Source organism: Cinclus cinclus, chromosome 27, assembly GCF_963662255.1.
Source record: "Cinclus cinclus chromosome 27, bCinCin1.1, whole genome shotgun sequence".
Taxonomy (NCBI): domain Eukaryota; kingdom Metazoa; phylum Chordata; class Aves; order Passeriformes; family Cinclidae; genus Cinclus; species Cinclus cinclus.
In genome coordinates this window covers 3358517-3426329 of record NC_085072.1, presented here as the reverse complement: position 1 = coordinate 3426329, position 67813 = coordinate 3358517, and the positions used below count along the sequence as shown (strand labels likewise).

General features: G+C 53.7%; 5 protein-coding genes across 7 annotated transcripts in view; 2 read left to right on the top strand and 3 right to left on the bottom strand.

The window, feature by feature from the left end:
• The window catches only part of CIMAP3 (ciliary microtubule associated protein 3), a 6759-nt gene extending 5272 nt beyond the window's left edge, over window positions 1-1487 (bottom strand). The window contains exon 1 of the mRNA XM_062509484.1: window positions 326-1487. Coding sequence (XP_062365468.1) covers window positions 326-583 — 258 coding nt within the window. The 5' untranslated portion in view covers window positions 584-1487. The remainder of the gene's footprint in view (window positions 1-325) is intronic.
• Window positions 1488-1494: 7 nt separating this feature from the next.
• On the bottom strand, window positions 1495-4475 carry LOC134054044 (acidic mammalian chitinase-like). Its single transcript, XM_062509481.1, has 10 exons — window positions 4451-4475; window positions 3949-3978; window positions 3272-3473; window positions 2978-3034; window positions 2707-2872; window positions 2466-2590; window positions 2226-2331; window positions 1954-2139; window positions 1724-1843; window positions 1495-1629 (listed from the first exon to the last, which is right to left on the bottom strand). The coding sequence occupies exons 1-10, from the start codon at window positions 4473-4475 to the stop codon at window positions 1495-1497; spliced, it is 1152 nt and encodes a 383-aa protein (XP_062365465.1).
• Window positions 4476-7543: 3068 nt separating this feature from the next.
• On the top strand, window positions 7544-11613 carry LOC134054097 (acidic mammalian chitinase-like). Its single transcript, XM_062509556.1, is given in 11 exon segments — window positions 7544-7664; window positions 8136-8165; window positions 8977-9178; window positions 9321-9377; window positions 9482-9647; window positions 9732-9856; window positions 9991-10114; window positions 10234-10419; window positions 10654-10773; window positions 10868-11009; window positions 11375-11613. Coding segments are annotated over 11 exon segments (1512 nt in total).
• Window positions 11614-29443: 17830 nt separating this feature from the next.
• On the top strand, window positions 29444-37961 carry BTG2 (BTG anti-proliferation factor 2). Of its 3 annotated transcripts, none has more exons than XM_062509732.1 (3): window positions 29444-29460; window positions 31573-31700; window positions 33746-37960. In XM_062509732.1, the coding sequence occupies exons 2-3, from the start codon at window positions 31583-31585 to the stop codon at window positions 34087-34089; spliced, it is 462 nt and encodes a 153-aa protein (XP_062365716.1). In that variant the 5' UTR covers window positions 29444-29460; window positions 31573-31582; the 3' UTR covers window positions 34090-37960. The 3 variants fall into 3 exon arrangements, with proteins under 3 accessions (XP_062365716.1, XP_062365717.1, XP_062365715.1); XM_062509733.1 differs by lacking the exon at window positions 29444-29460 and adding an exon at window positions 29616-29636 and having other exon boundaries at window positions 31580-31700; window positions 33746-37961; XM_062509731.1 differs by lacking the exon at window positions 29444-29460 and having other exon boundaries at window positions 31495-31700.
• A 7674-nt stretch (window positions 37962-45635) lies between these two features.
• On the bottom strand, window positions 45636-49511 carry FMOD (fibromodulin). Its single transcript, XM_062509727.1, has 2 exons — window positions 48515-49511; window positions 45636-46799 (listed from the first exon to the last, which is right to left on the bottom strand). The coding sequence occupies exons 1-2, from the start codon at window positions 49509-49511 to the stop codon at window positions 46648-46650; spliced, it is 1149 nt and encodes a 382-aa protein (XP_062365711.1). The 3' UTR covers window positions 45636-46647.
• Between the last annotated feature and the right edge of the window lie 18302 nt (window positions 49512-67813).

The following is a 67813-nucleotide window of genomic DNA, read 5'->3' as shown; positions in this document are numbered from 1 at the left end:
ATTCCCTTAATTTCTCACTATTGCAGAACCTCAAGAATGGATTGAGAAAGGAGATAATTCCTTTTTCCAAGTGGATTTGGGGACATCCTGCAGTGCATTTGCAGGGCAGGAGCATCTGAACAGCAAATGTTATTCCCATTAAAGCTATTTTTAATTATTCCCTTAATTTCTCACTATTGCAGAACCTCAAGGATCGGTTGGGAAAGGATCCAATTCCTTTTCCCAGGTGGATGTGGGGACACCTTAGAGAGGGTTTGCAGGGCAGGCGTGGCCCTGTTTCTGCTGTGCCTTTATAAAGGAGCCCCGAAATGAAAGAAGAGCTCACCTCTGGTCCCAGGTAACAGCCTGGCCCCAGGGAAGGGCTGCCCTGCACCGCTGTCATCTCAATTCCCAGCCTGTCTGGGGCGTGGTAGTAAGGGAACATTTTCCTTTCTTGGGTTGTCCCAAAGGAGATGAGCTTCTGCACAGCTGGGGGACAGGCACAGGGAATTGCCACCGGTGGGATAAACAAGAAAAAAAAAAAAAAAAAAAGAGAGAGAGAGAAAAGGGAGAAAAAGGAGTGAGCACGTGCTGCTCTCTGCATTCATCCCCTGTGTGGGGATCTCTCTTGGCCTTGGATATTTGGGAAGGGTCTCTCCTTGGACTCAGCCCTGTTCAAAGCTTCAAGGGGCTGATTTTTCCCAGCCTGAGCAAGGAATTGGGGTCTGGGAAGATCTCTGGGGAAGCCAATGGCACCGGGGAGGTGAAGGAGAAGAAAACACAGCTCTCACCTTTTGGGTCACGCCTCGCTGCCATCGTGCTCTGCCAGAGCTCCCGGGATGGGCTCTGTGTGCTCCAGGTGCTACAGCCACGGAGCAGGGGGATGGCAGCACGGGGAGGGAGCAGGGAAAAGCTGAGAATTTGGCATTTCCCTCTGGAATGTGCTGGGCTGGCTTCGGGGAGCAGCCTGAGGTTGTGATGTCACAGCCTTGGGGATCAACAACAGTTCCTCTCTCGGTTTCCAAGTGGCTGCCAAGGCACGGCAGCAAAAAAATCCCTGGCTGGGATAAAATCCAAGCCCTGCCACGAGCAGAAGTGTGAACGTTCTGAGAGAAGCAGGAAGCAACAAAATATAAAGGACAAAAAAAAAAAAAAAAAAAAAAAAAGGAGTCGAAGCAGGAAGTTGTTGGGTTTGCGTAAAGGTTTATTTAATCATTCTGATTGTGTGCCATGGGATTAGAGGGATTGCTGGGCTGGAAGGGGATTGGGATCTCCATGGGCAGTCCCCACCATCGGCTGCTCCTGCACTCCCACCTGCACCTCCAGCAGCTGCAGGGATGTGAGGACTGCGCTGCGCACAGCTCTGCAAAGCAAGCAGGAATTTCCTTGGGGAAGGAATGATGTTGAAATGCCCCCTCCTCCCCACCCCCCTTCCACAGCCCCACGGCGTTCCCAACATCGCGGCCTCTGGGGCACAAACCCCAGAGTGTCCCTCGAGCGTCACTCACGGCGAATTCACAGCCCCAGGCCCTTCTTCAGGGTGGAGATCAGGGGGTATTTGCCCTCGTGACAGAAGGTGCCAGTGAAGTCATCCAGGTCGATGGTCCAGACCATGGCACCTCCAAAGTTGTTCTTCTTCAGCCAGTCCACCTGTGGGGAGGAAAATCCCGCTGAGCCCCAGGAACTGATCCCACGGGAGGCTCCGGCCTCGTCCCAGCTCGTTCCTTTCCCGTTGCCCCCAGACCTTGATGTTGAAGCTCTTGATGTTGTCGTAGCCGATCCATTCGCTGCCCTTGTAGGCGTAGGGAACATCCTCAGGGGCATCCCAAGCCTGGGTGGCTCCGGAGTTCAGGACGCTGCAGATCTAAGGAAAAAGGGGCAGTGGCAACGTGGGCCGGGTTAGGAATTCCGTGCTGGGAAGTGCCGGCGGTGCCCGGGCTGCCCTTGCAGTGCTGGGGCCGGTCCCACACACACCTCGTAGTAAGCCAAGAGCCCAGCCTCCCTGGTGTAGGGTCCGGCGGGGCCAGGCCCGGAGCTTGGGGCTCCCACGGCCGTGTTGGATGGGTTCTGCAGGGTGAAGGTTTTCCCGTAGGTTGGGAATCCCACCAGGAGCTTCTGAGCTGGGGCGCCGTTGTTCTTCCAGTAGTTCATGGCGTATTCCTGCAAAAAGCCAGCAGGGCTCAGGCACGGGCCGGGATGTGCTGTGGGGACAGGAGCCCTGGGCCAGAGGCTCCAAAATCACTCACAACACTGAGGGTGCTGCCACTGCTGAACAGGGGGCTGTTCTCGCCCGTGGAGCCGTCCCAGGGCCCGTGGAAGTCGTAGGTCATGACGTGGATGTAATCCAGGTACCTGCGGGGAGCGGGAGCTGCGTCCTCACCTGAGAGCTCACCCCCACAGCCCCCCCCACTTCAGGGACTCTCTGCAGCTTTCACTGCCACCAACCCACACCAGTGTGCCGCCAGTGACCCCAGTTTGCCACTCACTTGCCCAGTTCAGCAATCTCGTAGCCAGCCTGGATGGTGGAAAGTCCTCCGGCCACAGCAGCGGTGACCAGGAGCCGGGGCTGGTTGGTCTGCCTGGCTTCCTGCTCGAAGGCTGCCAGCAGTTCCTGACGGATCCCAGCAACAGCAGTCAGCTGGGGGCTCACCTTGGGGATGGGGCTTGGCAGCCACCCAGGGCTCAGGGGCCAGAGCTGTGGCCAGCAGAGCCTGGTGCCAAGCCCACCTTAACCAGGACGGTGAAGAGAGCCTTGTCCTGGGCGGGGCTGCCCCTGGAGCCGGGGTATTCCCAGTCCAGGTCCAGCCCGTCGAATCCATACTGGCGCAGGAACCTGACCACGGAGTTGATGAAGGTCTGGCGGTTCTGGGGCGTGGAGACCATGGTGGTGAACCTGGGCAAGCAGAGCAGGAGAGAGGTGGGGATGGAATAGAGCCCCTTCCTCCCTTCCCTCCCTTTCCTGGGAGTCATGCTTGGAGAGAGGTGGCGTGGAACTCACTTCTGTGTGCCAAAATTCCATCCTCCAATGGCCAGCAGGGTCTTCAGGTTCCTATTCCTGCGAGGAAGGAACAAGATGGAGTGACACAAGAACTGGAGTGGCCCCGAGGGTTTGGTGCCACCGTGGCCTTTGCAGGACAGGTCCTTTTCATGGCAAAGGCCAAGGGCCAACAGGCAGCACCCAGAGCTGCTGTCCCCAAGCTCAGGGGATGGCACTGTCCCCCTGCCCAGCCCTGGCCTGCCCTGGCTGGCACCAGAGGGAGCAGCAGCTCTGCCCCAGGCTCCCAGCACTCACTGGTTCTTGAGGCCATTGAAGGACCTGTACAGGGTCTCATCGTTCCACTCGTAGGTGGTGATCTCGTTGTTGTTCATGCCAGCGAAGGCGTAGATCAGGTGGGTGCACAGGTTGGGGTCGATGTTCTCAGGGGTGTATCTGCCCTCGCCAGGTCTGTATTGGGCCCAGTTGGTGAAGTAACAGGTCAGCACATAGGCAGTGCCTGTGGGGACACAGCGGCCATGGAGGGGCTGCAGTGCCCTGGGCACAGCCCGGCCCCTCGGGCACAGCATCCCTGGGACCCTGCTGGGCATCCCTGGGACCCTGCTGGGCATCCCTGGGACCCTGATGGGCATCCCTGGGACACTTCTGGGAATCCCTGGGACCCTGCTGGGCATCCCTGGGACCCTGCTGGGCATCCCTAGGACCCTGATGGGCATCCCTGGGACACTGCAGGGAATCCCTGGGACACTTCTGGGAATCCCTGGGACCCTGCAGGGCATCCCTGGGACCCTGCAGGAATCCCCTCCACATCCCCGGATCCGGCGCCTTCCTCCTCTGGCCCCGGGCAGGGCTCGGTCCCGCAGCCCCCGGTGCCCTTCGGCTCCTGGCTCGGGCTCTGTGCCCGGCCGGGCCCTTCCTGCTCCGGAGGCAGCGCCGAGCTCTGGCAGGAGCTGGGCTGGGGAAGCAGCACCTACCGAGGTGGGCGTTCAGCAGCAGCGCCAGGCCTGCCAGGGCACAAGGAAACAACAAAGGGGTCACTGCTTGATCCTAGAAATGCAAAGCTCTTGTGCAAAGCTCTGCTCCCAAGCTCAGGCAGCCGAGGGCTTCTAGAGAACAGCCTAAAATGTGTCCAAGCATTTCCAGTAAAATGTGACAAATGATTTCAGGCAAAAAGCATAGGAGAGAACCCAAGGCGGCTGCCAAAGCACTCCTTTGAATTCTAGATTTAAGTTTGAAATCACATTTCAATTCTACCCTGCAAGGAACTCTGTCCACGTTCAAAGCAGAACAGATCCCCAACAGCAGCAGCAGCAAAGAAGAGAAATTTCCCTCCCCAGAGGGAATTGTGAAACCTTTGACGGAGAAGCGAGAGCAGCGTTTTTACCCCTCAGCCCTGTGCAGGCAGCAGAGCGGCAGTGGCAGAGCCCCCAGCCCTGCTCAGGACAGCAGAGAGCTCCAGTTTGCAGCGGCACTCACCGGTGAGCAGAGTGAGCTTGGCCATCTTGACCAGGACTGATGTGCTCAGGCTCTCTCCCACTTTTATACCCTGCTCCCCTCGGCTGCCACTCTGGCATCAGCATCAGCCATGGACAAACATTACGAAACTTGGCAGAGAGCAGCGTCACCAAACTGACACCAGGACAATGGGGCTGAGCCCTCCAGCTGCAGGGGTCACTGCTGCGGGGCCGTGCCATGTCCTGGGGCTGCAAGAGCAGATAAAGAACGAGATTAGATTGCTTTGATTGTTCAAATGTTGTTCCCGTGTTTGGGTCCCCTCTGGCCACTGCACAGGGACCCATGGCTGAAGCGTGTGACCTTGTGCTGCCCTGAACCCCTCCCCAGGGGTGGCACTGCCAATCCCAGGCTTTGGGCTTTGCCAGGCTCGGGTGTCCTTGGTGGCACCGTCCCAAGGCAGGACTGAGCGGGGCTCAGGCTCCAGCCCTGGCAGTGCTGGGGGCTCTGGGATCTGGGCTCACTCGCTGTGCCAGCGCTGGCGCAGAGGCACCTTGGTGGTCTGAGCTGTGTCCTGCCCACCCAGCTGACTCGGTGGGCTCTCCTCAGGGAAGCAGACAGGAGGAATCCCATCACTGAAGATAAACAACATCAGTTTTTACTGAGTCATTGTCCATCTGATACAGAAAAATTCCTCTGTAAGAAGTGCTGTTTTTGTCATCTTCTTTCCCTAATCTCCTGACACCCATAGTCACAAGAACAAGTGGGAGGACAACACAGCAGAAGCTGATTCTGACTCACTTTGTTTCCATCAACCCAAGGAGACCAAACCCTTGTGCCTCACCTTTGTTTTGGTATTGCCACCATCTCTTGAAGGGCTCTCCTGAGCATGGGGCAGGCTTTTCCAAAGGACACGACAACATTCCTGTGACTTTTGGCAACATTCCTGTGACCTTTCCGTTTGTCCCTGTGAAGTTTTCCATGGTCCCAAGTGCCCCCAGCCAGGGCAGGGACAGCCAAACACCATTCCTGAAGGGATGGCTTGGACATAGCGAGATTGGCAGGACCAGATTGGATGAGGTTTTTGGGGAAAACAGCAGGGTTTTGGGATTTCTCCCAGTGCCAGCTGTCAGACACATCTCAGGGAGTGATCCTGATGTTTGTCCCCATGGAATTTTCCATGGGGACCTCTCCAGCCAGGGCAGGGAGAGCCAAACTCCCTCCCTGAATGAATGGCTTGGGCATGGCAGGGTCAGCAGGGCTGGAATGGATGAGGTTTTTGGGGAAAACAGCAGATTTCGGGGATTTTTCCTGTCAGATACATCTCAGACAGTGACATTTGTCCCCATGGAGTTTTCCATGGTGACCTTCTGAGTGTCCCCAGTCAGGGCAGGGAGACCCAAACTCCCTCCCTGAATGAATGGCTTGGACACAGCAAGGTCAGCAGGGCTGGAATGGATGAAGCTTTTGGGGAAAACAGCAGATTTTGGGGATTTTTCCTGTCAGAAACACCTCTGGCTGTTGCTGCTGCCATCCCTGAATCTGCCAAACCTCCAGGACAAAAAGAATGTTGAAAGGAATCATCTTGGAAGGAGCACCTGGGCACTGCTGAGCTGGGCACAACAGGAATGTCAGGGTCTGCTCCCCACGAGCCACCAGGAAAGAGCAGGACAGACAGACAGACTCCATCCCAACAGCCATGGAATCAGCAGGATGAGAGTTTTAGAGGGAAGACGGAGCAGGAAAAGCCCAGAGTGGTAGAATCTCTCTGCAACCCAACACTGGAATAGTTGGAAGGTCCCTGTCTGCTCTTTCAGCAAAGACCAATTCTTGTGCCTTTTGTTACCTCGCACCATTCCCAGGGAGCCCTCAGCAAACCGTCTTCGTTATAACAGGAGAAGGGCAGAAAAAGTCCTGAAGGAAAAGTTCTGAAGGAAAATTCCAGGATCTGAGTTTGTTACCCCCTCATGAAGACAAATCAATGTCCTTGAGCCTACCCCAAACATTCTCCTTTCCACACCAAAACACCTTCCATGGATAACAGAGCTGAAAATGCTCCAGAGGTCACTGAGGGTGGGATTTTCCAAATCTATCCTGGTTGAATTTGTACCCCTGGATTTTATCAACCAAGGAAAACACTGGAAAAATACTCTTTGAAGATGTTGTGTTATCAGCTGTATCCCACCCTGTGCCTGCACCAAATCCCAAAGGCTCAGGCTGGTACATTTTAATCTGCAGGTCAGATACCAACACCTGATACCGGGCTGTTTTCCACGCTTCCATTCACCCAAGGCTGGGTGACCTCCTGGGAAGTCACCTTCATGTCCCCCCAAAAGGAATTAAACATCCCAGTGCAGGGACACAGCTGAGTCCCCACTCCTGAGTGGGGAAAAGGGAAGAAATTCCTGTTCTCCACACACAGGGCGAGAGAAGATGAAAATAAAAATGTGGAAAGGATATTTTGAGGCATTCAGCTGATGGCGCTTCACTTAAGGGAAGATGGGAATGCTTGGCAAAACGGGGACGTCTCAGTTTGGGAAAGAGCTGAGCAGGATGAGGAGGGGATAATTGTGAGAGGAAAATTAACCTGCCCCATTTTCTCGGATGTCCATCGTAGAGTTAAACCCCCAAGAAATAAACTTCCTCTGCTTCCCTGAGGAGAGCCCACCGAGTCAGCTGGGTGGGCAGGACACAGCTCAGACCACCAAGGTGCCTCTGCGCCAGCGCTGGCACAGCGAGTGAGCCCAGATCCCAGAGCCCCCAGCACTGCCAGGGCTGGAGCCTGAGCCCCGCTCAGTCCTGCCTTGGGACGGTGCCACCAAGGACACCCGAGCCTGGCAAAGCCCAAAGCCTGGGATTGGCAGTGCCACCCCTGGGGAGGGGTTCAGGGCAGCACAAGGTCACACGCTTCAGCCATGGGTCCCTGTGCAGTGGCCAGAGGGGACCCAAACACGGGAACAACATTTGAACAATCAAAGCAATCTAATCCCGTTCTTTATCTGCTCTTGCAGCCCCAGGACATGGCACGGCCCCGCAGCAGTGACCCCTGCAGCTGGAGGGCTCAGCCCCATTGTCCTGGTGTCAGTTTGGTGACGCTGCTCTCTGCCAAGTTTCGTAATGTTTGTCCATGGCTGATGCTGATGCCAGAGTGGCAGCCGAGGGGAGCAGGGTATAAAAGTGGGAGAGAGCCTGAGCACATCAGTCCTGGTCAAGATGGCCAAGCTCACTCTGCTCACCGGTGAGTGCCGCTGCAAACTGGAGCTCTCTGCTGTCCTGAGCAGGGCTGGGGGCTCTGCCACTGCCGCTCTGCTGCCTGCACAGGGCTGAGGGGTAAAAACGCTGCTCTCGCTTCTCCGTCAAAGGTTTCACAATTCCCTCTGGGGAGGGAAATTTCTCTTCTTTGCTGCTGCTGCTGTTGGGGATCTGTTCTGCTTTGAACGTGGACAGAGTTCCTTGCAGGGTAGAATTGAAATGTGATTTCAAACTTAAGTCTAGAATTCAAAGGAGTGCTTTGGCAGCCGCTTGGGTTCTCTCCTATGCTTTTTGCCTGAAATCATTTGTCACATTTTACTGGAAATGCTTGGACACATTTTAGGCTGTTCTCTAGAAGCCCTCGGCTGCCTGAGCTTGGGAGCAGAGCTTTGCACAAGAGCTTTGCATTTCTAGGATCAAGCAGTGACCCCTTTGTTGTTTCCTTGTGCCCTGGCAGGCCTGGCGCTGCTGCTGAACGCCCACCTCGGTAGGTGCTGCTTCCCCAGCCCAGCTCCTGCCAGAGCTCGGCGCTGCCTCCGGAGCAGGAAGGGCCCGGCCGGGCACAGAGCCCGAGCCAGGAGCCGAAGGGCACCGGGGGCTGCGGGACCGAGCCCTGCCCGGGGCCAGAGGAGGAAGGCGCCGGATCCGGGGATGTGGAGGGGATTCCTGCAGGGTCCCAGGGATGCCCTGCAGGGTCCCAGGGATTCCCAGAAGTGTCCCAGGGATTCCCTGCAGTGTCCCAGGGATGCCCATCAGGGTCCTAGGGATGCCCAGCAGGGTCCCAGGGATGCCCAGCAGGGTCCCAGGGATTCCCAGAAGTGTCCCAGGGATGCCCAGCAGGGTCCCAGGGATGCCCATCAGGGTCCCAGGGATGCCCATCAGGGTCCCAGGGATGCCCAGCAGGGTCCCAGGGATTCCCTGCAGTGTCCCAGGGATGCCCAGCAGTGTCCCAGGGATTCCCTGCAGTGTCCCAGGGATGCCCAGCAGGGTCCCAGGGATTCCCAGAAGTGTCCCAGGGATGCCCAGCAGGGTCCCAGGGATGCCCATCAGGGTCCCAGGGATTCCCTGCAGGGTCCCAGGGATGCCCAGCAGTGTCCCAGGGATTCCCTGCAGTGTCCCAGGGATGCCCATCAGGGTCCCAGGGATGCCCAGCAGGGTCCCAGGGATTCCCTGCAGTGTCCCAGGGATGCCCATCAGGGTCCCAGGGATGCCCAGCAGGGTCCCAGGGATGCTGTGCCCGAGGGGCCGGGCTGTGCCCAGGGCACTGCAGCCCCTCCATGGCCGCTGTGTCCCCACAGGCACTGCCTATGTGCTGACCTGTTACTTCACCAACTGGGCCCAGTACAGACCTGGCCTGGGCAAGTTCACCCCAGAAAATGTCGACCCCTGCCTGTGCAACCACCTGATCTACGCCTTCGCTGGCATGAACAACAACGAGCTCACCACCTACGAGTGGAACGATGAGACCCTGTACAAGTCCTTCAATGGCCTCAAGAACCAGTGAGTGCTGGGAGCCTGGGGCAGAGCTGCTGCTCCCTCTGGGGCCAGCCAGGGCAGGCCAGGGCTGGGCAGGGGGACAGTGCCATCCCCTGAGCTTGGGGACAGCAGCTCTGCAATAACTCTGAGTCCTCTTTCTCTGCAGGAACAAAGATCTGAAGACCCTGCTGGCCATTGGAGGATGGAATTTCGGCACAGCCAAGTGAGTTCAAACCATGTCCTACCCTAAATGGTGACCTGGAAAGAGAATGAGAGGAGGAAAGGGCTCTGCGAATACCTCACCTCTCTCCTGCTCTGCTTGCCCAGGTTCACCACCATGGTCTCCTCTCCTGCAAACCGCCAGACCTTCATCAAGTCCACCATCAAATTCCTGCGCCAGTACCAGTTTGATGGGCTGGACCTGGACTGGGAATACCCCGGCTCCAGGGGCAGCCCCGCCCAGGACAAGGCTCTCTTCACCGTCCTGGTTAAGGTGGGCTCGGCTCCAGGCCTGTGAGCTCTGTGTGGATGCAAAACCCCATCCCAGAGCCCCCAGGTAATTCCTTGGATCCCTCAGGAACTGCTGGAAGCCTTCGAGCAGGAAGCCAAACAGACCAACCAGCCCCGGCTCATGGTCACCGCCGCTGTTGCTGCTGGACTTTCCACCATCCAGGCTGGCTACGAGATTGCTGAGATTGGCAAGTGAGTGGCAAACTGGGATCACCAGTGGGAATGGAGGGGTTTTATGGGAGTGCTGAAGTGAAAGAGGAGAGCTCCATGTGCAGGGGCTGTGGGGGTGAGCTCTCAGGTGAGGACGCAGCTCCTGCTCCCCGCAGGTACCTGGATTACATCCACGTCATGACCTACGACTTCCACGGATCCTGGGAGAGGAACACTGGCGAGAACAGCCCCCTGTATGCCGGCCCTGCTGACACCGGGGACTACAAATACTTCAACGTTGTGAGTGTTTTTGTGGGACACTCACAGGCCTCAGATCCTTGGTGGATCACCTGAGAAGATTTCGAGGAACTCATCCTACAAATCCTAGCAAATACTCGAGCGGGACGGGTTTCTTGCAGGAATACGCCATGAATTACTGGAAGAGCAACGGTGCCCCAGCTGAGAAGCTCCTGGTGGGATTCCCAACCTATGGAAAGAGCTTCACCCTGCAGAACCCATCCAACACGGCCGTGGGAGCTCCAGCATCCGGCCCTGGCCCCGCTGGGCCCTACACCAGGGAGGCTGGAACTCTGGCTTACTATGAGGTAGGGATGTTCCCATCACATTCCTTTCTCAAATCGCCTGAAGGAATTTATCTGGAAGCTGCTGTGGAGTTTTCTGCATGGCTCAGACACAAAGCTCTCCATGGAACCGGTAGGAAGAAGCTGTGTACTCAGGGAACAGGAAAGCGGCACAAAACCTGAGCATAAAGTCAAGGCAACGGCAGAGCCTGGAATTTTCCCTTTTTGTGGATAACGTTCCTGCTTCTTTCTCCTTAGATCTGCACTCTGCTGAGCTCTGGAGCCACCCAGGCTTGGGATGAACCCCAGGATGTTCCCTACGCCTACAAGGGCAGCGAATGGGTCGGCTACGACAACATCAAGAGCTTCAACATCAAGGTCTGGGGGCAACGGGAAAGGAACGAGCTGGGACGAGGCCGGAGCCTCCCGTGGGATCAGTTCCTGGGGCTCAGCGGGATTTTCCTCCCCACAGGTGGACTGGCTGAAGAAGAACAACTTTGGAGGTGCCATGGTCTGGGCCCTGGACATGGATGACTTCACTGGGGATTTCTGCAAGGAAGGCAAATACCCCCTGATCTCCACCCTGAAGAAGGGCCTGGGGCTGCAGAGCAGTGGTGAGTGGCTCCAGGAGGGTGGGAGCAGCTCCTTGATGGCTCCCAAAATTCCTATGGAGGTGTGGGAGGGGTGAAACACTTCCAACCCTTTCCTGCCTGAATTCCAGACTCTGCTCCTCACTGAGGCTCCCACCACCAGCAGCAGCTCCTTGATGGAGACTCCCAAGCTCCCTGTGAAGGATGGGGAGAAATTAAACACTTCCAACCCTTTCCCACCTAAATTCCAGACTGTGTTCCCTCCTCCTCCCATTTGAAACTCCCACCACCAGCAGCTCCTTGATGGAGACACCAAAATCCCTATGAAGGGATGAAACACCGGGTAACACAAAAATAAACCTTTCCCTTCTTGAATTCTTGAATTACAGAGTGCGTTCCCCCCACTGAGCCCCTTCCTCCCATCACCGAGGCTCCCACCACCACCACCACCACCAGCGGCGGCTCCGGCGGCTCCGGATTCTGCGCCGGGAAACCCAACGGGATCTACGCAGACCCCAACAACAACAGGAACTTCTACAGCTGCCTGAACGGCCAGTCCTTCTTGCAGAGCTGCGAGCAGGGGCTGGTCTTCGACCCTGCCTGTACCTGCTGCAACTGGCCCCAGTGATCCCAACCCTTCCCCAGCCAATCCATCCCTGGGATTTAATTGTGTGCAATAACGATGATTAAATAAAGCTTTATGCAAGCAGTAATCCTTGTTTCAATTTTTTTTTTTTTTTTAATTTTTTTGGCTGTTTTCATGCTGTTGGCTCTACTGGAGTGCGTGGTTATTAAAATTCCCGACAGCAGGTGTCAATGTTGCTTGCTCTTCTTCCAGGGATTTTCCAGGAGTTCTTCCGGCAACATTTGGAGAAGAAAAGTGGTTGCAGGGCAGAGAGCTGAGTTGTTGTTCCTCTTTGTTCAGACAGAAATAGAGAACTGAGGTGAAGTGGAATTTTTTAGCTCTTTTTTTTTTTTTTTTGGTTTTTTTTAGAAATTGAGAGTTTTGTCCTCAGCGTGGGTAAAAAGCCAGGATAAAGGCAGTTTGTTTCTCCAAGGTTTTAAAGCCTGTGGAAGACTTGGAATCATGGAATCCCAGACTGGGGTGGGTTAGAAGGGAACTTAAAGCTCATCCCATCCCACCCCTGCCATGGGCAGGGACACCTCCCACCATCCCAGGCTGCTCCAGCCTGGCCTTGGACACTTCCAGGGATCCAGGGGCAGCCACCGCTTCTCTGGGAATTCTATTCCAGGGTTTTCCCACCCTCACAGGGAAGACTTTCTCCCTAATATCCCATCCCTCCTTCACCCTCAGGCTGTTCCCCTTTTTCTCGTCACTCCAGGCCCTTGTCCAAAGTCCATCTCCAAGACACGACTGGTTTAAGGTTAAATTCTTCAACACATCCATCCAAAACCTCACCCAACCCTGCCAGGACACCTGGTGAGGCATTGATCCATTTGTTCCCACACCCAGGGATCCCATTCCCTGCAGCAGAGCACCCCAGAGCCTCGGCAGAGATAAATCTGTCCCCTTTGGCCATCTCAGATGTCCCATCACGTCATCCCTGCGCGTGTCGTCCTTCCCTGGGCACACAGGGAGCTGCTGGAGCTGCTGGAGCAGGGGCAGGGAGGTGACTGGAATGCTGGCAGGGCTGGAATCTGCTCAGCTGCCTTAGGACAGGGATTTGGGAGCTGGCCTGGTCCAAATTTCTTCTTCTTTTTTTTTTCCAAACAGAACATCTGGGGTTGCTGCCGTGAGATCCGCCCTGTAGGAAGCCCTGGATGAAGGCCCAGCATCATCACCTGAGGTGCAGCACAGAATCCCAAAATCCCTGAGGTTGGAAAAGCCCTCCAGGATCATCGAGTCCAAGCTGTGCCCGGTCCCCACCTTGTCACCAGCCCAGAAGTTCCTTGGACACCTCCAGGAGCTCCTCAGACACCTCCAGGAGTTCCTTGGACACTTCCAGGAGTTCCTTGGACACTTCCAGGAGTTCCTTGGACACTTCCAGGAGTTCCAGAAGTTCCTCAGACACCTCTAGAAGTTCCTCAGACACCTCCAGGAGTTCTTTGGACACTTCCAGGAGTTCCTTGGTGTTCCAGAAGCTCCAGAAGTTCCTCGGACACCTCTAGAAGTTCCTCGGACACCTCCAGGAGTTCCTTGGACACCTCCAGGAGTTCCTTGGACACTTCCAGGAAATCCTTGGAGTTTCAGAAGCTCCAGAAGTTCCTTGGAGCCTTCCAGAAGTTCCTCAGACACCTCCAGGAGTTCTTTGGACACCTCCAGGGATGGGGATTCCACCTCCACGCGGTCTCTCCATGCACAGCAAGCATCTGGCAGATGTTTTGGTTCGGATTCACGGCACAAAAGTTTTAAAATTCTTCAAATTCCCTCCTTTCAAAGGTAACGGGCCTTGGTCAGGAGATCCATGAAGTTCAGGCCATTCCCCGTGTTTGGGACAGCCAGGAGAGCTCCTCCCTGCCCAGCTGCCTTCAGCCCCGTGATCTTGGCTCTATTTCCAAGCTGTTTCCCCCAATCCCAGCTCCTCACTCCTCCGCTCCCATCTTCCCCTGGCACTCGAATTCCTTTCTCTGCACAGATCATGGAAGAAGTTCCCATTTTCAGACCCCAGCCCTCCCTCCCCTGCTCCCGGGAGAGATTCCTGCCTCCCTCATTCCCAGAAATACCAGTTCTGACTCACCCTGATTACGAAATGCTGCAGCCATTCCCCCTCCTGCTGCTCCTCCAGGGTCATTTGCTCACCTCTTGTTCCCGGGGATGTTTTATGAGGACTCAGGAGAGTTTTTGGTTTTTTTTAATCAGGAGGATCCCACGCCGTGCTGCCATCTCCCATTGTCCATTCCTCCCATCTTCCATCATCATTCCCCATTTTCCCCGGGCTCTGAGCTGCTGTCACCGGGCTCTGTAAACAAACCCCGAGCCTCTCTGCTGTTGTGAAACGGCTCCAGCTCCGTTTCTGACCTTCCTGCTCCCCAAATAACCCTGGCTCTGCTCTGCTGGCATCTCCCTCACATTCCCTGGAGCTCAGCATCGCCTTCCCTGGAGGTGCTGAACTCCTGGCAATGGGCTGCCCGTCCTTCCACCTGCCCCCAAATCAATCCCGACGTTGTTTCTCACCTTTCCAGGAATTCAGAGGAGATTCCCAATTCCCTTCCCTGAATATAAATATCTACAGGTGGGAAAAAGAACTCCAGAAATGCTGGATTTCCATGAATGAGCAGGCACACGGGTGTTGTTTTGCCTCGGGAAACAGCTCATGGATAATTGGAGCTTTGTTTCACTGGATTTTCTTCTTTTTTTTTTTTTTAAATGGGCCTTATGTTGCATGAATTTATTTTATTTTTATATAGCCTGATCTCTTAAAAATGGGATTTATTAAAGCGTGTAATCTCCCAAAATCCATTTAGGATTTGTAACACATCTCCCAGCCTGAACTAATATCAGCTGTAATTTAGGGGAAAATGCCAGCACGGGGCCGATCCTGAACTGCTTCCAGCCAGGATTCCACAGGGCAGCTCCCACCACGGAGCAGGAGCTGACAATTCCCATCATCTGCCAGGGAAATACCTGGACTGGGAGAGCTGAGACAAACTGGGAGAGCTGGGGGTTGTTAATCCATCCCCCAGCACAGGATGGATGTGGGGGCAACACCCTGCGTTTCATACCGAGGCTTTTTTTTTGTTTGTTTTTGGTTTGTTTTTTTGGGGTTCTTTTTGGTTTTTTTGGAGGTTTAGACCTCACCAAGACCTCGGAAGTGCCTCCTGTGTGTCCTCCTGAACCCTTCCGAGGATGCTCTGCCCCCACAGCCCCATCCCAGCTCATCTAATTCCAGCTTAAAACTGAGGCAACATCTGCCCGTTCCTCATTAATCCGTGTTCCCCAGCTCCATCTGGGCAGGGGAAGGTGGATCAGCTTCCCATTAAACATTTACAGCAACATCGAGGCAATTGTTGCTGGGAAAACCCGGCTGATCCTGCTTTTCCAACGTCCACACTGCAAAAAAAAAAAAAAAAAAAAAATCAAGGTAAATAAAATAAAGGAGTCTAAAAACGAGTGTGGATCATCACATCCCCCACAGCCCAGGGTGTGAACTCCTCCCATTCCCATCCACAAATTCCTGCTGTGTTAAAATAAAGGATTTTTTAATAATTTAATATCATTTTGGGCCTGGTTTGAGCAACCAAATAGCCTTTAAATAAAACATTCCCTGCTGGAGCAGGTGACCTTCAACCTCCCTGGGTTTAAAATAGCTCCAGAGTCAGGCTGAGCCCCCAGTTCAGCTTTCCTGAGCGGGGTTTAATGGGACCTTAATTTGGGCAGGGACATTATCTCTGTCCCCACGCTGCATCAGCCACTTGGCCTTGTTTGGAAATAACAAAAATTTTCCTTCCAAATCTTGCTGGATGGGGTTTATCTCCCACTCTTTTATCCCCCCTCAAGGTTTTTTGGGACAGAATATCCCGTTCTGTCACCAGTGGTGAGGTCAGCAGAGCAGGGAGAGCCTAAAAACCTGAGTGAGAATTTAGGGATGAAGCCAAAAAATGGGAATATTTCAACGGGGAGGGTTGGGGGATTATGGCTTTTGAGGGTGTGAGGAGTTTATGGGGCCGTGAATTTCCAATTCTGTGTTCAGTGTTGGGCCCCTCGAGGGAATGGAGCTGGAGAAGGATCTGGAAAGAATCCAGAGGCTCTCTGGAAGAGCCTTTACTTCTGTGACTTTCCTGTCCCAGGACCTTTGGGTCTCTTCCAACTCAACCCAGTCTGGGATTCCTGGGGTCACCTGGAGCAGATTCAGAAAAAAAAAAAAAAAACAAACAAACAAAAAAAAAACAAACCAAACAAAACAAAACCCAACAAAAATACCAAAATTAAAAAAAAAAAAAAAAAGAAATTTAAAAAAAAAATCCCCCTGGAATATTGCAGCCAGGAGAGCAAACCCCAGCAGGCAGTGTGGAGCTGAAAGGAATAAAAGTGAAATTCCTCAAAGAAACTCCCAATTACCACCAGCACTCCGGGATGTGCTGGGAGCAGCGGGGTCGGGGTGTGTGGGATCAGAGTTTGGGGGAGAGAGGGAATTGCCCTGGGATCCATCTGTAATTCCCAGTTTTCACTGCAGGGCCTCGCCTGGGGCTGCTCTGGGAGCATCCAGGGAGGCTCCCAGGGTTTGGGAAGAAGTGGGAATTTTTGTATAATAATTTCTTGGAACACCCAGAGTTTTCCATCATGGAGCAGATCCAAGAGAGGGCTTCCCTTCTGTTTCCTGCTCCTTTATTTCTCCCACAGGGAAGTGAACACCCCCTGGTCCCATCCACGACTGGGACATGGAGCAGGACCTGTTTTCCCACTGACAATTCCCTGGTTTTTACCAGGAAAATTCCCTGGACTGGATCTCTGGATGTCTCCCACTCCTTCCCCGTTTCCAGACTGGATTCATCCCCCTCTTTCAGACACCCCTCACATTCCCCTCTCTCCTTTTCTATTTCCCAATCCTTTATTTCTTCCACAGGGAAGTGAACACCCCCTGGTCCCATCCACGACTGGGACATGGAGCAGGACCTGTTTTCCCACTGACAATTCCTTATTTTCTCCCAGGAAAATTCCCTGGACTGGATCTCTCCCACTCCAACCTGATTTCCAGACTGGATTCATCCCCCTCTTTCAGACACCCCTCACGTTCCCCTCTCTCCTTTTCTATTTCCCAATCCTTTATTTCTCCCACAGGGAAGTGAACACCCCCTGGTCCCATCCATGACTGGGACATGGAGCAGGACCTGTTTTCCCACTGACAATTCCCTGGTTTTTACCAGGAAAATCCAGATTCCCTGGACTGGGTCTCTGGATCTCTCCCACTCCTTCCCCATTTCCAGACTGGATTCATCCCTCCCTTCCTGGCCGTTCCTCTCCCCAGTTCTGCTGCCAAACCCTACAAACATCCAGCAGAGCCCCTGCCATTCCCGGGGCTCCAGAGGCTGTCCCAGAGCTGGAATCCTGCAGGATCTCCATCTTTGGAAGCGTGGCTGTGATTCCAGAGCTCTCCGTGGGAGGCTTTGGCTCCCACGTCACTTGTTTGGGATCCTCCTGCTGCTCCCGTTGACGTCCGTGGGGCCACGTCAAGGGAAGCTCGGCCCTTTTTTGGGAGCAGAGGTTCTGGGATTTGGGATTTGGGAACAGCTGGGCTCTGTCAGGAATTCAGCACTCAGAGCTCCAGGGATAAACGCTCCATTTTTTTTAATTTATTTTTCCCTCCCCTCTGCTCAGCACAATATTTTCCTTTCTCTTCGAGAAGCGTCGTTTCGCTGCCGAAATTTTTCAGTGAAGTTGTTCTGAAATTTCCTTTTCCCAACACCCCCTCCCTCATTCCAGCCTCTCCAAAGCAGCAAAGTGGCCCCTTTGGAAAAGGAAAAATCCTTTGGCTCCCACAGAATTTGGGAGTTTTTGAGTCTTGAGGTAGAACTGGAGAGGTTTTTTTGGGGGGGCTTGAAAAGGTTTGTGGAGGAAAAGATGTGGGGGAGTAAAGGAGAATTGGGGATTTCAAATGCCTGGGAAAGGGGGATTTAAAAAATGAGGGATTAAAAAAAATGGTGATTAAAACAAAGGGAATAAAAAAGGGAGATAAAAAATGAAGGGGGATAAAAAATGGGGATTAAAGGGGGTAAAAAATATAGGAGGATAAAAAAATAAAGTGGGGTTAAAATGGGGTAAAAATAAAAGGGGATAAAAAATAGAGGGAAGATAAAAAAAGGGGGTTAAAAGGGATAAAAAATAAAGGGGGGGTGAAAAAAAATAAAGGGGGGGTGAAAAAAAATAAAGGGGGGATAGAAAAAAAATAAAGGGGGGATAGAAAAAAAATAAAGGGGGGATGAAAAAAAATAAAGGGGGGATGAAAAAAAATAAAGGGGGGGATAAAAAAAAAATAAAGGGGGGGATAAAAAAAATAAAGGGGGGGATAAAAAAAATAAAGGGGGGGATAAAAAAAAATAAAGGGGGGATAAAAAAAAATAAAGGGGGGGATAAAAAAAAATAAAGGGGGGATAAAAAAAAATAAAGGGGGGATAAAAAAAATAAAGGGGGGGATAAAAAAAAATAAAGGGGGGGATAAAAAAAAATAAAGGGGGGATAAAAAAAATAAAGGGGGGATAAAAAAAAATAAAGGGGGGATAAAAAAAAATAAAGGGGGGATAAAAAAAAATAAAGGGGGGATAAAAAAAAATAAAGGGGGGATAAAAAAAAATAAAGGGGGGATAAAAAAAATAAAGGGGGGGATAAAAAAAAATAAAGGGGGGGATAAAAAAAATAAAGGGGGGGATAAAAAAAAATAAAGGGGGGGATAAAAAAAAATAAAGGGGGGGATAAAAAAAAATAAAGGGGGGGATAAAAAAAAATAAAGGGGGGGATAAAAAAAAATAAAGGGGGGGATAAAAAAAAATAAAGGGGGGGATAAAAAAAAATAAAGGGGGGGATAAAAAAAAAATAAAGGGGGGATAAAAAAAAATAAAGGGGGGATAAAAAAATAAAGGGGGGGATAAAAAAAAATAAAGGGGGGGATAAAAAAAAATAAAGGGGGCCAGAAAAAGAAGGGTACAAAACCAGGAGATAAAGTGTGTTATCCCAACTAAATCGCACACAAATATTTCGCCATCCGAAGACTTTACAAGAAGCCTGTAAGGCAGGCTGAAGTCAAACCCCGCCTCGGCTCCTGGCAAAACCCCAAATCCACGGCCAAGCACTTTTCCCTGGCACACCCAGCCTGACCTGGCTGTAAAATCCTTCCTTTTCATGGGGGTGGTGGGGAAGATAAGGCAGGCCCTGCTCTTAGAAACCAATAAATCAGCAGAAAATAAAGAAATCAGATTATAGAGGAAGCAGGAGGAGCTGGGACAGCCCCAGGTGAAGGATGGGGACACTGGGAGATGCTGGGGGGGGAAATAAAAATAAAAATAAAAAATAAAAATATAAATAAAAGTAGAAATAAAAAGTAAAAACTAAAAATAAAAATAAAAAATAAAAATATAAATAAAAATAAAACCTAAAAAATAAAAATAAAAAGTAAAAACTAAAAATAAAAAAAATAAAAATAAAAATAAAAATATAAAAATAAAAAGTAAAAAATAAAAAATAAAAATAAAAATAAAAAGTAAAAAATAAAAATAAAAATAAAAAATAAAAATAAAAAGTAAAAACTAAAACTAAAAAATAAAAATAAAAATAAAAAGTAAAAAATAAAAATAAAAAGTAAAAAGTAGAAAGTAAAAATAAAAAGTAAAAAATAAAAATAAAAATAAAAATAAAAATAAAAATAAAAAGTAAAAATAAAAATAAAAAGCAAAAAATAAAAATAAAAATAAAAAGTAAAAATAAAAATAAAAAGTAAAACTAAAAGTAAAAAGTAAAAATAAAAATAGAAATAAAAAAGTAAAAAATAAAAATAAAAAGTAAAAAATAAAAAGTAAAAAATAAAAATAAAAGTAAAAAGTAAAAATAAAAATAAAAATAAAAATAAAAAGTAAAAAATAAAAAGTAAAAAATAAAAATAAAAGTAAAAAGTAAAAAGTAAAAATAAAAATAAAAACAAAAATAAAAAGTAAAAAATAAAAAGTAAAAAATAAAAATAAAAAGTAAAAATAAAAATAAAAAAATAAAAATAAAAAGATAAAAATAAAAATAAAATAAAAATAATCCCTTTATCCCAACCTGGAGAGATCCAGAGTGAGGATCACACTCGAGGCTTTCATCTTCTCTGGGAACTGGGCGAGGAGCAGGAGGCGGTGGGGCCAGCAGGAGCCTCTCACCTGGGCCACTTGTGACCATTAAGGTGTAATTAAGGCAATTATGGCGAATTTTAGTAACCCACAGAGTAATTTGGGGCAATTTTTAGCATCCCCAGGGGCACTTTGAGAGCCCTGCTGATGATTTTCCTGCTTGAGGTGTGAGCTCAGGTGACACTTGTGAAGTGGATGTTGTTGTGCTGCTGCTGGGATAAGGCTAAAAAAAAAAAATTATCTAATTTTCCAATTTTTCCCTTCCTTCTTGTTTTAAAAAAAAAAAAAAAAAAAAGGGAATTTTATCTCTTGTTCCACCTCTGGAGCAAATTAAACCTGAGGAATGAATGGGAAAGATCCAGGCTCAGGTGGGACAGAGGTGGACTCAGAGCTGTCCCCCCACAGGGGCAACCTCAGGCTCATTTTGTCCTCCCTCCCTCTCTTTGGATGAAAAATTCCAGCTTGGCTCTGAGGAAAAAAAAGAAAAAAAAAAATAGGAAAAACCTCCTTGAAGTGTTTTATCTGCCAGTTCTGCAGATCCCTCCCTTAGATCCTGCTCGTGGGAACTAAAAAACAGCTCCCTGATTTTTTCCTGAGGTTCCTCCCAAGATTTTTTTGTCCCTTCTCTGCTTGAGGAGTGACCTCAGCTCAGCAGAAAAATTCCTGGGGCCACTCAGATCCCCCAGCCCAGCTCTAAATCTGGAGCCTCTTGCAGAGAAATCCGAGCTCCTCTCTGGCTGTCAGGGAACATCAGCACCTGATCCAGAGTCACCTGAGCACCGGGAAGGGCAAAATCCCGAGGGTGGGTTGGGAAAAATTCCATCGGGAGGGAGGGAAAAACTTTCTGGTTGTGCTTGGAGAAGGGGGAGAAAAGAGGGATCAGCTTTGGGGTGAGGAAATTCCGAGCGTCACCCTCTGCTCCTCATCCAGGTGTCTACAGGGGAAAAAAATCAGGGAATTTCATGGTTTCTAAAATCCCTGTGATTTTATTCTGGCTGTGCTTGGAGCAGAGAGATAAAACAGGACCGAGTTCTGAGATGAGGAAATTTTGAGCATCACCTGCTCCCTCTGCTCCTCATCCAGGTGTCCACAGGGGAAAAAAATCAGGGAATTTCATGGCTTCTAAAATCCCTGTGATTTTTTTCTGGCTGTGCTTGGAGCAGAGAGATAAAACAGGACCGAGCTCTGAGATGATGAAATTTTGAGCATCACCTGCTCCCTCTGCTCCTCATCCAGGTGTCCACAGGGGAAAAAAAAAAAAAAAAGTGGAATTTCATGGCTTTGGCAACTTCTAAAATCCTAAAAATCCCTGTGATTTTATTCGGGGTCTGCTTAGAACAGAGGGATAAAAGAGGGATCAGCTTTGGGGTGAGGAAATTCCGAGCGTCACCCTCTGCTCCTCATCCAGGTGTCCACAGGGGAAAAAAATCAGGGAATTTCATGGCTTCTGAAATCCCTAAAATCCCTGTGGTTTTACTCTGGCTCTGCTTGGAGCAGGGAAAGCAAAGAGGACTCAGCTTTGGGGTGAGGAAATTCTGAGCGTCACCCTCTGCTCCTCATCCAGGTGTCCACAGGGGGGGGAAAAAAAAAAAAATCAGGGAATTTAATGGCTTTTAAAACCCATAAAACCCCCCAGTATTTTTTCCTCTCCCCTACCCCAAAACACCACCAGCACAAAGGGAAATTTGGGGTTGGTTATTCCTTATTCCCTGCATTTCAGGCTTTCCTGTGGATCAGCAGGAGCAATTCCCATTCCTGGATTTTTTTTTGATTTTTTTTTTTTTTTCCCTCTACCGCATCCCCCCAAAAAATTTAAAGCCTCACCCCTCACAGTGGGGCAAGAAAAACCTCAAACGTGGGGAATTTGAAGAGCTCGGAGCTGGAATTCCTGATACTTGGAGCGCAACGCGGCCTTGACGGAAAGAGAAGGGGGGGGGGGGGGGGGGAGAAAAAAAAAAAATAAAAATCCCATTTATGGCTGAGAAACGTGGCCAGAGGCCAAGGAAAACCCTCCTGGGCTCTGGATCCGGCAGGGTGAGGGGGTGGGAGATATTTTTAGCTGCTTTTATGTTTTTTTTTGTTTGGTTTTTTTTTTTATTTTCTTCTCCAGAGGTCTTTGCTTGGTTTGAGAGCTGCTCAGGAGCTCTGAGGAGGGAGTGGGAACTGGAATTTGAGAGCCTTTTAAAAGCTCTGTTTGCTCTTCCAAGGACACGGACCCCGTTATCTCAGGAAGGGCTGCAGGAACAGAGGGAGGGGAGAGCCTCGGAGAACATTTTGGGGGGGGGGAATTTTCTCCCTGCTCTGCTGGGTCATTCCCATCTCCAGCATTCCTGATCCCAACTGGGATCAGCGGGGATCAGAGGGAACCAGGTCCAGGCTGTGTTTTCCCATGGTTTGTTGCTCCGGGGAAAATTAATTTTCCCCTCCCTTCCTCTCTTGGGCAATTTTGGCTTTGCCAAGCTCAGCCTCTTTCCAGCAGTCACATCCCCAAACTCCTTCCCCTCCTTGGAAATTCACTTTTCCAGCTTCCCAGGTGTTCCCAGAGTGGGAAGTGAACCTCCCAAATGCCTGGGGAAATGGAGGATGGCTGAGTTCCAGCAGCCACGGAGCAGGAGCAGCCCGGTGGAGCGAGTTTTCCAAGGGAAACGGGCGGAATGTCATTGGGATAAGGAATTCCAGCCTGGCTGCACGTCTCGGGATGGGGAAAAAAAAAAAAAAATCCCCAGAGCCTCTGCCAAAGCTTTGGAAACACTGAAATCCCAACATGGAGCTGCTCCTGGGAGGGATCCCTATGGCTCTGACCCAAAATTTGGGCTCCAAACGTGACCCAACCCCAGATTTTTGAGTAAACGAACCCCAGATTTTTTTACTTTCTTCTTTAACAACTTCCCAAAACACACCCAGCTCCAGCTCCACATCCCTGCTCAGGCCTCCTGGATTTTCTTGAGTGACAGAACTGTCCTGTAGGATTTTGGGGAGAAACCCACATTAAATTCCTCCTGGGAGCCTTGAGGAGAGGCAGAAACCTTTGGAGGGTGATGCTCACCCCGTCCTCGCTCCTCTGCTCACCGTTCCCTGCGGATCAGCTTTGGGAGGAGCCTGTAGATTATTCCAAGGAGTTTCCCAAAGCTCTGGCAAATAAATCCATGTGGTTCCTACCCAGCTGCATCACCCCAACAAACCCAACCCTCCAGCTTTGCCAGGGAAGGGCGAGGATTCCTTGGGAAGAGCCAGGGGCAAGCCCGAAGAGGGAGCCTGGAGGGATCTCCAGGAGCAGGGATCAGTTTGGGAAGAGGCACCACCCGGATTTAAGATGAGCCTGGGTGTTCCCAGCTTTATTTGGGCTCCCTTTGTGCCCTAATTGCTGCTTGTAGGGCCTGGGAGCCCAGCTGGGCTCTGGGAAAGCTCAGCGTGGCCTCTTTCAGATTTTGTAGGTGTAGCCTGAGGGGGGGAAAAAAAAAAAAACAAACCAAAACAAAAAAAACACAAAAAAACCCCCAAAACAAAAAAAAAAAAAAAAAAAAACCCAAAACAAAACAAAAAAACACAAAAAAACCCCCAAAACCAAAAAAAAAACCCCAAAAACAAAACAAAACAAAAAACACAAAAAAAAAACAAACCAGGAAATTCTCCCAGTATCCCTTCCCTCCCACTCCAGAGCCAAAAAAAAGTCCACCACGGATTTAGAGGCATGGGCAGAGGGATGGATCGGGCAGAGCTTTGGATTATTCCTCAACTCTTCATTTTGGAATCCAATAAAACTCGGTTTCGTTGTTTTGTTTTTTGTTTTTTGGTTTTTTTTCCACAATTCTGCTGCCACTCAGCCAAGCAGCATCTTCCACGTGCAATCCCAGCGCATCGAGGCAAAGGAAAATCAGAATTTTTTTTCCCCTTAGAAATTAGAAAATTTGGAATTTAGGAAAAGCTGATCTGATGGGTGGCTTTACATGGGGAAGGGTTAAAGAACCATAAAAAGAAGTTTTTGGGTTGATCAGGCTGAAATGGATCTTATTATGGATCAAAATTGTGAAATATTATTGATCAAATCTCTGAAATATTATGGGTAAAATTTGAAAAGTACATTTGGATTTATGTTATTTTTAAATCGAAGAAGAAATAGTGAAGGGCGCCCCAAACAATAAGAAAAAGCCATTCCAGGTATCCCAAATATCCCAAAAGCCAGGCACAGCTCTGAGCTGAGCCACACAAATCCTCCCTGAGGAGTTAAAAATATTGTAGAAGGAAATTTTTGGTATAGAGGGATGGACAGGGAGCATTAAATATATTTCATTCAGAAAATAAAGCGGAGTAAGAAAGGGATTGGTGGGCAGGGAGAGGAGGGGAAGGGGGATCCATGAGAGCCCGTGCAGGGAATGAGGGCTGGAATCATAATAATAAATAAATATAATAAATAAATATAATAATAATAAATAAAAAATAGGTCAGTTTGCCATGAACTGGCCCAAATCTGGATTTTTATCAGCACCTCCTACACCTGTGATTGCCTTGATCCCTTCAGCCTTGTGGGAAAGAACAGAACATCCCAAAAAAAAAAAAAAAATCCCATATGGACACCACGGATCCCACAGAACCCCACAAACCTGTGGAGCAGCTCAGGTTTGTGCTGCCTCGATATTAAATAAAAAAAAAAAAAAAATTAAAAATCCCTTTAATCTGTGACTGTCTCCTCCTCTCCCTCTCCAAAACAGGGAGAATAAACTGCTTTTCATAACCCTCCAAAAAAACACATTCAAGCCAGGGTCAGGAAATTCCCATCCCAGCTGCTCCAGCCACCGAGGTTTTGGTGTTCTTGGCCTTGGTTTTGTGCCAGGGATTGGGGTTGCCATGGAGCTGCACCACACGTTCCCCTCTCTTCGTGCTCCCCGAGCAAAGAAACGGGCAAAAAAAAGCAGATTTTGGGTAACGTGTTGTCCTGGCAGTTCCTCCCAAGCCTGGCTGAGCAGTGCTTCGGCAGCCTGGTAGCATTCTCAACACCTTTTAAAAACAAAAAAAAATAATAATAATAAATAAATTCCTGTCTTGTGGTTTCGGCCAAAGCAGTTTGGAGTTTTTTTTTCTTTGGTGGCTTTTCTTTTTTTTTTTTTTTTTTAATACTTCTCGTTTCTAAGAAAAGAAAAATTCCTTTTCGTAGCTGTGGAAGGGGGAAATCCTCCAATCCAACCTGCCTTAGAAGGAAAAGTGTGAGACAGACCCCGGGAGGAAGGTTCTGCCTGAAAAATTCAACGAGACGGGAACAATTTCAGTCTGAACGTTGCTCTTTTATCCCACCAGCGCTGTGTCCTGATTGTTTTTCCAGCTTGGAACAGGACGTGGCATCTCCCAGGTTGGGTTTTCTCCATTCTGGAGCCCCGAATTCCTCCTGGATTCCTGCCCTGTGCGCGACTCCGTGGCGGAGCCCAGGACTTTGTGCCACCGCCAGCGGTGCCTTCACCTGTCCCCAGGTGCGTGGGGCAGGGAGTGGCTGTTTTGACTGGAGTCAGTGTTTATCCTGGGAGTTTCCAGAGGGGGAAAGAGCAAGGGTTGGCCGCACCCCGATAAAGAGGAATTACCGAGGGGCAATTTGCCTGTGCCCAGCTGTGTCCCCACGTGCTGTTTACCCTGGGCTGGGGGAGATTTTTATCACCGAGGCCACAGGGTTTGGGGTGAGGCAGCACCAAGGCAAGCCTCACCCCATACCTGCTCTGTTCCCAGAGTTCTGGAGCGCTTTTATCTCCTAAACCAACACTGCTGCTCCAGGTTTTCCAGCCGCCAGATTTCCCTGGAGCTGGCTGTGCAAAGGGCTCTGCTGGATGTCCCCTCCGTCCCCTGCGACATGGCGCGGGGAGGATGTGGAAAAAAAGAACAATAAACCCAGCTCAAAGGACAGGAAACCAGCTCTGAGCTCATCTCCACACCTTCCCCGCCGAGGCAGCTTCGGGAGGAACCCAAGGCTGAGGTTTCCTCTCCGAAAATGAAAATGTCGAGCTCTCACCGAATTCTTCTTGCCCAAAACGACGACGTCAGCAGGATGCTGAGAGCGAGGAGAAACCACCCCGAGCACCCTGGGAGCTCAGAAAACAAAACCCACAGGCCTCGGGAGGGTGAAGAAAAAGCAAAGTTTGGTTCCCAAAATACTCCAGAGCAGCTGGGACATTGGCAGCGGGTCAGGTTGTTTTCCATGAGGGAACATGGAACGAGGGAAGTGGAGCAGAGGGAGGAATCTTTGTCGTCCAAAATCTCCTGTGTGGAAATCCAGCCCCCAGCCACACAAATCCACCCAGGAGCCCAAAGGAATATTTAAAGCTCTTTTTATAGGATGAGGGAAGCTGCCTGGACATGCCCTAAATGTGTCCTGGCACATCCCGTCCACACATCCCCAAGTCCCCAGGGGGATTTACAGGTGACAAACAAAGCATGGGGCTGAAAAAAAAACAAACAAACAAACAAAAAAAAACAAACAAAAAAAACCCCTCCAAAATCAGGCTGGGGGAGCAGAACTGGGGGGTGATAAAAACCCTGGAATTCCCTGGAGTTCTGGGAATCCGGACGTGCCGTGGGACACGGAGCAGTGCCTGGCTGGTTTGGTGTCCCCCTGTCTCCTTCTCCCCCCGTTTCACACGGTTCCCTCATTTCCCAACCCCGTTTTGAAAGTCCTAAATGTAGTCTGGGCTTTAAACCCCTGCCTTGTTGTTTATCCTGCCTGCCAGGCTCGTTCCTGGGGTCACACCCGGGTTACCAATTACAGCTGGGGATTAAACATCTTAAACCCGGGTTACCCCTGGTTTTTTGTTTTTTTTTTTTTGTTTTGTTTTGTTTTATTTTTCCCCTTTAAATTCCCACTGATTGTGCTTAACCGGTGTCACCAACCAGGTGGCTGCTGCCACTGCCAGCACAGTTGTCTGTCCCTCCTCCGGCACAGCCACATAATGAGATTTAAACTGACCCAATACATCCATTATTTTTTACAGATCTGGACCATTCCCAGCGATTCCCCCTCCCACACACCCCACCAAACTTAAAGAAAAGCAACTCTTGGTTGTTCAAATTGACCAAGATAATCTTCAAATCCACCCCAAAACTTGGGGTGGCTGCAGGGACCCGTCTGGGGGAGGTGACAGCTGATTCAGCAACTGGGACGCGGCAGATGAGCAGGGTTTGAATGTTAATTCTTAATTCTGGGGTTGTTTTCCTGCCGGGGACAGGGGGTGCAGAGTCCCCCCGTGTGGGCAGCTGGCTCTGCTGGGATTCCAGGACACCTCGGAATTGGGGTTCTGTGCTTTATGCCCTATAAACTACAGACCTCAGGGTGTCGTCACCCCCCAAAAAAACCCCAAAAAACAACAACAACGACAACAAAAAAAAAAAACCCACGACCAGTCCAAGCATGGCATGGGAACTGCTGCCTTTTGGGTGAACATAAAACACCCCGAGCTGCTGACTTGCAAAGCCTCAGTCCCTGTGGGCGGCTCGGGTTTTAACCCTTGATTCCATGCCAAATGGTCTTTTTTTTTTTTTTTTTTTTTTAATAATTGCAAAATTTCCAGCTCGACTGGTTTGGAGCCTCATTTGGATAAACAAGAGGGTTTGGGAGCCTATCTGAACTCCTGGTTCCTGTCAGACCAGTTCCAGCCCCAGCCTGGCCAATCCCTGTGCAGAAATTCATTATTGAGTTTGGGTTGGTTTCTTTTTTTTTTTTTTGTTTTTTTTTTTTTTTTAAATTGAAATCAAAACACTCTCAGCTAAATGCAGGGTAGAAAAGGAACCCAGCCAGCACAGCCTCAAACTCAGGTCTCTTTCTAAACCGAGTTTTATTTTCTGATGGTTTCTTTGCTCTGTAACTCCTCCGAGCGCTTTGAAAAGCTGAATTAAGCCTCGAGCTCTGCCTTAAAAACCCCAGGGCCAGAAATTAGGGACACATAACCCGCTTAGAGGGCCTTGAGCTCCACAGGAAATCTCCTATTGGAAGGGCTTAACGGGGCCAAGGTGATTTGGGAGCAGCCGTGTCCCAGCAGAGGAACACGCCGGGAATTGGGAATTGGGAATGGGATGGTCAGGAATAAATGGGAGCTGTGAATTTGGGGAATGGTGCCACCACTTCCCCCATCCTGGGGGGACCAGGGGAACCTGCCTGGTTGGCTTGGCTCATCCTCATCAGTGCTTAATTAGCACAGTTAGCCCCTAATGCCCAATTAATAACCCTGGTTATTAGAGCTATTCTAGGCAAGGCTGCAGCCAGACCTCCTGCTCCAGTCCAGTGACTCAGGGCTGGAGGATTCCATCCCAATATTCCTTAGGCTGGCAGAGACCAGCCCTGCTCCTAGCCGGGATGGCCAAGCTCAGCTCAGTAAAACAAAAACAAAAAACGAAACAAAACAAAAAACAAAAAAGTGGAGTTATTTTTAAATTTAAATTTTTAAATGTTTCCCACCGGGATGGCTTTGCTGGATTCCCACTTTTCCCACTGATCCACCAGCGTGGCTACCTGGCAGCAGAGGTGTGTCCAAAGCTCTGGAAGTGCTGGATGTTTATCCAGCCTCTTCCAGGGGTCTCTGGAATATCCAACCCCCTCCCCCTGCAGCGTGCTGGGCTCTGGCTCTGCCAGGCTTCTTTCATGTGTGCTGCTGACTTAAAGAAAAAAAAAAAAAAAAAAAAAAGAAAAAAAGAAGTCCTTAGACGTTAATCCTTGGGTTTATTTCAAAGCTTACAAAGGCAAATCTGGTTTGTGGCAAGAGATTTGCCTGATTTCTTCTGCTCTGGGGATGAATGGGGTGGCAGATGGGGAGGGGAGGATTTGGGGACCCCTCGGCTGCGTCTCCTCACAAACCTGACCCTACCCTGGGCCTGCTGCACTTTGGAGCTGCCCAGGGCATGAAATGGGGTCAGTGCAGAGCCCTGCTTGGGCAGGAGCTGTTAAATTCCCCTTTTCCACAAGTTCCAAACACATTTCCCTTCCCCTGACTCCTGTCCCACTCCCAATTCCTGTCCCAGGGTCTGCACAGCCCTCAGTGGGAAATCCCAGAATGGGAATCAAACCAGCTGCAAGCTGCAAGCAAAAGGCCTCAAAAAAAAATCCTGTTAGACCCCAAAATAATGCCTTGACTTTTAGCTTTTGTGTTTTTCAGACTCTCTGCTGCTTGGTGTGTAACTCCAAAACTCCAGGTTTGCTGTTAGTAAATTCTGTTCGCAGGGGAGTTGGACAAAACAATCCCTTCCCAGCTGGAGAATCAAGGACACCCAGTACCCAAAAATCAAAAACGACACTGAGGGGAAGGGGGCAAGCCAGGGGGCTGAGAATTCATAACCTGGAGCTGTAACTGGACAATTAACCCTGCTATGTAGATGAACCAAAACTTATAAAAGTGTAAAAACTTCTGACCACGATCCATCTCCGGCCTGGGTGCACAACCCAAGGTGGATCCTTTCAATAAATTCCGATTTTATTCTTTTTGCCCTGCCTAGTCTCTGTTCCAGGTCAGCCTTTCCAGACATCATTTCTGGCATCAAGAATCCTGAGAAATAATTGGGAATTTGAGACTTGGAGAAGCTGGCAAAGCTCAGTGCCCATCCCTGCTTTTGGGGGAACGAGTGGGTGACACTGCCCCATTGCTCAGCAGTTCCAGGGTGATTTTCCAATGGGACAGAACCCCAAAGGCTCAGCAGTTCCAGGGTGATTTTCCAATGGGACAGAACCCCAAAGGCTCAGCAAGTCCAGGATTATTTTTCCAGTGAGACAGGACCCCAAGGGTCAGCAAGTCCAGGATTATTTTTCCAGTGGGACCCCGAGGGGCTCAGGAGGAGCCCCAGAGAGGTGGGATGTGCTGGCAGCCCCAGCACGGTGGGAACATCCATGGGGCAGCTCCATGGGCACAGCAGAGCCTCTGGAGCTCCTTCCCTGCCCTGGCTCATTCCAGCAGCTCCTGTGGAGATGCCAAATGAGGACTCAGCCACGGGAGGAGAGGGTGTTTTCCTGGGGATCACAGCAGAGCTGTGGCTTTAGGTCCTCCCCCGGTGCTGGAAGAGCTGCCAGGCAATGGTTTGGAACGATCCCGGGTCTCTGCCAGGGAATATTCATCCAGGATCCCATCCTGCCTTGATAGGAACTCTCTCATGGTTGATCAAAGCCAGGAGCTCGGCCTCCCACTGCTCTTTAGCTCGGGGCCAGTTTCAGCAGGAGCTCTCTGGGCTGCGTGGCGGGGCCAGCTGGGCCAGCTCTGGGCTTGTGGTGGCTTCCAGGTGCTCCTTCATCTCCCACAGCATCAGGGCTTCTCCTGTCCCTGGCGCTGGGCTGGCTGGAAGCACCTGGAGACTCCGTGTTCTGCTCCATCCCTGCTTGCCTTGGCTTGTCCTCCCCGATTCCCCAGGGTGGGACACGTCCTTGGTGCTGCAGCCACCTCCTCCCACGTCCCGTTCTTTTTCCAGCCTGGATTTTGGCTGGAAGCTCTCAGCCCTCACCTTAAACTCTTCAGGCAGGGTGGTTATGGCGCTGTCACCTCATCTCCTGCACGGGACACTTGGAAAGTTCTCCCTCCTTCAGGGATCTCTGGGAAGATCCTGAAGGGACACGGATCCAGGGATGTGTCTGGAGGAGGGACGTTTGGAGATGGAAACACTGCTGGGAAGAGCCCCCTGAGCAGGGGGGTCTCGGGGGTGGCAAAGGGCAGCTGGGCTGATCGGGCAGCCGGAGGAACTTTCTGGATGGGAGAGCTCGGAGCATCTTCCAGGGGGCTCCAGGAGAGCTGGAGAGGGACTGGGGACAAGGGATGGAGGGACAGGACACAGGGAATGGCTCCCACTGCCAGAGGGAAGGTTTAGCTTGGATATTGGGAAGGAATTCCTCCCTGGGAGGGTGGGCAGGCCCTGGCACAGCTGTCCAGAGAATCCTTGGCTGCCCCATCCCTGGCAGTGGCCAAGGCCAGGTTGGAGCAGTCTGGGATGATGAAGATGTCCCTGCCCAGGGCAGGGGGTGGCACTGGGTGATCTTTAAGGTCCCTTCCCTCCCCTCCCCCATGACTCCATGGTTCCATTCCTTCGTGGGGCACTTTGAGCAGGGGCACCGGCCCGGGGGCCCCTGCCGGGGGGCCTGGCTGTGTCCCTGTTCCTGTGTCCCCCTGTCCCTGTTTCCCTGTCCTCCTCTCCCTCTGTCCCTGTGTGTCCCTGTCCCGGTACACCCGTCCCCCTGTCCCTCTATCCCTGTCGCTCTGTCCCTCTGTCCCCCTGGCCCTCTGTCCCCGTGTCCCTGTGTCCCTCTGTCCCTCTCTCCCCCTGTCCCTGTGTCCCTCTCTCCCCCTGTCCCTCTCTCCCCCTGTCCCTCTGTTCCCCTGCCCCTGTCCCCCTGTCCCTGTGTCCCTCTGTCCCTGTCCCCTATGTCCCTCTATCCCTGTCTCTCTGTCCCTGTGTCCCTCTATCCCTGTCTCTCTGTCCCTGTGTCCCTCTGTCCCTCTGTCCCCCTGTCCCTGTGTCCCTCTGTTCCCCTGCCCCTGTCCCCCTGTCCCTGTGTCCCCCTGTCCCTCTGTCCCCCCCACGCTCCCCCCACCTCCCCCAGCCGCCCCCCTCGGCTGTGACGTCACCGCTGAGCTCAGGCTCTATTACCATACCGCCATTTGCATTCCCTCATTTGCATACGGCTCGGCCAATGGAACGCCGCGACCTTGCCGTGACGTCAGTCGCGGCCGCTCTATATAAACCGTTCGCGCAGGCGGCGGCGCAGCCCGAGCTCCGCGGAGCCGTCGAGAGGTCGCAGGTGTCGCCCCGTCCCCGCCGGGATGAGCCACGGCCACCGCCACAGCCACCACCACCACCGCCGCGGCCCCCGGGCCGACATGGTGCCCGAGATCGCCGCCGCCGTGGGCTTCGTGTCCGGCCTGCTGCGGACGCGGGGCTGCGTCAGCGAGCAGCAGCTGCAGGTGTTCAGCGGGGCGCTGCGGGAGGCGCTCACAGGTGAGCTTTGGGGAAGGAGAAGCGCGGCCGTGGAGACCCGGTCGTGCTTGGAGTCGTCTTGTAGCCCTCGGGACCGGGAGCCCACTGGTGTTCTTCCCGAGTGTCCCCCCGTGTACCTGCCAGGACCTGGCGTCCTTTCGAGTGCTCCCCGTGTACCTGCCAGGGCCTGGCGTCCCTTCCGAGTGCTCCCCGTGTACCTGCCAGGGCCTGGCGTCCCTTCCGAGTGCTCCCCGTGTACCTGCCAGGGCCTGGCGTCCCTTCCGAGTGCTCCCCGTGTACCTGCCAGGGCCTGGCGTCCCTTCCGAGTGCTCCCCGTGTACCTGCCAGGGCCTGGCGTCCCTTCCGAGTGCTCCCCGTGTACCTGCCAGGGCCTGGCGTCCCTTCCGAGTGCTCCCCGTGTACCTGCCAGGGCCTGGCGTCCCTTCCGAGTGCTCCCCGTGTACCTGCCAGGGCCTGGCGTCCCTTCCGAGTGCTCCCCGTGTACCTGCCAGGACCTGGTGTCCCTTCCGAGTGCCCCCCCGCCCCCACCGTGTGCCTTCCAGGACCTGCTGTCCGTTCCAGATATCCCCGTTGTTAGTCCGAGGACCTGGTGTCCCTCCCGTCTTGGTTGTGGGACTTGGTGTCCCCTCCCGAGTGGCCCCCGTGTTCCTTCCAGGACCTGGTATCCCGTGTTACTCCAGGGACCTGCTTGGTACTCCCTGTGTTCCTTCCGGGACCTGCTGTCCCTCCTGGGTTCCCCCTTTGTTCCTTCCAGGACCTCATATCCCCTTCCGCGTTATCCCTTCTGGGACCTGCTGTCCCTTCTAGGTGCTCCCCTTGTTCCTTCCAGGACCTGTTGTCCCCTCCCGAGTGCCCCCTGAGTCTCTTCCTGACTCTGGGACTGTGCAGATCCCACAGACGATCCCGGCGATGCCACCCATGATCCCAAGCCTCTCCCGTGCCCCATCCCGGTGTCCCCAGAGCCTGGCACTGTGTCCCTGCAGGACCTGGGTGGTTCAGGGGTCCCTCCCTCCCTGCTATCAGCCCCAGGGAGGGATGGCTGGGCTGTGATAAAGGGTGGCAAACGCTCCTGGAGCCGGGGGCACGGCCTGGCTGTGCTGTGGGATGGGGCAGTTTTGGGGTGGGTGATACCGTATCTGCCCCTGCCACTGTCCCCACAGCCCCTGGCCTTGTCCTGCTGGGGATTTTGGGGTGAAGGAGCTGCACCGAGGAGCGCTCGGTGATGGCGGCGCTTTGCTGTCCCCCCCACCTTGGAAAAGGGATTTGGGTCCCATCTCTTTGGTACGAAATTTTTTTTGTAGAGTTTAGTTCCTGCTCCTGTGCTCTGCCCGTTTGCTTTTGTGCTGCCAGCATTCGTGGGGGGCTCTGCCCGGGTGTTGTTCAGGATTTGGCCTTTAAAACCCAAATTTAACAGGGGCTAAAGACCCTAAACCCCACCTGCTGAGGGATTTCCCTGCTCCCTGTTCCCTCACAGAGCACTACAGACACCCTGAGAAACCTTTCCAAGGCTGGAATCCCTTTAGGATTTGGCCTTTAAACCCAAATTTAAGAGGGGCTAAAAACCCTAAACCCCAATTACCTGAGGGATTTCCCTGCTCGCTTCTTTCCCTGTTCCCTTCCAGAGCACTACAAATACCCTGAGAAACCCTTCCAAGGCTGGAATCCCTTTAGGATTTGGCCTTCAAACCCATGTTTAAGTGGGACTAAAAACCCTAAACCCCAATTACCTGAGGCATTTCCCTGCTCACTGCTCCCTGTTCCCTCACAGAGCACTACAAACACCCTGAGAATCCCTTCCAAGGGTGGAATCCCTTTAGGATTTGGCCTTTAAACCCAAATTTAAGAAGGGCTAAAAACCTTAAACCCCACCTGCTGAGGCATTTCACTGTTCCCTCACAGAGCACTACAAACACCCTGAGAAACCCTTCCAAGGGTGGAATCCCTTTAGGATTTGGCCTTCAAACCCAAATTTAAGTGGGACTAAAAGCCTTAGACCCCAATTACCTGTGGGATTTCCTTGCTCACTGCTCCCTGTTCCCTTCCAGAGCACTACAAACACCACTGGTTCCCAGAGAAACCCTTCAAAGGCTCCGGGTACCGCTGCATCCGCATCAACCACAGGATGGATCCCATCATCAGCAAGGCAGCCAGGCACATTGGACTGAGCCTCCCTCAGCTCTACCAGCTCCTGCCCAGCGAGCTCACGCTCTGGGTGGATCCCTACGAGGTCTCCTATAGGATCGGGGAGGACGGATCCATCTGCGTCTTGTACGATGCCACGGCCACCAAACCCCCCAGTTCTTATGGAGGGATGCTCACCTGCAAGAACCAGATGATGCTGGGTCGTACCAGCCCTTCCAAAAACTACATCATGACTGTTTCCAGCTAAAAAAAAAAAAAAAAAAAAAAAAAATCCCTGAGAAACACGACAAAAAAAAAAAAAAATCTCCTCCTTGTCCTTACACTGCCAAGACACAGGCTACTGTAATACCTCAAGCTGAGGAACTATTTTTAAAATGAAGAGCTATTTATATTTTTTTTTTAAGAAAAAGCCTCCAGAAAATCCAAAATTAAAATTTGGGTGCCGCTCTGAGCTGAGGCGGTGCCCCAGGTGCCTTTTCTAAAGCTGTTGCAAGCTTGTGAGTTTATTTTTTTTTATTGTTATTATTCTTGTGAAGCTGGGATCTACCTAATTTAGCCTTGAATGGCAGTTTTGTGGCTGGCTTTGCTCACCTTGGAGCATCTTGGAAATGGGGGATGAGGGAATGAAGCCAGGCTGGGAATGTCACCTTGTCACCACCCTGCTCTGCTGGTGCTGGATTTGGTGTCACCTCAGGGCTGGGTGACCCTGGGGACAATGAGATTCCTGTCCTGGATGTTCTGCAGCACAGGGGGTTTGTCCCCAGCCCTCCCCACTTCACCTGGAAGGGCTCACCTGGGTCGTGGAGCAGGGCAGGGATGCCCTGGGAGTGTCCCCAAGGTGACTGGTGGTGGCACTGAGGGGACGTTCCTGGTGCTGCCAGCGCCCTGCTGTCACCACACGGAGCAAGGCTGCTCCAGCTGGGAATTCCAAAGTTCTTCTGCTCCCAGGGGCTCAGCCCAGCCCTGGTGGCCTCTCAGTGTCCCCAGGGCTGCCACCTCCTCTGTGTGTCCCTTGTCCCTAAGCCTGCAGAAGTTTGGTGTGTGACGCTCCCATTTTTGCTGCCTTTTCTCCTCAAATCTGGAGTTTTTTTGGGGGGCTCTGTGTGGGTTTCTCAGGTTGTTTTGGGGTCCTGATGTTGCTTTTTAAATCCACAGCGCTTTCCCCCCCCCCCTTGCTTTGGGGAAAGGGATTTGGGTCCCATCTCTTCATCAACAAAACTTTTTGCACAATTTTAAAATTCCTGCTGCTGTGCTCTGCCTCTTTCCTTTTCCACTCCCAGCAATCAGGGAAGCTCCGCCCAGGTTTTATTTGGGATTTGGCCTTTCAACCCCAAATTTAAGACCCCTAAAGTCCCACCTGCCTTTCCTGGGATATCCCACATCCTCTGCCTTTTTCCCACCCCCTGGTGCTCCCCCAGGGATCCTGGGAGAACACTGGACCATGGATGTGCTTGGTTGTAGCAAAACTTCCTGGATTTTTTTCTCTCAGCTGAGCCTTCCACTTTTCCTGACCTGGCAAAACCAGAGCTGTTCTCACCCAGCCCGTGATGATTCAAGTTCTCAAGATATTTGTGCAATAAATTTCCAACTCCTGGGTGCTGTGGGACAGGAAGGAAGCTCCCATCTGGTTCTTTAATACATTCAATAATCCAGCTCAGCAACCTAGCCCTGAAAAAATTCAGATTTTTTGTTTTGTTTTGGTTTTTTTTTTTCTTTTTTGCAAGCTCCCAGACCATCAGAACTGGAAAATCAGCCTCGATTCTCAAATCCTTTTATTTTGTTGGGTTTTTTTTGTTTTGTTTTTTTTTTTTTTTTTTTTTGAAGTGTGAGGTCCTTGAGGAGATCAGAGCAGAGTCTGGAGTTGCATCACTTCCCTCTTCACTCGAATTTCTCACGTCAGCAAAGCAGAAAAAAAAAAAGCACGGGGGGGAGCTTTTCCCGGGGTAAACTTGTGCAATAGGTGACCTCACCCACAGGGCAGTGCCTGGAAATGTCAAAAAAAAAAAAAAAAAAAAAAAACAACAAACCAGCAAATTCCCTTTTCCAGGAAAAGGGGATCTCAGTGCTTTATTTTGGGATTGCTCACTTTAACCTGCCTGATGTGCAGAACCCACAGTGGGAGCTGCCCCGGGAGGAGCTCGGGGCAGAATTTTGGGCAGGATCAAAGCAGCTTGGAAGTTTAATTCATTCCCTCCCTTCTTCCCCTGAGAAGTTTTCCAGGATTTTCCCACCGAAGGAGCACCCCAGACCCAAACCAGCCTCGCTCTCCTCACCCCTGGGGATGCAGGAGCCAAATACCCAAGGTGTCTTTTTAATTATTATTATTTAATGAAGCTTCAAAACCAAGCCAATGTGGGTGGAATCCACTTCTCTCTCGTAGCTGGTGACACAAAAAGCTGTGAATTCCTGTGCTCTTGTTGCCTTTTGTCTCCGAGCCTGATGTGATGTGGATTTTGAGACCGTGTCTTTGAGGGGGTTCCTGTCTTTATCATTATTTTATTTTATTTTTAACCAAGCTGGACTGTTGAACGGGACCTGCTTTTTTTTTTTCTTCTTTTTTTTTTTTTTTTCTTTTTTTTGTGAAAATGGTCGAAATTCCGTGAGGAATTGGAGGAGGGAGCAGCTGGCTCCTGATGTACAGTAATGTTTTATACCCAGAGTGTACAGATCCCCGATGTTTTTTTGTTACTTTAATAAAAATTTAGCATTATAACCCAACCTGCCTCGTTCCTGGGAGCTCACAGAGAACATTTGGGATCCCAAAAATCCCACAGTGGGAACGTTGTGGTGGTGACTGCGAATTTCCAGCTGCGTCACCCAGGAAAAAAAAAAAAATTTAAAAAATAAAATTTGATTACTCAACATGCTGACTGCAATCCTGGCCTTCCAAACTCCAGGAATTCCAGCTGGGAATGACTCAGAAGTGGCTGTGGGTGTCCTGCCCTTCTCTTTCTCAGGACTCTGGGCCTGGTTTAGGATGGAAATTTTGTGCCCCGCATCTGCCCTCCCCAATCCTGGCAATATTTGATGGGAATTTTGTCCACTGGGGATTAATGGCAGCTCCTGGTGAAGCCACCCTGCCCCTCTCAGTCCTTGCAGGGGTGAGGAAGAGGAGGGATTGCTGGGGTGGAACCCTGGGGAGGATGCAGGGCTTTGTCACCGCCGGGGCTGAGTCACAGCAGATCCTGTTTTGGGTGGGGGAAAAACTCAAGAGCTGTGCCCCACTTCCCAGCCTGGACACCAGGATTTTTTTTTTTTTTTCCTTATTCCTTATTTCCTTATTTTGTGGGCCTTGTCTCAATCAGCTTGGGTTTATTTTGAGCCCAATTCCCTTTTTTTTTTTTTTTTTTAAATGGAATTCAGGAGGGTTTGATTCACCTGTGACCAATTCCTTCTTCCACCAGATCTCCTTTAAGGACCTCGGCCTTATATTTTTGACCCAAAACTCCATTTTTATGGAATTCAGGAGGGTTTGATTCACCTGTAACCATTCCCTCTTCCACCAGACCTTTAAGGGCCTTGCTCTTGTATATTTTGGCCCAAAATTCCATCTTTTAGGGAATTCAGGAAGGTTTGATTCACCTGTGACCATTCCCTCTTCCACCAGATCTCTTTTAAAGGCTCTGGCTCAATCATCTTGGCCTTATTTTCACCCCAAACTCTCTTTTTATGGAATTCAGGAGGGTTTGATTCACCTGCCAGGCTCCCTGGGACTATTCCCTCTACCACCAAACTTCTTTTAAGGACCTTGGCCTTGTGTTACTTTGCCCCAAAACTCCATTTTAATGGAATTTGGGATGGTTTAATTCACCTGTAACCATTCCCTCTACCACCAGACCTCCTTTGGGGACTTGGGCCTTGTGTTATTTTGCCCCAAAAACTCCATTTTAATGGAATTTAGGAGGGTTTAATTCACCTGCAACCATTCCTTTTACCACTCAAACTTCCTTTGAGGACCTTGCCTTTGTGTCATTTTGAGCCCAAAACTCCATTTTCATGGAATTTGGGATGGATTAATTCACCAGCCAGGCTCCCTGTGAGTGGAGATGCCCAAGGGGGCCACAGCCCCTCTCACCTTGGAGAGACAAACACCTCAAAAAAAAAAAAAAAAAAAAAAAAAAAAAAAAAAAAAAAAAAAAACAAACTCGTGGGTGAATTTAGATGCTGGCTCAGAGCCTCTCTTATTTTATTTTATTTTATTTTATTTTATTTTATTTTATTTTATTATTTTCTGAGCTCAGCCCTCCATTAATTTCCACGAACACACCCAAATCCTCTTGTGCAACCTTCGGGGCGCTGCTCACCTGCAGAGTCACCCCTGGAGTCACCTGGGCTTCAAAGGCTCTGCCAGGCAGGTGCTGCAGCCTTTTCCTCCCTCTGCCTTCCCAGCTCCAGCTTGGACCAGCATTCCAGGCTCCCAGCCCATTCCCGGGCATGCCCTGACCCGTGGTTGCCATTTGGGGCTGCTGCTGAAATTTGGGTTGGTCCCAGCTGGGATAAAAATACGGGAGGGTGAGGAGTGAGCACAGACTGAGGCCTCCCTGCTGACAGAGCTGCTGTTTTTAATTTCCGTGCCTCTAGGACCACGATACCTGGCCGAGCTCAGGATTTCATCTCTGTCCAGCCCTTTCCAGGATTTCTGGGATGCACAGAATTCCCACTCAGGGGGGTGTGGAGTGCTCGGAGCAGCTTTGGAAAAGACTGGAAGCAGAATCCACCTGTTGAAACTGGGGCTTGTTTCCTGCTGCTGGGTTTCTGTTGGGATCTTTTTTTTTTTTTTTTTTTTTTCTTTTTTCATCCAGGAAGGGCAGGGAAGTGTCTGGTTCCAGGGGCTGGGCCAGGGCTGCAATCAGAGATCTGCTGTTGGATAAAGGAGCCTTTGCCTTGGAATTGTCCTGGCCAGGAGCTGCCTGGGCTTCCAGCTCCTTCCTGGGATCCCTCTGGAGAGAGGAACCCAGGAAATCCAGGATTTCTATCCAGAGATTGTCTGTGAATCCTAAAATCCAGGATCACTTCTTTCTGGGATCCCTCTGGAGAGAGGAACCCGGGGAATCCAGGATTTCTATCCAGAGATTGTCTGTGAATCCTAAAATCCAGGATTTTTCCCTCTTGGGATCCCTCTGGAGAGAAGAACCCAGGAAATCCAGGATTTCTATCCAGAGATTGTCTGTGAATCCTAAAATCCAGGATTTTTCCCTCTTGAGATCCCTCTGGAGAGAAGAACCCAGGAAATCCAGGATTTCTATCCAGAGATTGTCTGTGAATCCTAAAATCCAGGATCACTTCTTTCTGGGATCCCTCTGGAGAGAGGAACCCGGGAAATCCAGGATTTCTATCCAGAGATTGTCTGTGAATCCTAAAATCCAGGATTTTTCCCTCTTGGGATCTCTCTGGAGAGAGGAACCCGGGGAATCCAGGGTTTCTATCCAGAGATTGTCTGTGAATCCTAAAATCCAGGATTTTTCCCTCTTGGGATCTCTCTGGAGAGAGGAACCCGGGAAATCCAGGTTTTCTATCCAGAGATTGTCTGTGAATCCTAAATCTGAAGCCCCCCAGAGCTGAGCCCAGCCCTTCCCGAGCCCCCAGGGCACCCGGCTGGGCTCTGGGTTGGCACCTGAGCTCCTGTTGGATCTGTCCTGGGATGAAGGAGCGACTCCCGGCTCCTCCTGGACCTTCCTCTCCCTCCTCTTCCCTGATCCAGCTCTCTGCCCTCCATCTGCACCTGGACAAAGGTCCTGGCCACACCTTGATCTCTGCGAAGCCACAACTCTTCCCCTTCTCCCTTTTCCCTTCCCCCTTCCCCTTCCCATCCCCAAAACCCAAAATCCGACACTTAGGGGAAAACACCGCCGCGCCTTCCCCATCCTCGCTAAAAAACGAGGCACCTGATGGAAAAAAAACATTTTTTATTTTTTTTTTTCCCCTCCCCAAAAGGTCACGGGCAGACGCAGGGCTCGCCTCTCGCCCACTCAGTCGCCACCCCCGCGGGGACCGGCGGCGCTCGGAGAGGCTCCAGCGGCAGATGGAGCAGAGCCGGCTGGAAAGGGGGAAAATCCCCCCGGGATTTCCCAGCCCGGCCCCGGCTCCGCTCCCTGCAGCGGAGGGGACGTTGGGTGGGATTTGGGTGGTTTAAAATGAAATAGAGAGGGGAAAAGGGGACCCTAAAGGGGAGTGGGGGTCCTAGAGGGGAGTGAGGGTGCCAAAAGGGGGGAGGGAGCCTCCAAAGGGCAGTGAGAGTCCCCAGAATAGAGTGGGGGTCCCCAAAGGACGGGGGGGGGGGGGTCCCCAAAGGGCAGTGGGGGTCCCCAAAGGACAGTGGGGGTCCCCAAAGGACGGGGGGGGGGGGGGGTCCCCAAAGGACAGTGGGGGTCCCCAAAGGACAGTGGGGGTCAGCTGCTGCTGCCTCCCAGCTCTGGGAGCAGCTGGGACTGGGGCACCCTGGCTGAAGGTCATGCCCCAGCTCGCCTGGGGACAAGTTGGAATCCAGACAGGGACACCCCACCCCGGCTGTGCGGTGCTCCCCACATGTCCCCACTCCTGGGGTGTCACCTCAGGGGTCCCGACCACCGCCCTGCCACGAGCACCCAGGGCTGGGCCAGATGGGCAGGGGGACAGGAGCCACTTCAGCTGCTGCTTTGCTTCCACGGAGTGTCCCATGGGGAGAGCCAGCCCCATCCCATAAATCCCATAAATCCCATAAATCCCATCCCATCCCCATCCCATCCCATCCCCATCCCATCCCATCCCATCCCATCCCATCCCCATCCCATCCCATCCCCATCCCATCCCATCCCATCCCATCCCATCCCATCCCATCCCATCCCATCCCCACCCCATTCCCATCCCGGCTGCTCCACAGCCGCTGCCCCCGTGCTCCCATTTGGGATAAATAAAAGGGATTTGTTGGCGACAGCAGCAACTGGAGTGCGGGGCCAAGTGTTCCATCTGTCTGCGGGGCGGGGGGAGCGCGGCGGGGCCGGGGCCGAGCCGGGGCCGCGGGTTTTGTTTCCCTTTTCATGCACCACTGAACTTTGCACCTTTTGTTCCCAGGGAAGGGTTGGGGGCCGGGGGAGAGCGGCTCAGGCAGAGGGCAGAGCCCCCCGGGGCTGTGGGGGGTTTGTTCTTTATTAAATTGGGATTGTTGTTGTTTGAGGGAGGGGGCTGGCGGGGCTCAGTCCTCTCGTCCTGCCCGTGCTCAGACCCAGGGAGGGGCTCGGACGTGTCCTTGTCACAGCTGCCACTGCTTGGAGGGACAGCGGTGCCCTGCCAGCCCCTAGGGTGCTGTGCCCTCGTCCCCAAGGGACGCCGGAGATGTGTCCCCTGTCCCCAAAGGGTGCTGTGCCCTCGTCCCCAAGGGACATCGTGTCCCCGTCCCTAAGGGACATCGTGTCCCTGTCCCCAAAGACGCTGTTCCCACATCTCAAAGGAATTCTGTGCCCCCATTCTCAAGGGACATCACAGTCCTCTGTTCCCATGGGGTGCTGTGTCCCCTGTTCCCAAGGAACTGTGTCCCCATTCCCAAGGGACATCGTGTCCCCTGTCACTAAGTGGTGCTGTGCTCCCATCCCTGGCAGAGCCCCTGCCCAGAGCACAGGAAGGGACATGGAGGTGACACAGACAGTGACATGGAGGTGGCACACACAGGGACATGGATGTGGCACACGCAGTGACATGATGGAGGGGTGTTACACACAGTAACATGGAGGTAGCACACGCAGTGACACGGAGGTGGCACACACAGGGACATGGAGGGGTGTTACACACAGTGACATGGATGTGGCACACGCAGTGACATGGAGGGGTGGCACACACAGGGACATGGATGTGGCACACACAGTGACACGGAGGTGGCACACACAGGGACATGGATGTGGCACACACAGTGACACGGAGGTGGCACACACAGGGACATGGATGTGGCACACGCAGTGACACGGAGGTGGCACACACAGGGACATGGAGGGGTGGCACACACAGGGACACGGATGTGGCACACGCAGTGACACGGAGGTGGCACAGGCAGTGACACGGATGTGGCACACGCAGTGACACGGAGGTGGCACAGGCAGTGACACGGATGTGGCACAGACAGTGGGATGGAGGTGGCACACACAGTGACACGGAGGTGACACAGGCAGTGACACGGATGTGGCACACGCAGTGACACGGAGGTGACACAGGCAGCGGTCACATTCCCTGCCCAGGGCAGTTCCTTCTCCCTGGATCCGTGTCCGGGCTGGGCAGCAGAGCCCGGGGCGGGGCCCCGCCGGGTTTGGGCTGCGGCGGCTGCTGGGGTTTGTTCAGGGCTTCCAGCCCCTGCTCTCCTCGGCTTCTCCTTCCCCTGGGCCACATCTCCGGCCTGGATCCGGGATTGGGATGAGCCCCGTGTATCCCTAGAGAACATTCCCACCTCCAGGAAGCTCCGGAGGGTTCACAGAGCTCCCCTCTCTGTCCCCACACTGGTGACACCCAAGAGGGTCCCGTGGGCCACTCCCAAACTCCACGGGTGGCATTTGAGGTCCTCCCTGTCCCTTCTAAAACCCCGGACAATCCCTAAATCCCTTCCAGCCTCACATCCTGGCCAGCTGCTATAAAGCAAAGGGAGAAGGATTTGGGGTGTGCACCCCGCCATCGCCTCGGGATGTTTTGGGGCATCTGAACATCCCCGTGAGGATCCCAGCGCCTGGAGCAGCGGGGACGGGGCAGCTCCCGGTGCCACTGCCGGGGGGACACGACCGGGAACGGGCTGGAGGGAACAACATCCCCGAGTCCCCGGCGCTCCCAGCTGCCACACGGAGGGCGAGGCTCCTTTCCCCTCGGACAATGCGCTTTCAATGGGAGTTTGTTCCCATTATGGCACCGGATAAAACTGGGAAGGGCAAGGCCGGGGCTGGAGGGGAGCAGCTGCCCCGCCTGGATCGGGAACTGCTTTTTTGGAGTTGAAAAAACGGGATTGGGATGAGACGCGGCTGTGGGGCTCCCTCAAAACTCATCGCCCCTTCCCTGAGATTCACCCTGGGTGTGAATCCTGCCTGAAAACCAGGATTCCCTGGCTCTGGGAGGGCGTTTCCCTCCATTTCTGGTACATTTGTTGGGTTTTTAGGGGGTTTTGCCTCACTTTTGGGAGGGATCCCACGGAGGATCTGTCCCACAAATTCCCTTCTTTGTCACCCGCACAGATTTTGGGGTGCAGCCATAGAGCTGTGCCCCAACACTGAGAGTGAGAATTCCCATTTCTCCCCTTTTTTCCCTCGCTGGCGGCCGGGCTCAGCTCACAGATCCCACATAGTGTCAGAACCACCCCAAAACCTCCTGGGGCAGCACGAGGGGGGAGAAGGGCGATGCTGACCCCACGTCCCCCAAAGGAGAGACCCCTCCCAGCAGCTTTAGGGGGATTTAGGGGGGCCCACGCTGCCTTTTGGGGCAGAGACAAAGGCCGGGTTGGTATTTATGGCACGTGCAGAGGGAGCGAGGGGCGAGCGGGGCCACGGGACAGATGGCCAGGGGAACAAAAGGGGAGGCAAGAATGGCAGCTGAACAGATCGGGAATTTCCTGCCCAAATCTCTCCCTCCCGTTCCCAAAACTCTGCCTGTGGGGGTGTGTGGGGAGCAGGACTCCCACCATGATCCCAACAAAGTGTTTGGGATCTCAGAATGGGGAGAATCCTTCCAGGGTGGACAAAGAGACCCAAAATCCCCTAATCCCAAAATCCCAAAATCCCAGCTCTGTTTTACTCCCAGTGTGGAGTTAACAGTTTGGGATTTTCCTGCCGAAATCCCTCCCCTCTACACCCAAAATGCTGCTGGGGTGTGGGGCGTGGGGAGCACGATTTTCCCTGTTGTTCCCACAAAGATTTTGGGATTTCAGAGGGGTGACCACCATCCCAGAGCGGATGGAAAGAGCCAAAATCCCAAAATCCCAGCTCTGTTTTACTCCCGATGTGGAGTCAAGAGATTGGGATTTTCCTGCCCAAATCTCTCCCTCCCATTCCCAAAACTCTGCCTGTGGGGGTGTGTGGGGAGCAGGACTCCCACCATGATCCCAACAAAGTGTTTGGGATCTCAGAATGGGGAGAATCCTTCCAGGGCGGACAAAGAGACCCAAAATCCCCTAATCCCAAAATCCCAAAATCCCAGCTCTGTTTTACTCCCGGTGTGGAGTTAACAGTTTGGGATTTTCCTGCCCAAATCTCTCCCTCTATACCCAAAATGCTGCTGGGGTGTGGGGAGCATGATTTTCCCTGTTGTTCCCACAAAGATTTTTGGATTTCAGAGGGAGGGAGCTCCTCATCTTCCTTAGAGTGGGTGGGGAGACCCCAAAGCCCAAAAACCCCAAAAACCCAAAAACCCCAAACCCCAAAACCCCAAAAATCCCAAAAAACCCAAAAACCCAAAAATCCCAAATCCCAAAAACCCCAAAATCCCAAACCCCCCAAAACCCCAAACCCCCCAAAATCCCAAACCCCAGCTGAGTTTTGGAGCAGGACCCCTCATCCCCAGTTCCAGGAGTGCGATTCCCCCTCCCAGGAATTTTTCCCTTCTGGCCCCGAGGTTTCTTTATCTCTACCCAGCAGCTGCTGCCGGGGAAAAATTAATCATTAATTACTAATTATTAATATTAATTACTAATTATTAATTAATAATTATGAAATATTAATTATTGATTATTTATTATTGATTGTTGATTATTAATTATTGATTATTAATTATGAGGAGGAGGAGGAAGGGGATGAGGAGGAGGAGGAAGGGGATGAGGAGGAGGAGGAGGATGAGAAGGAGGAGGAGGAGGAGGAGGAGGAGGAGGAGGAGGAGGAGGAGGAAAGGGATGAGGAGGAGGAGGAGGAGGAAGGGGATGAGGAGGGGCAGCCAAGCCCCCGTTCCCTGCTGTTCCCACCACAACAAGGCAGGGATTGGGCGCCTGTGGGGCCAATGGGGGCTGTCCCTGGATTTGGGGGATTTTGGGGAGGGGGGGAAGGGGCTGCCCCCTCCCCTTTCCCCTTTCCCCCTTCCCCCCCCCCCCCAGGCTGCTGGGAACCAGGAATCCCCAGCCCTGCCGGAGGAGCTTTGGAACTCCTGGGTTTTGTTTGTTCCCTTCCCAGATCCCTCAGAAATTATGGGATGAAGATGAGAATGTCCCTGTGCCACCCCAGGATGGGGAAGGGGCGTCCCAAAGGATTGGAGCGGGATCCTCTTGCCTGTCCTACCTGGCTGGAGCTTTGGAGCTCCCCCTGACCAGGGATTGGGGTTTTTTAGGATCCCAAATCCTGCATCTCATCCTGGTGGCTCCAGGAGGGTTTGGATCTCTGGGATGGGGTTTGGGATGAGGGTGTGAATGTCCCTGTGCCACCCCAGGATGGGGAAGGGGTGTCCCAAAGGATTGGAGCGGGATCCTCTTGCCTGTCCTACCTGGCTGGAGCTTTGGAGCTCCCCCTGACCAGGGATTGGGGTTTTCTTTGGAATCCCAACTCCTGCACCCCACAGAATCCTGCAGGCTCTGCTCCCCTGGCTGCTCCCAGCCTGGGAAGTGACACTTTCTTCTCCCCTCCGTGTGAAAATCCTATTTTTGTTTTTTTCCTTATTTTTTAATCATCCCCCAGCTCAACTGTTAAAAATCCCCAGGACCGAATCCAGGAAAACACCCAGAAAAAAAAAAAAACAGTGATGCCTCCCACTCCCCCTGCCGCTTTTCCATGGATATTTTCCCCGGGAAAGCTCCGTGCCATGCCCGCGACAGCCACTAGACGGCAATTCCAGCCTGGATTATGGCTGGAAAACCATCCTGGAAAAGAGGAGAAGCTGCAGAGCTCGTTCGGCTCCCGGGACGCGCTGGCTGCAGGTACTGGAAGGGTTTTATTGATGGGTTTGGGGGTTTACAGTTCATGCTGGTGAAATTATGGGATTTGGGGTTTTTTTTCTTTTTCTTTTTCTTTTTTTCTTTTTTTTTTTTTTTGACGCTCTTTGCATGCAGGAACAACGCGGAGGGCCCGGGTGACCCCCCTGGACAGGTCACCCCAAAAGCTCTGCTGCCCCTTTGGTCTTCAAACTCAGCCTGTTGAGGGTCCCAGTTGGGGGAATTTGGGATTTTTTTCAGGGGACTCCAACGTGGCTCTGTGATTAATCTTGGGGTTTTAATTGGGATATCCCAGGGACCTGAGCAGGGAGAGCTCAAGGTGGGGTGCCCAGGTAGCTGGGGGTGACAACACCAGGGGTGACAGCACCAGGATTTTCCCCATCCTGCCGTGATCCAGGGGTTTGGGAGGGAGGTTTGGGACCCCTCTCATGCCCAGGCTGCTCCTCAGGGGCTTTCCCTCTGACCCCAAGGTGGGTTCCTCTCCGTTAATTCTGGAGCAGGTTGATGGAAAAGGGGGAAAAAGGAAAGGAAGGGATGGATTTGTTCCTCTTCATCCCAAACTGAGGAATCCTCCCGCCTGGAGACCTTTAACCCTTTCACTCCTGCAGCTCCCAGCCCCTTGGATTCTCCTTCCAGGGATGGGTTTTGGGATCGGGATTGGGATTTCCCCATTTCCAAGGTGGGATGAGCCCCATCCCTGCTATATCCCACCCCAATCCAGGACAGGAGGTGACAGCGGGCACAGCGCTTTGTGGGGTGGGGACCACAAAGAAACCAGAGCTGGGATCTGTGTCGACAAAAAAAATAAAAAAAATAAAAAAAAAAAAAAGATAAATTTGTGAAAACGGGGCAGACCCTGCGATTGCACTGCTGCGAAGCTGAGCCGGATGGAAAAGCGGGAATGAGGGAATCCCTGGGAAGGGGGGACACAAGTCCTGAGGGTGGCAGGGCCGGTCAGATCTCGATGACAGTGGCCCGGCGCAGGCACAGCGGCGCGTCCGGGGGCACCGCGTTCCTCTTGATCTCGTTGCCGTCGAGCCGCAGCACCTGGAGCCGGGAGTAGTTCATGACATCCACCACGGAGCAGAAACTGCTGATGGAGAACTCTGGGGAGGAGAGGAGACGCGGCTGAATCCCCCACAACCTTCCCGAAAAGGAGGATTTCAGTGGGAAATGCTCTGTGGTCGGGCAGATGCAGGAAGGGGAGGGGGGGAAAATGAGAGCAGCCCAAATCTGCTGATTTTTCCTCGAGCTAAAAGGGTTTCCTGGTGCTCCTGGCCGCAGCCAGGAGGAGCAGGAGGGTTTGTGCCTATCCCAGGGTTTGGAAGCTGCCCTGCCCAGCCTGGATGGAGCGCTCACAGGGTGGAGTCGGACGGAGAACATCGCTTTTCCATCAGGATTTGCCTTTCCAGCCTCTTTTGGAGGTTTCCTGCGCTGCAGCCTCCATCTCCCGACCCCTCTGGCCACCGTGGGAGCTCCGGACAGCGTGTCCAGGAGCAGGGATGTCCCTGTCCCCATCCCAGCCTTCCCCTCTCCGCTCCTCTGCCTCCAGCGCCAGGCAGGGAAATTCCAATTCCAGCCCAGCACAGCCGGGGCTGCGTTTGGAAGAGGGAGATGGAACAAAACTCCAAAATACATTGAATTTTTTTTTTTCTCTCCGCTCAGGATTTGAGCCTAGAGGGCAGCAGAGCTCCAGGCCGGGCTGCTGCTGGAAAAGGCAGAGGGATACCGGGGGAGCCACGCTGGGATTCGGGGGGCTGCACCCACAGAGGGGACCCTCGGTGGGGCGGAGGGGCGCGGTCGGGATGCTCCAAAGGGGATGGAGCCGCATCCCGGCTCCTGGAGGTGCTGTGAAGGTCAGCAGGACCCGCAGAGGAGGAGGAGGAGAAGGAGGGGGAGAAGGAGGGGGAGAAGGAGGAGGAGGAGGAGGAGGAGGAGGAGGAGGAGGAGCCGGCGGCAGCTCCGGCTTTGGAAAGCGAATATTTGGGAATCTGTTCCCGCGTCTGTGCTGCTGGCAGCTCCCGGCTGCGGGGTTCTGTGTTTTCCCTGCAACAGCTGATGGCTGCACTGACACCTTCCCATTCCCATTCCCAATCCCATTCCCAATCCCAAATCATCCCCATGCCCATCCCCATCCCCTTCCCCATTCCCATCCCCATTCCAGTCCTGCCCTCAGTTCCCAGCAGGTGAGGGGGACAAAGCCATTTTTTCCCAGGAGTTTTTGCTCGGGGTTTATTTTCCCAGCCTGTTTTTATAAATAGCAGCCCCGGAACAATCTGTTCCCTTTATTTATTTGTGTGTGCAGGGGAGGGAGCGTCGGGCCTGGCAGGAGATCGGGATCGGAGCGCAGGGGGCTCCGAGGGAGGGACAGAGCTGGGACACACGGGGGGCTTTGTGGGCATGGATGGGGCTGGGGAGGGGACAGAGGGGCTGTGCTGGCCCTGGGGAATGTCCCTGTCCCCCGTGCTGGCACTGGGAGTGTCCCTGTCCCCCTTGCTGGCACTGCCCAGGCTGTCCTGTGTCCCCAGCGTGGCTGTGGGGGCCGCAGCTCTGCCCCCTCCTGACCCCACAAACCCTCCCCAGGTGCTTCATCCCCTGCTTGACACCATCTCCAACCCCAGGAAATGCTCCAGCTCCCCAGAACCCCCCAAAATCCCATGCAGGGATCCCACAGGAGCACTCCAGGCTGGGCCAGCGCATCTCCCAACCCTGCCTTGCTCAGGACCGCTCGGAATCCTCAAAAACCCCAAATCCCTTCTCCAACCACCACCCCACCACCCCCCCGTGGCTTTCCCAGTCCCGTTCCCTTAGCCCTGCTCACCGTTGATCTGGTTCCCCTGCAGGTAGAGGTTCTCCAGGTTGGTGTTGACCCGCGGGATCTTCTGGAGCCGGTTGTAGGAGAGGTCCAGCTCCAGGATGCTGCTGCTGTTGAAGGTGTTGCTGGAGAGCCCTTGGTTGGTCAGGCTGTTGTGGGACATCCTCACGTAGAGCAGCCTGGGGGACACCTGGAAATAATCGTCGGGGATGGCGTTGATGTAGTTGTACTCCAGGTACAACTGCTCCAGCGATGCCGGGAGCCCTTCGGGAACCTTCCTGAGGTTGTTGTAGCTCAGGTCAGCCAGGATCAACGAACTGAGCCCCTTGAGGGACGCGCCCATCTCGAAGATGAAGTTGTGGCTGAGGTAGAGCGCCGTGAGGTTCTCCAGCCCCTCCAGGGCGTTGGGAGGCACCTTGGAGATGTGGTTGTAGGAGAGGTGGAGCTCACGCAGCGAGCGCGGCAGCGGGCCGGGCAGCCTGGTCAGGTTGTTGTGGTTCATGTAGAGCCTCTCCAAACGCTGCAGCTTCCCAAAAACCCTTTTCCCCATTTTTTCACTGCCGATCTGGTTGTTGTGCAGCGCCAGCCACTCCAGCTCCGTGGCGTTGTCGAAGGCTCCCTCCTGGATGGAGGTGATGAGATTATTCTGGAAATAAACGTATTTCATCCGCGAGGGCACGAAGGGCAGGTACCGCAGGTTGCGGGTGTCGCAATACATGGCCGAGGAGAAGTTGGGGGGACAGTCACACTCTTGGGGACACCGCCAGGGCGTTGCTTGCTGCGGCTCGGGCTCGGGCTCGGGCTCGGTGTCGGTGGCCGAGGGGTAGGAGTAGGCGTACGCGGGGCTCTCCTCCTCGTAGTAGGGCACGTAGTTGTAGGAGGAGACGCGGGACTGCCGCAGGTAGTACTGGAGCCACGCCAGGTCCTCCTCCTCGTTGTACTGGCCCAGCGAAGAGCCGCAGAGCCCGGCCAGCATGAGGATGAGGGTGGTGGCCCAAGGCATGGTGCTGGAGGGACCTGTGAGGGGATAAAGACGTGAGGAGGATGAGCTGGGGGAGAAGGAGATGAGGCAATCCTACCCAAAAATACCCCGGCTGCGGACACGCTTCCCATGTGTGGGGTAATCTGATCTAGCCCCTTGTCACCTTGGAGAAAAATCCAGCCTGGTTGAGATCTGGGAGAAACCGGTGGAGATTTGGGAGAATCCAGTGGAGATTTGGGAGAAACCTCCATCGCAGTAAAAATCTGGGAGAAACCGGTGGAGATCTGGGAGAATCCAGTGGAGATTTGGGAGAAACCTCCATCCCAGTGGAGATTTGGGAGAAACCTCCATCCCAGTGGAGATTTGGGAGAAACCTCCATTGCAGTAAAAATTTGGGAGAAACTGGTGGAGATCTGGGAGAATCCAGTGGAGATTTGGGAGACTCCAGTGGAGATTTGGGAGAAACTTCCATCCCAGTGGAGATTTGGGAGAAACCTCCATCCCAGTGGAGATTTGGGAGAAACCTCCATTGCAGTAAAAATTTGGGAGAAACTGGTGGAGATCTGGGAGAATCCAGTGGAGATTTGGGAGAATTCAGTGGAGATTTGGGAGACTCCAGTGGAGATTTGGGAGAAACCTCCATCCCAGTGGAGATTTGGGAGAAACCTCCATCCCAATGGAGATTTGGTAGAAACCTCCTTCCCAGTGGATATCTTGGGGGGAATCTTTGTCCACAGTTGAGATTTGGGAAAAACCAAGTAAAGTAAAAGTAAAGTAAAGTAAAGTAAAAGTAAAGTAAAGATTTGGGAAAATCTCCCATCCCAGTGGAGATTTGGGAAAAACCAGTGAAGATTTGGGAGGAATCTCCATCCCAGCAGAGATTTGGGAAAATCCTCCATCCCAGTAGAGATCTGGGAGGAATCTCCACCCCACTGGAGCTTTGCTTGTGAAATGCTGATTTCTGGCTAATTCCATTGCAATTTTTGGGCAGAGGGAGGACTCTGGGGATGCGGGGGTCTGTGTGAGGTCACACGAGGTGCCCGGGGTTGGCTCCGAGTGGGGGAGAGGAGAAGGAATTTGGATTCCCTTGGAGAAGGGATTTGAATTGTCTGGCTGAGAGGGGAAGCTGCAGGATCAGGGTGATTTTTGGGAGCTCGAGGTGCCTTTTGAAGGAGCTATTTATGCTCCGCTCTCTGGTGACAGCAATCGCTGTGGGTTTCATCCAGCTCTCCCTTCCCCCACAGAAACACGGGATGCAGATCCTGGTAAACAAATTCCACCTGATTTTTGGAGGTGAAACTTCTTCCAAGCTTCCATCCCCCCAGGCACGAGGAGGGGCAGCACCCCAGGTGCGAGCAGGGAGAGGGGACATCTCCTGGTGCTGCATCCAGGGAGTGAGGCAAACCCATCCCTGATCCCTGTGGCCAGGTGGGGCTGCAGCAGGAAGATTCCAGCTCTGGAATCATCCTGACTCCTCATCCCGGGATAAATGAGTGCACGGGGTGTTCCCGCAGCCAGGCCAGTTTGAAATCCCTCCAGGAATTTCTCTGCTGGGAGTGGGGAGAGGATCCTACGTGGCTGGGAGGGTGTCACTGCCAGCTCTGCTCCGGCAGCATGGACCAGCACGGACCAGTGTCCCCATTTTGCAGCGCCAGGGGTGGCCCTGAGGTCACCTGGTGACCCCTGGATGTGTCCCAAACCCTGGCCCAGCCTGGCACGCACAGAGGGCACAGAGTGCCCTGCCCTGCCACCCTGGCACGGGAAAAAAGAGGGATTGAGGCAGGCATGGCAAGGCCTGGATTTCTGCTTTTTTCCCGCTCTGTTTGCTCGGGATGGGATCCTGAGGGATGCTGAGTGCCACGGAGAGCTTGGCAGGGGCAGAGGAGTTCCCCCTCCTCCTCCTCCTCCTCCTCCTCCTGCTCCAAGGCTCTGTGCCTGCTCTCATACCAGAGCCTGCAGCTTCTCCACCCTCTTGGCAACCCCTTCTCGGGGGCCCCTTTGGGGCAAAACCCCATTCCTGGGGGAAAAACCCCAATTCATTGAGGAAAAACCCCATCCCTGGGGGCAAAACCCTATCCCTGAGGGTGAAATCCCCATTGCTGAGGGTAAAAACCCCATTTCTGGAGGCAAAACCCCTTCCCTGGAGGAGAAATCCCCCATCCCTGGGGGCGAGGGGGGGGGGGAAACATCCTTGTGGGAAAACCCCATCTTTAGGGGAAAAAGGTCCTGTCCTTAGGGGCAAAACCCCATCCCTGGGAGAAAACCGCATCTCTGGGGGAAAAATCCCATCCCTGGGATCAGAACCCATCCCTGGTGTCCCCCACCTTTCCCAGTGCCCCCCTTCAACCCACTGGTGACCCCAAAATCCATCCCCAGCAGACCCCACTGTCCCCTCGTGGTTTGTGGGGTGCTCCTCCCCTCCCTGGGGTCCTCACCCCGGGTTTGGGGTGGCCCTGAGGTCCCTGTCCCCTCCTGGTGTCCCTGTCCTGTGCCAGGGGCTGCCACAGGGTCAGTTCCTCATCCCAAGGATTTGGGGCGAGGATTGTGGGGTCATCCATGGGGTCATGGCAGTTCTGTTGTGCCAGACAGGGAACCAATGGCCCATTCCCAATTGGGATGGGATGGGATGGGATTTATGGGATTTATGGGATTTATGGGATTTATGGGATTTATGGGATTTGTGGGATTTATGGGATTTATGGATGGGGAGTGCTGTCCAGTCTGAATGGACATCGAGGAAAGTGCCCGGATCCCAGATAAGTGGGCATGGAGGTGGCAGAGGGGCAGGAGGTGAAGTGGGAAGGAGGGGAGAGGGGATGGGGAGATGAATGGGATGGGAGAGGAACAGAAGGAAAAGCGGGAAGGGAGAAGGACATCGGGGAAAAGTGGGAGGGAAGGGAGAGGGAAACCCGGAGAAGTGAGCAGGAGGAGAGAGGGGCAGCAGGAAAAGGGGTGGGAAGGGAGACGGGCACCAGGAGAAGCGAGCAGGAGAGGGAAGCCCCTCCCTGGCAGCTCCGTCTCTCCAGCTGTGCCACCCCTGGCGCTGCCACGCGCTTCCCTCGGCTCCCCCCCCCCCCAAAAAAAAAAAAAAAAAAAAAACCAAAAAAAAAACCACCCAAAAAACCCACCAAAAAATAACTCTAATAATAAGAAAAACCTGCCTGAAAAGCAGGGACTGACCGAGGTGCGCTCCTCCTGTGCAAAGGCTGCTCCGGGCTGTGCCGTGGCACCGGCAGCATGGGCGGGTGGTGGCTCCCGAGCCGCAGCGCCGGGTGCCCGCCCCAGATCCCGGAGCAAATATTGCGCTGGCAGGGCCAGGGGCTCGGCAGGGATTTTGGGGAGTGACCTCCGAGCCGCGGGTTTGCAGGAGAGACTGGAGAGCCCCTGGTGCTGCCTGGTTATAAATAACCTGCGATTTCTTTCCTCCCTCTCTCTCTCTCTCTCTCTCTCTCTCTCTGTCTTTTCTCTCCCTGGCACTTTCCAGGCTCCTTCTGTTTAACGATTTAGCGGGATTGGGATGTTGTTTTTCAGGGCTCTCCTGTGTTTCTCATCAGGGAGCCGTGAGGAGGCCAGATTAGGGAATATCAGGTTTTGGGGGTGCTGAGGATGGGATTTTTTTGGAGGGGGAAAACAAGGAATTATCCTTCAATTTTTAACACTTCCAAGAGGGGAGAGGTCGGCCCTGCTCCGGCTGCTCCCCAAGAAGCCTCAGTTTGTGCAGTGCTGCCGTTAAATATTTGGGATAAACATTTCCATGAACGATAAGGAGGCAACATCCAAAGTAAATAAATTCCCAAAAAAAAAAAAAGGGCCACTGTGACAGCGGGAATTTGTCTTCGAATTTGGCAGCTCGGGGATGCCAAGCTGGCATTTCTGCAGGCTGGGAAAATGCACGTGGGATTGGGGGGTCTCATCCATCCCCTGGGATTTGGGGATCTCATCCATCCCCCTGGGATTTGGGGATCTCATCCATTCCCTGGGGGTTGGGGATCTCATCCATTCCCTGGGAGTTGGGGATCTCATCCGTCCCCCCGGGATTTGGGGTCTCATCCATCCCCTGGGATTTGGGGATCTCATCCATCCCCCTGGGATTTGGGGATCTCATCCATTCCCTGGGAGTTGGGGATCTCATCCATTCCCTGGGAGTTGGGGATCTCATCCGTCCCCCCGGGATTTGGGGCCCTGGGATTTGGGGATCTCATCCATCCCCCCAGGATTTGGGGTCTTATCCATCCCCCCGGGATTTGTGGTCTGATCTATCCCATGGCATTTGGGGTCTCATCCATCCCATGGGATTTGGGGCCCTGGGATTTGGGATCTCATCCATCCCCCAGGGCTCAGCCAGGATGGGGATGGGGGAATAAGGTCAAGGAGTGTGTCCTGAGGGTGATTCATGGTTGGGGAGAGATTTTGGGGCTCATCCTTGTGCCCTAGGGGGTCCTGCACAGATGTCACAGCCCTGTCCCTGTCCCCTCACCCCATCCTGGATCCCTGAGCACTTTGGGGAAAGGAAAGGAAAGGAAAGGAAAGGAAAGGAAAGGAAAGGAAAGGAAAGGAAAGGAAAGGAAAGGAAAGGAAAGGAAAGGAAAGGAAAGGAAAGGAAAGGAAAGGAAAGGAAAGGAAAGGAAAGGAAAGGAAAGGAAAGGAAAGGAAAGGAAAAGGAAAGGAAAGGAAAGGAAAGGAAAGGAAAGGAAAGGAAAGGAAAGGAAAGGAAAGGAAAGGAAAGGAAAGGAAAGGAAAGGAAAGGAAAGGAAAGGAAAGGAAAGGAAAGGAAAGAAGGAAAGGAAAGGAGGAGCCCTGAGTGTCCCTTGCCCAGCTCCCGGATCCTCCCAGCAGTCTGGAATGATTTCGTGGAGCTCAGCAGGTGCCAGCTCCCACTCTGGCCTCAATTTCTCCTTGTTTTCCATAGAAAATTCCCAGCCAAAACATCCTCCCCGGGAGAGCCCTACGGGGATCCTGAGCGCTCCCGCCGGGAAGAGGAGGAGCAGCAAGAATGTGAGGGGAGCTTGGAGGGACACGCTGTTCACCGGGGACTCGGCCAGAAATCCCAAATATTTGGGAAGGGAAATGTGCCTGGAAAGCACAGCCCATCTGCAGGGAGAGGGGATGGGGAGAAAGTGGGAAAAGAGGGCAGGGAAAGGGAGGAGAACCCCATGGAAGGGAGGTGGGGGAAGGTTTTCATCCCCTCTGAGCCTTGTGATGGCAGCTGGAGAAGGAAGAGCTGAATGCTTTGGGATGATGGAGAGGATGGAGGGCTTGGATCCCACTCCCAGGGAGCCAAATTCCCGGGAAATTGGTGTGAGGGCAGTGGCAGCCAGGACCATCTGCTGCTGCTGCTGGAGCATCTCTGACCAGCAGCTCCAAGGATTTCAGGGCCTGTAGGTTTTTTTTCTGGAAAAGCCGACAGTCCCCAGCTAGGCTGGATAAGGAATTCCAGCCTCCCCAGGGTCTGGAAGTTTAAAGGATGCCTTTGGAGGAGGAACCCTCCGTGGTGGCTTCCAGTGGAGAGCTGAGGAGCCCTCCCTGCAGGAGACAGCTCCGAGTGGTGCCATTCCCACGGCCACATTCCCTTTTCCAGCCTAAAGCAGGGAATATCAGCGTGCTGGAGCTCAGTCCGTGTGGCCCCCACAGAATCCAGCACTTTCTGTCCAATCTCATCCTGACCACACTGGGATTATCTCAGGGAAGTGAGAATTTTCCATCTGAAGAACCCCAGGAGGTTTTTCCCTTTTTTTTTTTTTTTTTTTTCTCCATCCAGCCCTGGAATCTCATGCTCCAGTTATCCCCCAAGTCCCAAAGTTCCTGGCAGGGCTCCCTTGGCACTGATGGAACCTCATTGCTCCCGCCCCTTTCATCCCAGCTCCTCGTGCTTCCCAAGTGACTTCCATGACATTTTCCACATCTTTCCCCTCAAAAACACCGATTGCCCGCTGCTGGCTGCTCAGAGGAAGCCCAGAGCTGGTGACAGGAGCTGGGAATGTGCTGTCCCACATTCCTGGAATCCCACAGTCCCTTATCACTGCACAATCCCATCCGGCGTGCTCATTCCAGGATCCCAGTCTGCATCTCATCCGTGCCTGCTTTGCTTTTGGTTTTCCAAACCGAGCAGGGATTGTTTGGGATGGATTTTTTCCAGCTGTTTTGATCAAATCCTTTGGAGCTTCATATCTGGAAGCAGCAAATCTGGCCCGGCTTTGCCTTTAATCCTCCAGTCCCGGGAGCTTCCCCACGGATGGACACGGATTTATCGGGATGCAGGGACTGGATGCTTCCCAACAAAACAAAGCAACAAAACATTTCCCTGCTGCTCCTGTCGAGGCTGAATCCAGGATGAAGGATGGATGAATGGAGGATTAAATCCACCCGGAGTATCCAGCCACAGCCACTGTCAGGCTCGCTTCCTTTGGCAGCTTCCTGGGTTTTCACTCATGGAAGTTTCTGCTCCTTCCACGATTCCCAGGAGTTTCAGTCTTGCTGCTCTGTCCTCCCTGGTGTCCCTATCCCAGGAGCGAGTCAGCAATTCCAGGGATTGAACATCCCTGTCCCTGGACATTGTCCCTAAAGACAAATCCCTGAAGATGTGAAGGTCCCAACTGCTCTTTTATGATATTCCGTTGTCAAGATTCCCAAATAGGAGCCATTGGCACCTCCAGCCTCGCTCAGGCAGGTGAGGGGAAAGTTTTGGGCATCACCTGAGTGGGGAGGGAGCAGCAGGACCACGACCCCGGGCCCTTCTGTGCTCCAAGGCCAAAGGCTCTGGAATTCCCAGTGCTTGGAACTCGTGGCTCCCAGGTTTGTGTGGTTTTCCTGAAATTCCTCTTTCCTGCTGGCCCTGGCTCTTACCAGGCTTTATGAAATGCAGGGAGATTTCTGCATTGCTTCACCCATGCAGGGAATCCTCATTTTCCTCTTCTTCCTCTTCTCCAGACACCTCTGGATCTCTCCATCCTAGGGAATCCTCCTCTTCCCCTCTCCAGGTACCTCTCATTGCTCCATCCATGCAGGGAACCATCCTCTCCCTCATCTTCCTTCTCTTCCTTTTCTTCCTCCTCTTCCTCCTCTTCTTCCTCTTCCTTTTCTTCCTCTTCTTCCTTCTCTTCCTTCTCTTCCACTTATTCCTCCTCCTCTTCCTCTTCTTCATATGCTTCCTCTTCTTCCTCTCTCCAGGTACTTCTGGATTGCTTCATCCATGCCGGGAACCTTCCTCTTCCTCCTCTTCCTCCTCTTCCTCCAGCCATTCCCTGGAGAGAGCTCTGGTCTCTGCAGGTCTCCTTGGAATTCCCTGTGCCCATGGATCATCCCTATGGATTCACATCCCAGGACATTCCCCCCAGGGCTCTGCCGAGGATGTGCTCCACCAGGACCACCACACGAGCAGGCAGCGGGAAGAAGAGCAGGGAAAGGGAATCCTGAGGGATTCCGGGATCACGGGATCCCTTTGGGGTGGAGGCTCCAGGCCCCACATCTGGCTGGGGAGGGAAGGTCAGCGGGGGGAGAGCTGAGCCAACCCTGCCTCGACCTCCCCGCTCACCCCGAGCCTCCCTTTTCCCTTTGTTTTTTTTCCCCCCCTTCCCAGCCGCACATTCTTCAGCCCAAACAACATTTTTGGAAGGAGATTTGAGGGAATCTGAAGGGACTCGGTCACCCGGAGACGGAGCAACAGCCGAGCGAGCGCTGCTGGAAACTCTGACCGGGGCTGCTCCGGCCCCGCGCTCCGTCTGGCAGCCCCGGATGCTCCCGGAGCTCCTGGAATCACCAGATTTCCATGGGAGGTGCTCCACAGCTTCCCTGGCATGGGGCGAGCAGCAAATCCCGCATTGTCCTTTCCCCGTTCCCGCCTGGGTGCTGGGAAATGCTGGGAAATGCTGGGAAATGCTGGGAAATATGGTGGGAAATGCTGGGGCAGCGTTTTCCCCATCCTGCCGTAATTCCAGTCGTGGAATCTCCCATGGGTCCTGCCAGGTGTCTCTGGGTGTGCAGGTTGTTGTGGGGTGGGCTCGGTCCTGACAGTTCCCAGCCCCATGGAATCCTTACAACCCATCCCAAACTCCCAGCCCTATGGAATGTCCTTACAGCCCATCCCAAACTCCCAGCCCTATGGAATGTCCTTACAGCCCATCCCAAACTCCCAGCCCCATGGAAGTGCCTCTGGATCCCCTTTGGCCTCAGTGAGCTCCATCCCCTTCCCTGCAAATCCAATTCCCAAAATTCCCTAAATCCCCCCCTCCATCCAGGCTGTGATGGGAGAGGCACAGGGAGGGTCAGAGCTACTGGAAAAAAGGGCTTGGAAAAGGTTAAGGGATTAATTCGGAGCAGAGCTGGAAACTCTGATGCATTTCCTCATCCCAACATTCCCTCGTGTCCTTGGACTGCTCTGACACCTCCATGGATACACAGCCAAACACATCTGGGGCTTTCCAGAGGAGCCTGCCGGGATTATCCCGGGACAATCCCTCCAGGAGAACAGGATGAAGCTGCCGAGGCCACCGAGTCCCATCCGGGGTCACAGCTGGGATGTGCCCAGGGCTCTGGGGTTCTCCAGGGTCAATCTCAGCAGGACTGGGATGCTGATCCCATCCCAGCCCTGGGATGGATGTCCTGATCCTGAACCCTGAGCTCCATCCCTGGATGGGACACGGCAGCACCTCCCTGTCCCTTGTGGAACACCAGGAGCGCACAGGAAGCTCCAGGATATTTTCTAGGGGGAACTGATCCATGATTTCAGCTCCCAGCTGTCTCTCACCTCCAGGACACTGAGACTCCAAAGGTCTCCAGGTGCTGCCTGCAGCTGTGCAAGGAGCAGCAGGAAAACTGTGGGATTCCCATCCTCAGAGCCCCCAATCCCTGATTTCCAAGGCCTGTGGGATTCCCATCCTCAGAACCCCCAATCCCTGATTTCCAAGACCTGTGGGATTCCCATCCTCAGAACCCCCAATCCCTGATTTCCAAGGCCTGTGGGATTCCCATCTTCAGAGCCCCCAATCCCTGATTTCCAAGACCTGTGGGATTCCCATCCTCAGAGCCCCCAATCCCTGATTTCCAAGGCCTGTAGGGTTCCTATTCTCACATCCCAAATTTCTGTTTTGCAAGGCCTGCAGCGTTTCCATTTAAATCCCTGTAGCACAAATAAATGCCTATAGGAGAAATAAAACCCCTATAGAAGAAATAAAATCCCTATAGGAGAAATGTAAATCCGTAAAGAACAAATAAAATCCCTATAGAAGAAATAATATCCCTATAAGATAAATAAATCCCTATGGGACAAATAAAATCCCTCTAGGACAAATAAATCCATCTAGGAAAAATAAATCCATATAAGACATATAAAATCCCTCTAGGACAAATGCAAATCCGTATAGAAGGAACATAAATCCATGTAGGATAAATTAATTCCATATAGAGGTTAATTAATTATGAACTGCTGTTCTTGGATCCCCCAGGCTCCAGGAAGGTCAGAGCCCGGAGCTGCCCTCCTGAACGGGTTGTTTGTCTCTGCAAAGCATCTAAAATATGAACAAAAAAATAATATAAAAACCAAAAAAAAAAAAAAAAAATAAGGCAAAAGAGAAACATCAGCTGCCTGGGAAAGCCATCAGCGTTCCTGCTTGCTCCTGCCACCTGGCATCCCAAAATATTCCCAATCCCGGAGCAGGGTGAGCCCTGCCAGGGAACCGCAGCCACCTCTGCCCTCCCTGCCCTGCTCCAGCTTCTCCCGAGCTGTGAAATTCCTCAGGGAAAAAGGCAGAAGGTTTGGGGGATTCTTCTAAGAGGGAAATAAAAATAAATAAAGAAATAAAACTCCTCGGAGATAAACAGGAGGAAGGAGCAGGGCGTGGGTGGCGCTGCTGCTGCTGCTGCTCTGCGGCTGAACTGAGGATTTGGGGGGGACTGGGGGGTCCTGGCAGCGGTTTTGGGGATAAAAAGAGCACCTGGGAGAAGGTGGAGGTGTCCCCTGGGGTTTGGGGGTCCCTCTGTGCCACACCCCGGGCTTTGGGGTGCAGCTCTGCTCCCCTTTCCCCCGTGGAGGGTGGGAGCTGGGATTTGTGGGATCATTCCCTGGACCTCGTGGAGTTGGGAAAGGCTTGATTTGGGGTCCGTGGGCAGCTGCAGCCAGGCTGGGATTGGGAGCTGGGATTTGTGGGATCATTCCCTGGCCCCGTGGGGCTGGAACAGGCTGGATTTGGGGTCCACGAGCAGCTGCAGCCAGGCTGGGGATGGATATTGGGATTTGTGGGATCATTCCCTGGCCCCGTGGAGCTGGGATGGGGTTCTGGGGGTCCGTGGGCAGCTGCAGCCAGGCTGGGGGCGGGCTCTGGAATTTGTGGGATCATTCCCTGGAGTTGGGAAAGGCTGGAACGGGGGTCTGTCGGCAGCCGCAGCCGGGCTGGGGATGGATATTGCGATTTGTGGGATAATTCCCTGGACCCCATAGAACTGGGAGAGGCTGGAGCAGCCGGGCTGGGGGCGGGCTCTGGGATTTGTTGGATCATTCCCTGGAGTTGGGAAAGGCTGGAACGGGGGTCCGTGGGCAGCCGCAGCCGGGCTGGGGGCGGCCCGGGTGCCGCAGAGCTCGGGCGGGGGCTGTCAGCCCGTGAGCAATAATTAGCGATGATCAAAGCGGCTCCTTCCCGACAGCTCTGGATGCGGATGCTTGGAAATCTCCCGGCTGCTGGCAGGGGGAAAAACAACCCCCGCTGCCGGCTGAGCTGATCCCAGCATCTCCAGCTCCGAGACGGGGATTTTGGGGGGCTGGGATTTTTGGGGGGCTGGGAGCGGAGTGTCACCGCGGAGCTCTGCCCGGCCAAAAAAGAGGGAGCTGAGGAGCTGGAAGCTGCAGGGGAGATGGAGCAGGCGAGGAGGGGGCGATGGGGCAGCAGCCCGGCCGAGCTCAGCCCAGCTCAGCCCAGCTCAGCCCAGCCCAGCCCAGCCCAGCCCAGCCCGGCCGAGCTCAGCCCAGCTCAGCCCAGCCCAGCTCAGCCCAGCCCAGCCCAGCCCAGCCCAGCCCAGCCCAGCCCAGCCCAGCCCAGCCCAGCTCAGCTCAGCTCAGCCCAACCCAGCCCAACCCAGCCCAGCCCAGCCCAGCCCAGCCCAGCCCAGCCCAGCCCAGCCCGGCTCGGCCCAGCCCAGCCCAGCCCGGGTGTGACCCCTCCTGTCCCCACGGCCCGGGCACCTCTGTCCCTGTCACACGTGGGGTTATCCCAGCGGGACATCCCTGCCCTGCAGCCAGAGGCGCCCAAAGCTCAGCTCCCTCATCCCGGCCCCATTCCCATTCCCGTTCCCATTCCCGTTCCCGTTCCCGTTCCCGTTCCCATTCCCATTCCCATTCCCGTTCCCGTTCCCATTCCCATTCCCATTCCCATTCCCATTCCCGTTCCCGTTCCCATTCCCGTTCCCGTTCTCATTCCCATTCCCATTCCCATTCCCATTCCCGTTCCCATTCCCATTCCCGTTCCCGTTCCCATTCCCCTTCCCATTCCCATTCCCGTTCCCGTTCCCATTCCCATTCCCATTCCCTGGGAGTGGGCTTGGAGGAATTCCCGTGCTGTTTTCCCTGGATTTCCGCCTCTCTCGGGGCCGTGAGTGTTCCATCCATGCTGTCAGCTCCCAGATGTCCCCGAGCGGGCACCGCTGGCTCCTGCTGCCCTCGGGGGCTGGGAAAAGCTGCTAATGGAGCTGAGCTCCTTCTCCTGCCCTGCTGGCCCCACGCTCCCCTCCAAGGGATCCCGCGGGAATCCACGGCAAACCCCTGCCCGCAGCCTCATCCCGCCGGCAGAAACATCTAGAAAAGCCATTTTCTCCCCCAAAACAGCTGCAACAACGCGGCCCTGACCCCTCCACCTGCTCAGGGTTTGTGCCTCGGCTCCATCCCAACACCCAGAGCCCCTCCCGGGGGTGTCTCCCCCCTTTCCCCCTCTCCATCCTTCGCTCTGGAATTGCACAATGGAGCACATTGTGTCCGGGAGCCTTTCCCTGGCTCCCGGGCTCGGTTTTATCTCTCTCTTCAAAGCCGGAGGGAGCCCTGCGAGCCAGACACGCGGCCCCAGCTGTGCCGGGAATGCGGGAAGGGCTGAACCCGGGCCATGGGTCTGGATTTGGGATGCTCTGAGCGCTCCCTTTGCTGTCCCGGGAATTCAGGAAGGGTTGGACCCGGATTTGGGATGCTCTGAGCTCTCCCTTTGCTGTCCCGGGAATTCAGGAAGGGTTGGACCCGGATTTGGGATGCTCTGAGCGCTCCCTTTGCTCTCCCGGGAATTCAGGAAGGGTTGGACCCGGATTTGGGATGCTCTGAGCGCTCCCTTTGCTCTCCCGGGAATTCAGGAAGGGTTGGACCCAGATTTGGGATGCTCTGAGCGCTCCCTTTGCTGTCCCGGGAATTCAGGAAGGGTTGGACCCGGATTTGGGATGCTCTGAGCTCTCCCTTTGCTGTCCCGGGAATTCAGGAAGGGTTGGACCCGGATTTGGGATGCTCTGAGCGCTCCCTTTGCTGTCCCGGGAATTCAGGAAGGGTTGGACCCGGATTTGGGATGCTCTGAGCGCTCCCTTTGCTGTCCCGGGAATTCAGGAAGGGTTGGACCCGGATTTGGGATGCTCTGAGCGCTCCCTTTGCTGTCCCTCTGCTGTCACAGCCCCGTGTCAGGGCCACGGGATGCGAAAAGCCTGGAAATGTTCCTCAAATTCCCAGGAAAGTCCCCCCTGGCTCTTTTTGTCCCTCTGGAAAACCAAGGAAAGAGAAGGGGGTGCCCAAATCGGGGCCAACCCAGACACGGGGCTCAGCTCCGGGCGGGCTGCGAGCCCCCAGGAATAACCTCAGGGAAAACCGCTGCTGCTCCCGGGATTTCCTGAATTCCCGACGGAATTCGGGAGCTCCCGCTGCTCCCAGCCGGAGCAGGATCGCTCCCAGGGATCGCTGCCCTGCTGATGTGGAAGCTCTGGGTCTGCTCGGCTCCCCAGGTTCTCCTGCCGGGAGGAGGCAGCGGCGGCCGCTCCTCTCTCTCTCTCCTCCCTCTCCTCCTCTCTCGCTCTCCCTGCTCCGATATTCCCACTTTTCCAGCGGGAACGTGCGGCTCCTCGACGATTCGGGCTGCAAGGAACAGCGCGGCTCCCACCGCCTCGTCCCCGTCCTTGCCGCCCGCTCCAGCAGCGAATCCTCCCAATCCCAAAGCGGTTTTCCAACAATTCTGCGCTTCCAGCGAGTCTGACCTTTTCATTAATAAATCAGCCGCGTTATTGGAGGGATGAATAATTCACCATCACACCCAGCCCCGAGCCGAGCGCCTGCTGTAGAATTTAATTAATCCTCTCACGGAACGCCCCCGAGGGCTGCGGAGGGATGGGGATGGGTGGGGATGATGCCAGCGGCTCCCGGCGATGCTCCAGGAGCATCCCAGCCTCGCTGATGGCTCCGGGATATTCCAAACGCACCCCGGTCATTCCCTCTGGCGATATTTTAATTTTACTCCGGGTCTTTCAAAGGGGGAAAATTCCCTTTTGCTGTGGAGCTGCCGGAGGAAACCCCTGCAGAATCCTCTCTCTCCCCGAGCTTTTCCTCCGGGAAATACCAGCGGCTTTTTGCTTTTCCCGACCTTTTCCTGTTCAATAACGGGAGATCCTGGGTAAATGTCTCCATGCAGGTGTGTTGAACAGGGAGCCAGGAGCGAACACCGGCCCCCAGGCGTTGGATTTGGGGGAATCACCCTCCAAGATCCTCCTCCCGCTGTCCCTCGGGAGGGCTGGGAAGGGTTTTTCCTTCTTTTTTGGGTTCCATAAAAGTTTCACCCCTGGATGGTGCCAGGGGTGATGCCGGGTGGGCTCCTCTCACTCTCTGGGGGGGTTTCCCCGTATTTTCCTCGGCTCCGTCCCCGTTCCCCCCCCCCCCAAATTCCATGAGGAAATCTCTGCCATGCTGGCAGGGAAAACCGCAGAGGCGCGGGGTTAATTAGCGAGCAGCCTAACGAGGTCTGGTATTAATTACGCATCCCCTCGGCCAGGAAGCAGCCGCGCAGTGACGTGGCCGATGCAATGGGGGCCCCCCTGTCCCCCCAGCTGAGCTCAGCACCCCTGGGTGCGAGGGGACCCCAATTCCAGCTCTACCAGAGCCCTGCAGGATTTGAGAAGCAAATCCTCACTCTCCTTGTAGGGGACACCAGGGTGGGAACCCCCGGGGATGTCCCGTGGGATTTCTGAACTTGTCCCACAGCCGGGAGAAAGAATCCTCGGATGATAACAGCTCCGGAGTCGTTAGGAAGAGCTATGGGGTGGCTTTCGGAGCTGGCATTGATCCCTCTGATCCAAGGAAAGCTTTTTCCCAGTCCCAGCAGCCGCCGGAGCCTCTCCGGGGGCGCTGCCTCTCCCCCCCCGAGCAGGGCAGGGAATGTGCTGGAAAATCTCCGCGTTTCCTGCAGCTCCAGAGGAGCAAATGTTGCCCTTGGCCGCGGCCGCTCACGCGCGGCTGAAGGAGCTTTTTGTCGGGAAAACGGCTGCGGGAATTATTTGGAATCTTCTGCCAGGTTTCTCTTCCCACCCTCCTTCTCCCAACTTCTCCCGGACATGATCCCGGGGGATTTGCGGTGCTGGAGCATCACCGCGACAACCCAAAAGCCCAAACCCCTGTGATTCCAGCTCTTATCCAGCCTTCCCCCCCCTTCTCCAGGCTCCTTCCTCGCTCCTTCCCAGCCCTCCCAATTAAACGCTTCCGAGCGAGGTTGTCCGGGAGCTCCGAAGCTCCAGAAATCCCAGCAGGTCGCCTCTGAGGAGAACCTTCAAAGGCTTTCTCCATTCTCAGAGCTGCTGGAGCCCCAGGGTGGATGCGGGAATGCGGGAATGGGCACAGGGATAAAAAAGGCACGACACAGGGCAGGTTTTTAGGGAATTCCAAGCTGAGATTCCAGCTCCCAACCCCACCCCTGCCTGGGATGCAGCTCCCAGGGACAGCCAGGACAGGGCTGGATCATGGAAACCTCTCCTGTTTGCATCTCTCGCTCCGGCTTTGGCTTCCACAGCTCCGGGAGGAGTTTGATTCCTGCCCCAGCAGGGCTCGGACAGGTCCAGCTTTCCCTGTATCCATGTTCATTCCCAATCCTGCAGGAAACCATGGAATGCTGCAGGAGTTTGTAAGAGCCAGTGCTCCGGGCAGGCGCAGAGTTGTTCCTTGTTGGAAATGTCTGGGCAGTTGGGTGGGAGCATCAGTGATTTTTCTTGGAGCTGGATCTGCTGATGAGGTCACCCATCCATCATCCATCCATGGATCCATGGATCAATCCATGGATCATCCATCATCCATCCATCATCCATCTCCCCCCAGCACCCCCTGCCACCCCACAAGGGCCGAAGGGGCTCAAAGGGGCAGGGAGGGCAGTGAATCCCTCTGGAGATCTCTGGGATATTCCTGTTGGGATCCCAGGGGCAGGGGGGGCAGTGAATCCCTCTGGAGATCTCTGGGATATTCCTGTTGGGATCCCAGGGGCAGGGGGGGCAGTGAATCCCTCTGGAGATCTCTGGGATATTCCTGTTGGGATCCCAGGGGCAGGGGGGGCAGTGAATCCCTCTGGAGATCTCTGGGATATTCCTGTTGGGATCACAGGGGCAGGGGGGGCAGTGAATCCCTCTGGAGATCTCTGGGATATTCCTGTTGGCATCCCAGGGGCAGGGAGGGCAGTGAATCCCTCTGGAGATCTCTGGGATATTCCTGTTGGGATCACAGGGGCAGGGGGGGCAGTGAATCCCTCTGGAGATCTCTGGGATATTCCTGTTGGCATCCCAGGGGCAGGGAGGGCAGTGAATCCCTCTGGAGATCTCTGGGATATTCCTGTTGGGATCACAGGGGCAGGGGGGGCAGTGAATCCCTCTGGAGATCTCTGGGATATTCCTGTTGGGATCACAGGGGCAGGGAGGGCGGTGAATCCCTCTGGAGATCTCTGGGATATTCCTGTTGGGATCTGGGCATGGCCAGGGCACCGTGGCCGTGCAGCCGCCGGGCTCCTGGCAGCACCGGGGCTGCTGGCGAGACACAGCTGGACTCTGGCTCTGCTTTTTTCCAGGCCTGTGTCCTGCTCTCTCTCCATTTGATGTGTTTTGATTTCCTATTAGAGCAGAGAAAAACAAGGTTCTTCCAGCGAGATGGATTCATCCAGCCCCGGCAAAACCCCAGTGCTGGAAAACAACCCGGGGGCACCTGCTGCCTCTCCTCTCCCCTCACCTTTCCTCTCCCAGCCCTACAACCCCTCCAGGGGATGCTGGATCCCTTTTCCAGAGGGAGATGCATTCAGATTTCCACCCGTCCAGCTGCTGGTGCCTCCCCTTTCCCTCCCAGAACCTTCCTTGCTCCGGGCGAGGCTCGGGTGGTTTTTCAAAGAACAGGATCCAGCGATGCTTTTCCAGCTGCTCCATCCCTTTCGCCACTCTGGGGGCTGCGGGAAAGGGCCTGGAGCATCCCCAGGCAGGAGGGACTGATCCTGGGCGGCCGCGGGAGCGGCTCCCGGAGCATCTGGATCGGCGGCGCGGATGCCTCGGGGATGAAAACACTTCCTGAGCCTCCACCTCCACCTGACATTTGGGAACAGCGGAGCCGCGGCTCCCGGGACCTTTCCAGATTCCTTTCACTGGAGCCGTCACGGGAACAGGGAGGGAGGGAGGGAGGGAGGGAGGCGGTGTCGGCGGCTCCGGGACAGCCTGGACGGGAGCCGGGATCTGCTGTTGTCCCGGGAACCGGGTGTTTATCCCAGAACCGGGTGTTTGTTCAGCCCCAGAACCGGGTGTTTGTTCAGCCCCAGAACCGGGTGTTTGTTCAGCCCCAGAACCGGGTGTTTATTTATCCCCAGAACCGGGTGTTTATTTATCCCCAGAACCGGGTGTTTGTTCAGCCCCAGAACCGGGTGTTTATTTATCCCAGAACCAGGAATTTATTCCAGAACAGGGTGTTGGTTCATCCCCAGAACCCGGAGTTTATCCCTGGCCATACCGGGGTGTTTTGGCTCCAGGGCTGCCTGGGTGCTCAGCACCCACTCCCGATGTCCCTGGTGGCACCACGGGCTGTGCCACCCGCGGGAGGGTCCCTGCCAGGGGTCCCTGGACGAGCAAGGAATGTTTTGTGCTCCTCCATCCCTGTCCCCAAACGCTCCAGGTGACACCACCGGGGCTGTCCCCTCCCGCTCAGCCCCAGCACAGCCCCCCCGGGCTTCGGGATGTCCCGGTTTTTTGGGGTTAATTTCCTTTCTGACCCTGCTGCAATTTGGCATTTCCATGTTGGAGCAGATTTTGGGATGGTGCCGGCGCACTGGGGGTGCTGGGATTCCCGGGTTTTGCTCTGGCTCCGCTCCAGCCTCTGGAAAACACGGGATGGGCATGGCCGGGGGCCAGCAGCTCCCAGGAAGGATCCTGATGTGATTTTATGGGATTGGCAGCTCTGTTTCTTCCTCAGTCAAAGGGATTGTGCAGCCTTGAAGGATGAGCTGAATTCCCCGGGCAGCAGGAAGCAGGAAAATATTCCTTTTCCAGCCTGGAGTGGTGGATTTGGGATGAAATATTGTGGTGGAAGGGCTGGCAGGGCTCTGAGGCTGCAGCTCCCAGGGAAAATAGGAGGACAGGGAAAGAGCATCCAGGAAATTCCTGCGTGATCCCGGCTCCTGGGGCCGGGATAAGGTGAGGGACACTGCCGGGATTGTCCCTTGGGAAGGGACAAAGGAAAGGAAAAGCTGGGATGAGGCAGGTGCAGGTGGCCCTGACACCTTGCCAAGATTCCCTTGGAGCCTGAGGACCACAGAAGGGAATTCCCAATGGACAGGGTTGGGGGATGCAGGGAACTGGGAAAGGGGATGTGGCTGAGGTTGGGGACATCCAAGGAAAAGCACTTCAAACCCCTGACCCCAGAATTCCCAGGTGTGGGATGAGCAGCACCTGAAGGAAAGCAATGACATTGACCAGGGAGTGACCAAACTCCTTTGGGATGGGAATTTGCACCTTCAGCCAGAAATTCCAGCCAAATTCCAAGCCTGAGGGAAGTGGTGATGACCCAGGGAAGGTCTTCACGCCCAGGTTGGAGCTTTCCTGGGATCTGGGGACACCTGGGACTGCAGAGAGTGACTCCAGGTGAGATTTGAGTCTTGCCTGAAGGGTTTTTAGCCATGCCGGGGATCCATGGGCTGGGATTTGCTGTGGAAATCTTTGTGTCCCCATCTGAGGATTTTCTGGGCTCTGAAAATCCCGGGAAGATGGAAAATGCAGGTCTGGAGGTGGCCTGCAGGACCAGCTGTTTACTGGGCTTGGGGAACGAGGGAGGAAATAACACAAAACCCTCCAAGGATGCCGGGCTGGGAGGATTTGCAAAT

Coding starts and splice junctions, on each gene's coding strand:
- FMOD (XM_062509727.1), bottom strand. CDS start 49,511: ATGCCTTGGGCCACCACCCTCATCCTCATGCTGGCCGGGCTCTGCGGC. Junction 46,800..48,514: donor GCAGGGGAACCAGATCAACG/GTGAGCAGGGCT, acceptor TCTCCTCCCCAG/AGTTCTCCATCAGCAGTTTC.
- BTG2 (XM_062509731.1), top strand. CDS start 31,526: ATGAGCCACGGCCACCGCCACAGCCACCACCACCACCGCCGCGGCCCC. Junction 31,701..33,745: donor GCTGCGGGAGGCGCTCACAG/GTGAGCTTTGGG, acceptor GTTCCCTTCCAG/AGCACTACAAACACCACTGG.
- LOC134054044 (XM_062509481.1), bottom strand. CDS start 4,475: ATGGCCAAGCTCACTCTGCTCACCG. Junction 3,474..3,948: donor GCTGCTGAACGCCCACCTCG/GTAGGTGCTGCT, acceptor GTGTCCCCACAG/GCACTGCCTATGTGCTGACC. Junction 1,630..1,723: donor TCAAGAGCTTCAACATCAAG/GTCTGGGGGCAA, acceptor TCCTCCCCACAG/GTGGACTGGCTGAAGAAGAA.